At 35.0% G+C, this 71,753-nt stretch overlaps 1 protein-coding gene across 1 annotated transcript; it reads left to right on the top strand.

The window, feature by feature from the left end:
* Positions 1–17,918: 17,918 nt before the first annotated feature.
* Positions 17,919–45,923, top strand: LOC123554101 (zinc finger and BTB domain-containing protein 41-like). Its single transcript, XM_053548480.1, has 6 exons — positions 17,919–19,841; positions 20,989–21,061; positions 28,473–28,679; positions 35,846–36,022; positions 39,150–39,254; positions 44,837–45,923. The coding sequence occupies exons 1-6, from the start codon at positions 17,997–17,999 to the stop codon at positions 45,340–45,342; spliced, it is 2,913 nt and encodes a 970-aa protein (XP_053404455.1). The 5' UTR covers positions 17,919–17,996; the 3' UTR covers positions 45,343–45,923.
* Positions 45,924–71,753: the final 25,830 nt, after the last annotated feature.

Genomic DNA, 71,753 nt, shown 5'->3' with positions numbered 1-71,753 from the left:
ATTACATATTTTATGATACCATCATCATTCTTGACCTAAATCCACTTTCGGTGGAGGAAGGCAGTCCTGTGCACAGCTAAAGTCTGTCAATCAGTTATAACATGTTCAGTTCATCTTTAACTGCACAGCAGAAAAGGGAGAAATTTTGTCACTGAGCAGGTGATAAAGGTTTTCTCATAATCAGCGTAATCAGATTTGAAAATCTAGACACAGATTTTCTGATATTGTGTAACTAGCGCTTTTAACTTTTAGAACATACTGAGAAATTTTCCTCACTTATCAGGGGAAGGAAGTGTGCAAATACTACGATTAAGTCAGTTTCGCTGTTAGCGTTTTCTCCCCTTAGCGCTTTGATAACTCTTATCTCAAACAGTGATCAAGTAACAAGACATCATCTCTTACATGCTTGATTGTCTATATACATTCAATTAATATAAATGAATAGCATTCTTTATTCGGAATGTGAGTGTTGTGACTAATGTTTTATGTTTTTCTTTAAACAAAATATTTTAGCAATTTATTTTCTGTGCTTTGCACGAAACAATGGATACTTTTTCGCACCTAAAAGCAAGTGTTTCATTAGAAATTTATTCGTTTTATAGATTTATAGATTTCTGATCTGAAATTTTAATCCAAGAAAAGTATTTAAACTGTACGAGAGGAAAACATTTCAATACAAGATAGTGATATGTTTTGTGATAGTATTTATTATCAGATCAGAAATCAGATTTTTTTTTTGAATAATTGATGTATTCTTCAGACTGAATGACAAGCGGATAGATCTATCAAGTTTATCAAATCTATTCAATAATTTCATTTCACATCTCTTAATAATATCATGTATTGGTATTCAAACAAATCAAAGTATACATGTGTATGATGTATGGATGAATGGCTATACCCTGTTTTAAATGTACGCATGCAGCTATGATAAAACATAGAGTTCTTATGAAATTTGATAATATTGAATTAGGTACATTATATACAATATCTGCACATCTGTTTATAATATATCATCTCCAACACCATTCCCCTTATTTTCAGAGTCCTTATCTTTGCATCATCTTAACACACACTTATCAATAAGCATCAGTAGCTTTGCGAAGTAACTTTTGTAGTGATTCATAGTGATTTCAGTCTTGTTTTAAGTTCTTCTGTGGTCATTTCACTGGCGGGTTTTTCATTTTCTTTTTCAAATTGCTTTAAAACTTAATTACTGACAAACTTTTTCTTATGGACACACATTAGAATTTGCTGTTTTTAATGCTTTTTACGATGAAATATAAAATATAATTCCTTGTGCTTGTATTTGTATCTATAGTTATATTATTTTATGAATGTTTGCCCGGTCCTGAAGATTTTAAACGACATTTTGTAGAACGGTTTTAAGTACGTAGAAGAATGGTCACCATAGTAGAGTTTCGTTGATAAATCATGATAAGTGTGACACGTTTTCCGTCTTTTACAGAAAAAAAAAATTGTCAGACAGATGACTCGAACACACTACCCTGCGGTTAGTGGCAAAGCGCTTTGTCCGCATGATACATGATGGTATATAATTAGCATTTCAATAGTTATATCGTTGTTTAGGTTCGGACACCGAAAATTTATTTACGAAAACATACGGAATATTCATGAGTGCCAGGTCAATACTTACGGACAATACGTAATTATATTATATAGTTTAATTTGAGAATTATTTTCTTTCCTTGTTACTTATCATTTTTAATAAAGGGTAAAACATGAAAAAACTTCAAAAAAGTAATAAAACCTAAAATATTGGTCCAGATGAACACAGGTGGTAATTATTAGTTGTCGATTCTCCATTCATTATGAAACACATGTGCATCTGTCCACTGTTAATTACATCTAATTAAGAGATAAACATCTTTATGGCGTAAAACGGCACGCACTAGAAAACTGCTATCAATTTTGTAATCTCATATTAATTCTTTGAAAGGCATTTAAGTTTAGTATTACATTGTCAAAAATTATAGCCATTTAGATCTCGAAAAATGTAGGAACATTTCAACTCTTTCTTTGCGAGATTTTTTTACAATTGGTTATTCCATTTAATTATTGGAACATTTTACAAGGTGCGTATAAAAAAATCTACAAATCATAGCCAATATCTTGTCAATTTTCTTTTAATTCTAATTCACTGATACAATCCGCTACTTTGACATAAATCACGCATTTAAATTCAAAGACTTATGTCATACATCGGCACGTGTCACGATATTATACCTTTCAGTCATACATGCCGTGATTCGGATGGCAACATACGTGTCCCTTTAAAATATAATTAACATAATTTAATTTCTGCCTACACTGATTTAAGGCATATGACCATAAAATTTATAATGCTAATATTTTGTCAATACAATATACGCTGTCTCGTGCCACGATGATATACATGTATACAAGAAACAGGATGCTACCTGACCAAAATGACACTTTAAATTTAAATTTAATAAATAAATTAATTAAATAAAATTTAAATAAACTAATTTACTGAAACACCCAGTCATTTTGTCAAAATAAGTCATAATAATATATTGTATTATTATTTTGGTTATTACTGTAATGCAACTACAGAGCTGCTTTTTTTCGAATTTTTAAAAACATATATCAGTATTTTCAAAGGAAAATGCCACGAAAACTTTAAAAAGAAAAAAACTTTTAAAAGAACATTTATCAGACGGAACGTAACTTAAAAATCATGCTAAACTCTGTTAAATAATTATACAATCATGTATTCCTATTCCGATACGGCTCTATCTTATCGTAAAACTTAGCACGTTTTTGTCAATATACAGAAAGCGTTGAAACTCTGTTTTTAAACTAATTTAGAAGCAAGAAAGAAATAACTTATTTTATAATAAAATATATGTCTAGAATGTGCATGGCGGGAACTTTCCAAATATATCAGGGATGGAAATTTAACTTTAATATTTCCATCAAAAATAATCAGTAAAAACAGGGTTATCGTGTAATTCTGCCAAATATATATATGGAGTATATTGAATTTGAGAGACTTTTTTCAAACGAATTTAGAAGCAACCAAATATTGACTTATTTTGAAGAAAAATATACCATCGTAAAGGTATTGAATTGTTTTTTAAGGAAATATCAGGGATGGTATAATAGAATAAATAGAAATGTGTAATTTATGACATTTTCTATGGTAAATGTATCATTTTCCTATATAAATCAATGTAAGTTTAGGAATAGGATTTATCAGTTGCGCTGTCTGGTGGCTTATCAGAATATGTGCCGTAGATGTTCTGATAAGATCGCCAAAGAGGAGAATTGTTCAACATGGGGATCTGAAGTTACTCAGTTTCTGAGAATTTTCCGTTCACAGTTAAGAGTGAAATGTTATATCTTGCACTGTTGTATAGTTGATTTCAAAGTTAGGGTATTTTCATCATTCCCTGACAGGGAATTTGAACCAAGGACCTCTCCCACTTAAGCGAACATTCTACCACGTCTTTATAAAAGCTAGCAGTATAAATGAGCTACCCTATCACATTTGTACAGAAGATTGTTTCTTTGGGCCAAATTATACAGATATAGCCTGTTGTTTGTCCTCTTCATTTCTGTTTATAATGTGAAGTACAGTTAAAGTTCCTCTGAGGCCCATACAAATTTAGGTTTAATGTTTAGCCTTTTGTTTTGAGAAAAAAAAATCAAACAACACCAAGTCATAGAAAGAAAGGACTCTGAACAGCATTCAGAACATGTACAATACTGTATAATACGCTGATACATACATAACCCACCCGCTTAGCTCAGGTGGAGAGCGCCGATCTGCAGGTCGCGGGATCGCGAGTTCCATCCACGGACGGGGCGTATGTTCTTCGTGACGATTTCATACAAGACATTGTGTCTGAAATCATTCGTCCTCCTCCTCTGATTTTTCATATGGAGAAGTTGGCAGTTACTTGCGGAGAATAGGTTTATAATAGTACAGAATCCAAGAACAGGTTAACTGCCCGCCGTTTCATAACTGAAATACTGTTAAAAACGGCGTAAAACCCAAAACAAACTGATTCATACATTGAAATACGGAAAAGGACGCATTCCAGACAGTTCAATGCTTTTAAAAACTCCCCATTTTCGTTTTGATGTTTGATGCAGTGTTGTAATTTGGCATGCCGGCTAGATGGAACATAGTTTTCAGCATTTTCTTATATTTTTATTTCTTTACAAAGGACATTCATTTTAAAGGGGCAACTCTTTCAGAATACCAGGTATTGTAAGTATCCATCAAACAGGACAGTACGACAGAATATGTAATGGTCATGTAGATTTATGGTAAAGATGTTGTTAAAATATTTCTTAGTTTTTAATGATATATCATAAACCTTAATAATAAGCACACGTTGTGTAAGGGTTAATATGGGGCACACATTTAAATATCGCTATGAAATGGGGTCAATAATAAGCACACGTAAATATAGGTTTAATAATAATCTAATAAGCACACATCGGGGAAAGGTCAACAAAAAGCACACCTCGAGATAAGCTTAATAACAAGACCATGAAATTAGGTCATATATAAATATACATAATGTAAAATAGAACTAGAGCAAAACCAAGTTTTCATACAGTTTTCAGAGGAATTTTACGTTTTATTCTAATTACTGCAAACATTTTAAGTGTACGCTTACACATACTATATTTTTTTTTAATTCGCATCTTCTTTAACAAAAATATTATGAATCATTCAATTTATTTTCTTTAATAACAGATGTGTACAGATGTGCTTGTCGTATTCTTTCAATATTTATATACAAATATTCATGTTCGTTCACTTTTAAATAACAAACTTTCTACTTTGGTGAAGGTTATATTGGTATAACTGCTGAATTGACTGGTGTATTTCCACATGTCAAGCAAAAGTGGTCTTTTTGAGAAAGAAATTACCATTCCTCTGAATTTATCAAATGTCGGGTACAATAAATTCATTAGATAGAAATAACAACATTGAGAGACATATGTCTCTTTTAATACTGGTTCGGTTTAAAGAGTCGTTTTGGGTTTTTATGGACAATATCATTCATGGGTACAGATAACCCTGTTTGGTTTTCATCAGTATTTTGTACATTGTATATTAAAATACGGTTGTGACGTACACCTTTGTTAGCATCGTTATTGTACCGATACCTTTCTACACACATGTTTATTTTCGTTTATTTTACTGTTACTTTAAATTATTAACTGTAACTGTCCATTATTAAAATAATGGATAGTTTAAAGCCCTGCTCCCGTCTTACCTTTTAACCTTGAATTGTCACTGAAAAAGCATGAAAACCCTGACTATGAACAGTGATGCCTATTAAAATAGAGTCTGTCATCTGTCACGTAGTGACAGGGTGAGCTTTTGTGATCGCCCTTCGTCCGTCGTCCGTCCGTCCGTCGTCCGACCACAATTTCTTGTCTGCACGATAGTGGTTTCATTTATAATTTTATTTTAACCAAACTTGCACAAAACTTGTATCACCGTAAGATCTTGATTCCTTTCTTGAACTGGCCAGATCCCATTATGGGTTCCAGAGTTATGGCCCCTGAAAGGGCCAAAATTAGCTATTTTGACCTTGTCTGCACAATAGCAGCTTTATTTATGATTTGATTTTTACCAAACTTGCACACGACTTGTATCACTATAAGATCTTGGTTCCTTTCTTGAACTGGCCAGATCCCATAATGGGTTTCAGAGTTATGGCCCCTGAAAGGGCCAAAATTAGCTATTTTGACCTTGTCTGCACAATAGCAGCTTCATTTATGATTTGAATTTAATCACACTTGCACAAAACTTGTATCACTATAAGATCTCGGTTCCTTTTTTTAACCGGCCAGATCCCATAATGGGTTTCAGAGTTATGGCCCCTGAAAGGGCAAAAAATAACTATTTTGACCTTGTCTGCACAATAGCAGCTTCATTTATGATTTGGTTTTAACCAAACGTGCACACAACTTGTATCACCACAGGATCTTGACTCCTTTCCTGAACTGGCCAGATTCCTTTATGGGTTCCAGAGTTATGGCCCCTGATAGGGCCAGAATTAGCTATTTTGACCTTGTCTGCACAATAGCAGTTTCATTTATGATTTGAATGTAATCAAATTTGCACAAAAACCTGTGTCACCATAAGCTCTTGGTTCCTTTCTTGACCTGGCCAGATCCCATTATGGGTTCCAGAGTTATGGCCCCTGAAAGGACCAAAATTAGCTATTTTGACTTTGTCTGCACAATAGCAGCTTCATTTATGATTTGATTTTAACCAAACTTGCACACAACTTGTATCACCATAAGATCTCGATTCCTTTTTATACGCCCTAAGAGACGTATTATGTTATCGCCTCGGTGTCCGTCTGTCTGTCTGTTGGTTAGCAATTTCCTTTCCGCTCTCTAATTCTTGAACCCCTTGAAGGATTTCAAAGAAACCTGACACAAATGTTCACCTCATCGAAACAATGTGCAGAGCGCATGTTTCGGATGGCTCACTTCAGGGTCAATGTTAACTTAGGGATCAAAGGTCATATGACTTTGTTTTGTGTGTATATTGCTCTGCATTTGCGTTGCATTGCAGTGATCTTGTTTTTATTTCGCAGATCCTTCTTTTGTTCACTTACAATAAAAAAATTTTTATTACTTCCCTTTTATGTTATTATAAATAGCTTATTTAGTAACTTTTTTATTATTGGCTGTAGGGAAAACCCGAGACCACTTTCCTGTGGAACAACATGGATGGTACCTCCAATTTATAGGTGTATTTTGACATATCTGTACCTTTAAGAAAATTTCAACTATATTTTCTCATGATTCTTTTGATTGATCTTGATTATGATTTTTTGACCATCTTGTCCTTAAGTGCAATGATGACAGGTGAGCGATATAGGGCCATTATGGCCCTCTTGTTACTAGTACTATCGTCTTACGGGGAAAAACCGTCTGATATTGTTCTTCTGCCACCGTTTGAATCATCTAAGCAGGCAATATGCCAACACTTGCAATTAGTTGTAGTAAAGGATGTTTTTGACCTTATTTTACTATCCTTGTCTGTATATCTAACACTTTTTACTGTTTTCACTTTCTCAGTTTGACATTTCAGTGTCAATATTTTTATCAAAATATTTCTCTTGCACTGAATACGCATCTGTTGATAATATCCGAAATGGGAGTGACACAGTAATCGAAGACAGATAGATAAATTATAGTCAAATATTATAAATTATTAAACGGAATTACATAAATCGAGAAAAAGGACGCTACAGAGTGAAACATATTCAGCAACTGGTGCTAAACCCCATCATTGAGTGACAGATTCTTATGGACAATAAAAAGACCTTACACTACTGATTTTGAACAGTGCGTCTACTATTGCTGCTGTAAATAGACGCACCCCATGCACAGAGCACCGTAGTTCAACTCCAACTTAAGAGTTTAGAGTGCAAAGGCTGTTAAGATTTCCTGTACGAAAAAGGGACCTGTTTTAAAGCTAATGTAAAATATCTGTATTTTGAAATTACAGCTTTGAAATTACAGCTGTAAAAGCCCTGTAAGTGGAAAGTATGACTACAACAACTACAACAATTAGGCCTATTTTACAACAAAGTACCTCTCTGTAGTGTATGAAAACCTCAAACTTGTTCTATTGGGATAATATCTGTCAGAGTGATGCATTTCCAACAAAACAATCTGAAAGAAAGCAATTTAGATATGGTTTTGTCTAGAATACTAATGTAGGTATTAAACTAGTACTTACTTAAAAATATAAATTTCCTACTTTTTAAACCAAAGAAGTATAAAATAAAATACATTTTATTTTTATAGCTCTTTGTTTAAACCAGGTTTTGCACATGAATATATTTTGAATTATAATAATAATAATGATAATAAAAAAATCTTTATTTTATGAAGGTATGCTAACATACAAAGTGTACATGAAAAGTAAACTTTGAATAATTACACACACAGAATAATTATGTTTCACTTTGTTCATTTCGAATAGTACAAATGATATAAAATAGCGTGTTTATTTATATATATAGCTACAAATTCTTTTAATCCTACTGATACAAGACGGCGCAGCATGTCTCTCGCAGATTTATCCGATCCCGCGTCCCTATCCCGGGCTTTAGTGGAACTGTACGGTAGTGATACGGAACTGCCAAGGATCACCTAGATAAGAGTCTGACAGTTACTTCCCTTTGTCATTATACTAACATTTGCAATTTGGAGATGGGGTTACAATATAAGACGATAAACCTACAGATATGCTTTCTTCACATATTTGCCATTGAAACTTCCAATACGTATAGAGAGGTATTGATGCGAGGCACTCGAAGGTAAAAATCTGCTAAGCCTGTTTCACCTAGACAAGCTTACTGTTGCTGAGTGGCTGCTATTTCACCAAGACCATGTTGTGTTGATCTCTTAATGCTTGATCAGGTCGCATTCATGCAGTGTGTCCAGAATAAAACAATATGAATTAAGACACTGCCTAGCATGGGGATTTATCTTTTATATATATCTACTTACGAAGAAATGTTCAACACTCTGTCTAACTCCGGATAATATGTTTATGTCGGATACAAGCTTCAAGCTTATGTTGTAACTTTATATATAACCGACGTTAAATAAATATTATCTTATCTTATCTTATCTAAACACTCAAAAGAAATAAAACATCGCGCTAATCAATTTACATTTAGTGTCATCATACCTCTTATATCGAATATCATACTTTGCAAAATTTACGGAAAGCCGCGACGGTGACGTCATGCACCGCGTTCTGGCACTGGCTTTAGGCTTTTATTGTTTGTTTGCACTCCACGCAGAAACTTGACAGCCTTTACACTTCCTAACTGTTTTAAAAGTGTTTTTCACTTACATGGACAGTTTTCATTACATAAAAGAAGTAAAAAGAATCATGTTGGCGCGGTTTAGGAATTTCTGTGACTGATTCGGGGTGCTCGGATGTTCTTGCAGACTGGTTTCTTGCAGACAACCAGTCTGCGTTTTGTACATAAACCGGAACCGGAAAACATCGAAAAAATTGCCTCAGTATATGCAGACAACAAAAACGAATAACTATATACGGACGTTACCGTCTTGGGGATTTTCATCCCCTTTTAGACTAGAGGCTTATATGATCATTTTAACTTCAACATGCATTATAATATGAAAAAGGCAAAGACTCTGAGCGAGCGTAGCTTAAACGACAAAGAAAATATTCACTGCTTTTTACAATTCCGAGAACCTATTCACAAGTTTGAAAAGAAACAAAAAATGAGTGTCATTATACCTGTAACAGCGAATATCATACGTTGCAAAATTTATGGAAAGCCGGTGTCACGGTGACGTCATTACCTGTTTGCGGCGTTCTTACGGCTTTTGCTTATTTATGACATTTTATCCCATTTTCTGGCCAATGCTTGATCTTTTAAAAGAAAATCGTATTTTTTTCTACCAACTGAAAATCTTTCTTGCATTATTTTTGAGTGATGGATAATATTCAGCAATCAAATGAAGTTCTGTATTCACTGCCAACAAAGCATTTCCTGTGAGCACCTGTCCTCTAGGGTCACCCACTTCGTAAAATAAAAGCAAAATTGAAATTATTTCCATAACATAACTTCTTTAAAAATAAAGACACCTAATGAACATGGAGATTGTAACTCAAATATAAAATTTAAAAAAAACAAAAACAGTTTTCCAGACTTTGACGGAAGTAGAACGAAAGGGCGGTGCCCAGACGAGAGGAAAATTTTTCAGCTATATCACTTTGCCCCATTCGGCACACCTTTGTTATATTCGCCTACACATTGCTGTAAAGCGAGCTACGCGCTCGTAATTGCGCTTTGCGCAATTGCTCGCGAGCTCTGCTCGCTTTTATATCTCTTTTTTTTTAACCGCCTCGCTAGCCTAGTGGTAGGGCGCCCGCTTCAAATGCGGGAGATCATGGGTTTGATCACCGGTAGGGCTGTCATTGATTGGGTCTTAGGTGTATCGACGATACCGATATATCAGAAGACAGATATCGACGATACATCGATATATTGATTATTAAGTTAGATTAACGACCTATTTGTTCATATAATACTATATACCTTCCTGTAAATGCTATTTTTTAAGTTTTATTGCCGACTTTCCATATTTCTGTTTGATTGTGTTGTATTTGTATTTATGAAATAAAAGAAATACATAAAAATTAATAACATCTTTCATTTTTAATTTGCCTTCACTCCTTTTTTGCATTCATCCAAATTTACAACTTTGTGAACTTAAGTTGTTTTTTAGGGTCTGAGTGTTTATTTGGGTAGTTTTTTCTCCCTGTAAAATATCAATTTTTGAAAATGGGAATCGATAATCGATTGACAAAAAAAAATCGTTGATACATCGATATCGTTTCTATCGATGACAGCCCTAATCCCCGGCCATGTCATACCAAAGACAAGAAAAATGGTACCAGTAGCTCCTTAGTCAAAATAATGAGACCTCGGGTAGACCGATTTCACATTTCTGATATTTTATGTTGTCTACCAGTACCTAAAGGAGGGGGATATTGACCAGTCAAAAAATTATAACAATATTCAATTTCAGCGCTTGACAGGGATCGAATTAACTTTTTTTTCCTATAGCAAATTTTTGCTAGTGCCATTTTTTCCGCTAGCAAAATGATGGGTTCCAGTAGCAATTATTTAAAAGCTGTTTACGTGCTAAATGTATTAAGTTGTTTTGTTGTTGTTTGGTTTCATATAAAAGTTCACAGTCCAGACAGGCCGGGAACATTCTGGTTTTGAAAGTACGATACAAACTAAAGTACTCAATGATTCTTTGGACTTTTGGCTGGAAGTTGAAGTTTTAAGTTTTTCTCAGGTCACTGCCCCTAGTGTTGCTTGCATTTCCGGTCTCCGCGGGCCTTTTTGCACCAAGTAATATTTTATTTTCCTCTCAATTTCTGCAGAACTTTGCAAATTTTGATATTTATTACAGACCAAAATGAAAAAAAATATTGCCTCAGGGTTTTTTTTTCGGCCGTTTTTATAGCCATTATTCGGCTATATTCCCAATGCCAAAAAGTATGTATTTTTCCCAAAATGAGTGCAAAAATACCCGATCTACATTTTGAAAAAAATTTCATCAAAATTGCACAACTATTGACCAAATTATGGACAATTTTGTAATGGAAGTATGTTAAAGAGGTTGTACAAAGTGAAAAAAGTGCATGAGGAAGTGCTTAACACATTCTTACTATATCCTGTGGGACTAAACATTTCCCAATTTGGAACATTTACACTTCAAAATTCCCAATTTTTGGGGTATAGGCTATGTTTCCAAATTTGCTAGAAAAAACCCTGTGCCTAGACGCTTACTTTGATATTCGATATTCGATAATTACTTTTGTTTAAAGCAACAAGCGTCTACAAGCAGTCACGTGATTTTCGGTAAATCAACTGCCCCAAAGGTGTTTTTAAAGAGAATAGGACAGTTTGAGCGAATTCCACAATTGTCAAATGTGATCGTGAAAATATTTGAGTGCCATGATTTTCTACTCACATTTTTTTATTCTTACTCAAATTTCGCGAGTTAGTGACTGCTAAATTCAATTTCTGCTTGAGAGCAATAATTTGGACTAGTAGCTCCCTTGTTTGGCGCTCAGCATTTAAAGGGAAACTGGCTTCTCTTCTCTCATACCCTCAAGACGATGGATTCCATCAGGAATTAGGTGTCGAGATAGTCCAACTAATTTGCGGCTATCCTAGGAAATATGGAGATAAATTTTTCATATGGGCAATATCCCCACTTGCGTCAAACACTCGAAAGACCAAAATAGTTGAAGTAATTTCTGATGAAATTTTCATCGGTACCGATGCTTTACATGCTATATTCAATTTCTCATTGATTAATGTAAAAATTATCAAGTAATATCCAAAATTACAAATTTTATGGTGATTTAAACCTATGTGTGTACTGTACACGATATACCATGTCTACACGCCAATATGGGCCAGCGATAAAACCAATAACTTTACATGACTGTGTACTGTGATTTATCTGCCATTATTTTGGTCCTTCAGAGTTTTGATAATTAGATTGCCCGTCACAAATCTGAAACAATCTGAACGTTGAATTATTTTGACTAGGTGTCAAGAGTGATTAAAGAAGCATGCCTCCAGATTTGGCTAAAAAATAATCTTTCTTCCAAATTGAAGTTTGATCATATTATGAACATTAGAATATGAATTTTTGTTTCTAACATATTTTAAGAGTTCCAAATCAAGAAAAAAGATGACTGCTTCGGGATTCGAACCTGGACTGCCGCGGCAATAAAGACATTTTCCCGTTGTTGTAACCAATAGCCCTATCGCTGAAGTAGTGAATAATGACTTCAAAATATAGATATTTATAATCGAGACAGTTTACCTGGAGTAAAAGCGTGATAAATGCTTTTCAATTTTCATCTTAAAAAATAGTAAAGACAGCAAATTCTCAAGTGTTTCCGTAACATAAAGTTTTTCAGTAATTAAGTTTTATAGCATTTTTTTCAAGATATCTAAAAAAATCTAATTTTTGTTGTTGTCGAACAGTCTGTAAGCATAAGTTGTAGAACTTGCTTCATAATCAACCTAAAATGAATTAGTGTAAATAAAACTAAAACTAAATTTGCATTGTAACCGACATGACCAATAGACGCCAAAATGTAAAAAATGTTATGTCAGGTTTTATATGTAGGGCTATCATACAAGTAGGAAAGTGCTGCTAAATCATGAATACTGAGAGCTCCTATTACCTAGTTCTGGCTACCATAACTTAACTCAGAGCTGCTTTAATATTTTGATGGTCACATCCATTAAGTTATGGCATAACCCCATTTGTTTACCTAACTAGGTCGAACTGCAACATTCGCACTTTGACTTGTGAGAAACTGATGACTTCCTGCGAATTTCATATAGCACATGGTTACTTTTTAATATCAGGATCAACATTTTTATGCCCCCATAAGGAATGTTGAGGGGGTGCATAATTATAGATTTCCCCCTGTCACAAAGCTTTACAGGAATGTTGGCCAGCATGTGTAGTTGTGCACCTGGGGTTTCGTGTTCGAATTCATTCAGTCGTGTAGGAGTTATGGCCCCTGACTTTGTAAAAATTGGTCATTTTAGTGGTGTGTCGTGGCCAGCTCCAAAAGTATTTGACGTAGAGTCACAAAACTTTACAGGAATGTTGGTCAGCATGTGTTGTTGTGCACCTGGGGTTTCGCGTCTGGATTCATTCAGTCGTGTAGGAGTTGTGGCCCCTGACTTAGTAAAAAAATTGGTCATTTTAATGTTGTGTCGCACGTAGCTCCAAAAGTATTTGACAAAAATTGGTCAGTTTAATGTTGTGTCGCGCGTAGCTCCAAAAGTATTTGACCTAGAGTCACCAAAGTTTACAGGAATGTTGGTCAGCATGTGCAGTTGTGCACATGGGGTTTCGCATCCGGATTCGTTCAGTTGTGTAGGAGTTATGTGTATGTACGCAATGGTATACCACAGCCAAAAAACTTATGCCCATCTACATACTTCTCAGACCACAGCATAGTCATGGTTGAGTTCAAGCAACATTAAAATGCGGTGATGGACAGGTATATATGGTTATTTTTTTGCATTTTTTTTAAATAGCAACATTGTTTTCCCAAAGTTGATCTGTGTCCTTTATCATGTAGTGGGGGCATCTGTCTCCCAAGGACACATTTTTAGTTTATATTTAATGAATGTAATTGAATTATAGATGTAGGCATTTTTAACAAAGTTCTTAAAACATACCTTCTCAGCAGGCAAAACAGCATTGAAACAACATCAGACTTCTACATTGAAACAACGTTGAAATGTAATTGGATTTGAAAGTTGAAACAACGTCAGGATTTCAACTCCATTGCAACATTGAAATATGGTTGATATATGGTTGAAATCCTGACGTTGTTTTAAATTTGAAAAAATCTTAACATTTCATATTTTATTTACATCTTGCAATATTATACATAATAATGTTTGCAGCTGATATTTTAATTCACATGTATATACATTTTTACATAACTGATTTTAGATAATGCTTTACATTTTTTACATGGATGTTTTTAGATATGTTACATTATTCATAGTGTTCTTTACAATTTACATGGATGCTTTTACGAGGACTGTTAAAAAATAATTTAGACTTCTGCTATCAAATGTTGCTTATTGTGTACCGTAAATAATAATGTGAAATGTGAAATACATATCGTTGTAATTTGAAATCTTTTTTGTTATTTGGTCATATATTTTTTGTAACATTTTTGCTGATAGGTGAAGCGCGTCAAACGTCAAATTTGCAGTGCAGTAATAGAAGAAAGATTGCAAATCATGATGGTATATTTCTTGTTTTGCTTCATTAAAGTATATAAAAGCTAGAGAAAATGTCTACGTTATTTATAAGGAGCCCTTGTATCACCGTAAGATCTTGATTACTTTCTTGAACTGGCCAGATCCCATTATGGGTTCCAGAGTTATGGCCCCTGAAAGGGCCAAAATTAGCTATTTTGACCTTGTCTGCACAATAGCAGCTTTATTTATGATTTTATTTTAACCAAACTTGCACACAACTTGTATCACCATAAGGTCTTGGTTCTTTTCTGGAACTGGCAAGATTCCATTATGGGTTCCAGAGTTATGGCCCCTGAAGGGGTCAAAATTAGCTATTTTGACCTTGTCTGCACAATAGCAGCTTCATTTATGATTTGATTTTAACCAAACTTGCACAAAACTTGTGTCACCAAAAGATCTTGGTTCCTTTCTTGAACTGGCCAGATCCCATAATGGGTTCTAGAGTTATGGCCCCTGACAGGGCCGGAATTAGCTATTTTGACCTTGTCTGCATAATAGCAGCTTCATTTATGATTTGAATTTAATCAAACTTGCACAAAACTTGTGTCTCCATAAGATCTCGGTTCCTTTCTTGAACCGGCCGGATCCCATAATGGGTTCCAGAGTTATGGCCCCTGAAAGGGCCAAAATTGGTTATTTTGACCTTGTCTGCACAATAGCAGCTTCATTTATGATTTGATTTTAACTAAACTTGCAGACAACTTGTATCACCACAACATCTTGGTTCCTTTCTTGAACTGGCCAGATTCCTTCATGGGTTCCAGAGTTATGGCCCCTTAAAGGTCCAAAATTGGCTATTTTGGCTTTTGCAGCCATATAGAGACTTCTTTTATGGTTTTATTTGATACAAACTTCCAAAATATCTTCAACAACAATAAATTTTGGATTCCATGACAAATCAGATCCAATCGTAGGTTCCAGAGTTATTTTATATCTGATTACCTCCCCTGATCGTAATAAATATGGATTTATATCAGTAAATACTTACAGGACTTATTTGAAATTTCATTATTGTAATTAGTTGGACTGAGACAATCAGGGTAGATAACTATGTACTGATTTTATGTCAAATTACCTCCCTTTATTTCAAATTAAAATGGGTATATCTCCATAACTAATGAAGATACTGATCTGAAATTTCATTTATGTCAACAGATTTATTTGGCAGATCCTTTTTTTGTTCACTTATAATTTTTTTTTTTATTACTTCACATTTACGTTACTATAAATAGCTTATTTTTAGTAACTTTTTATTATTGGTCGTAGGGAAAAACCGAGACCACTTTTCTTTGGTACAACATGGATGGTACCTCCAATTTTTAGGTATATTTTGACATATCTATACCTTGTAAGAATTTTTTTTCTTTTTGGTTAAATTTCTTCCCTTTGTTGTTCCTGTCCTTTGGACTTAGATATTTTTTCTGAGGACCTTCTTGTCCTCAAGTGCAATGATAACAGGTGAGTGATATAGGGCCATCATGGCCCTCTTGTTACATCAATGTTTATGCTTTACAGTTGGCGTTTGCAATATGACTTCTTCTCAGCAATATATGACCATTTTGTGTTGATTCTCCGTAAAACCCAACTCACTCACTCACTCTAAATTTGAAATATGGCTCCAATATTTTCCACTCTAACTGTTTTCTTTGTTCCTTCCACTCTTCCTATTTTCTTTTTTCCTTGACGATTCAAATTGGACCTTAAATGGCAGATATGATTTGAGCATACGCAGAAGACCTGAGCATGTGCAAACGTCCTGTACAGCATCAACTGATACAAATTATACATTATTGTAGGGCAAATTGATTTAGATTTCTGACACATATATAGCTTTTTTGTAGATCTATGCCATTTGATTTATGTTTTGTTTCAAAATAAAAAAAAAATCAACCAGACCATAGTTTATATTTCATTGGTCAGATATCAATGATTTTTCAACATTGAATCAACGTCTTGATTTCGACCATATTTCAATGTTGGAAGATCAACCTTATTTCAACATTGAAACAATGTCAGTTTTTAACAACATCTCATCGTTGACTGAATAAGGTTGGATCAATGTTGTTTTATGTCATGACATAAATACAACCATATATTAATATTGAAATGAAGTCATGTGTCTGCTGGGTTAGAAAGTTGTGTTAATTTTACAAAAATTTCCATAATAACAATTCTTTAGTGCTAGATTTGTGTTTCTAAATGAAGAGTACCTCATTCACGAGATAGCTTCAGTGGGGAGCAAAATATTGCAGATCATAGTAATAATAATAGTAACTTTATTTATTTGTTATTATTGTACATGTACCTGTATTTGTATTGTATTGTATTATTGTATAGTGGTACCCATTTGAACTTTTGTGTATAACTCGTTTTCAAATGGTGTTTAGTGGTTAATTTTGTGTCAGATTTAAAGAAAAATGTATTAAAAATATATTAAAGGGAAAGGTGAGTCCTTGGCATCTGCTTGGCATTTGATTTAATGAACTTATAGTGCAGGCTTTCAAGTAGTCCTACTTATTAGGTCTGTTCCTAATTTTTTCTGACTTTTTTTTGTGATGCTTTGCAACCTTTGTTTATAATTACTCTAAGACTTACAAAAGTCATTGATTAGGTGCTCACATTTTCTTCAATGTTACGTAGTTGTTTTTTTTCAAACTGTTATTGAGTTGTTAGGAAATGGTCATTTATCTTACTGTTAACTTGATTTAACTTGATTAAGATCAATCAGTTGCCAAGTATATTGATCAATTATGAGATTTACTGCTTGTTCTTGTTGGTTTAAGACTAGCCGTCTTTGTGGAAGATGAGGTAACTAAGTTATCTTAAAGTTTACAGCGACATGGAATTGTATAAAATAATAGCACTAAATGGAGACTAGACAAAGCAATTTCTGACTGAAATCCTTAGAAGTAACTAACATATTAGAATATTGTGATAAAGAAATAACTAGCGGTATTATTTCTATATTTCAGACATTTTGGAAAGGAAGATAAGAAGACAGTGATACCACAAGACAAAACTGTTGTCTTAGACGTTTGACCATGTTTGCCACACTATATAGTTTGTGTAACTATGAGAGTTGGTAATTTTTAACTTTATGTGCTAATCACCTCAAGAAGATAACAGTTGATACCATATAGATTGACTAACTAAATAATTATGCACTGTCAGAGAAAAACACAGTGTGCTGCGTGCACAACAACATTTTCCTCTCTGTGTGACTTACATTATCATCTCAGCAGAGGTTTTGAACATCTTGGATACATTTATAGTGTACATTTGTTACAAAATGGTCTGTTGCTTGTATATCCAGCAAGAGATGTATGTTTGGATAAAGGTACATGTACAGGTAAATATGAATTATCAAAGCCTACAGAACAACATTTAGGAAATCCGAAGAAAGACGTGGCTCACTCAACAGACAAACATATTGTTAAAGATGAGTCAGCAAAACAACAAGAGGTTAATCCAGCCACTGCAAATTTACAGAATCAAACAAAGCAAAAGAAAGAAAAACATGGTCCTTCAAAGAAACTGGAGCACGTGTTAGCACCGACAAAGAAACTTACAGTTTATGCAATGGATATTGCATCTAAAAATATATGTAAAGAGAAACACTATTCAGCAATACCAACATTGAAGTCTTTGGTACTGCCAAAGAAAGGTCTTGAATACCAGGAAAAGAATGGACATACAGAAGTACAAAAAGGTGAAAACAAGTCCCCAAATAAAACTGTAGAATCACTTAGCAAACCCATTGATACCATTACAAAGCCTACTTCAAGAACATTTGTGCCAAGAGAGGTTGTTGTCTACAGTGCAGGACAAATAAGTAGTTTTGTACATGATTTTGAAATATCGGAAGGTGGTATTTCAGTATTTAGTGCTAAACAAGTAGGGAAAGAAATGTCAAAGAATGTAGACAATTTTGTCAAACAGAAACAGATACATGCTGGTATAGCAAGAAGTGATGATAGCACAGCAAATGGAAAGTTGAATATTGCAGAAAACAAAACTATTGACAGAGTGCTAGACAAAACTACAAAACACAATATAAAACATTTTCTTGTCACAGATAATAATAAACATCACAAGAAAGAGAATAATGCTTTCCATAAAGATTTATGTGTGAACAAGCATGCAGATATTAAACAAGACTGTGCTAACAAAACTGAAGATGTATGTGATCCAGTAGTTAATTTTGGAACTGAAGTTATAAACAGCTATCAGAAAGAAGCCGATCTTACTAGACAGTGCTCATATCACATTCATTGTGACAAAGTCCTCACAGGAGAAAATGAAAACATACTGTCAGATATGTTAGATAGTTCAGAAAAGTTGTCCTTTCTCAATGAGCATAGTTATTCTAAAACATTAAGCACCAATGATTCTCAGTGTGACCAAGAATTTAATGAATGGAAAGTTTTTTATAATGAGAATTATTTTGAAGACAATGACCAATTGCAAATTGATGAAAACACAAGCAAAGGTTTTAAGGAGCTTGAAGTAGAATTTCCTGATAACATAATTGATACTGAAACATATAGCAAAACAGATTCCCTTATTACTGCCAACTTTAATGAACATAATGTGAATGAAAACAGTGTAAGCAATGCTGAAGTACCATTTGTTGGTGGTAATAAAGAGCGTTCCTTGAAAGCATCTTCTAAAGGTCCAGACAGAACAAATGAAGTTGATTTGAAAATACCGAAGATAGGACAGCAATCACTTAGCGTATTTACTAGGTATGGTTTTGAATTGATTCAAAGAGAGAAATTTTACATTCAGTGTAGATTTTGCTCGCAAACATGCAGTGGAAATGAAATAGTGAGACACATAGACATAAATCATGTTGAGCATCCGGAAAACACAAATATCTTCCAGTCTGAATTTATGTTGCTTAAGAGGTTTTTGAGGGACAATTGGAGCCCAGATTCAAAGTTCTTCCAAATGGAATTAACGAGAGGGAAGAGATACAGGTTATACGGTTTTAGCATTAAGCCAGTTCCAGAGCTAAAGTTCATTTGTGCTGCCTGCAAGAAATCTTTTTGTAGAAATGATTTTATCGAACATGTTAGTAAGTGTTACAAAAAATGCTACAAGATGAACACAACAGAGGAGATAAGTCACCAGTTGGAACTGCTAAAGAAGATAAGTCCAGTATTTAAGATTAAAAAAAGGAAAACTAAAGATGCCAAACTTGCAACATTACTTAGCATGAAAGCAAGGACATACCTATCAAAGCGTGATATGTTAGAAGAATTTAAATCTCTCAAACCAGAGCTGTTTAAGATGAACAATTCACAATTCTTGAAAGAGTTCGAAGAATATGTAGAGCAAAAAAAAGAAGAAAATAAGAAAAAACAACAGGAACTCATTAGCTGTACAGTGTGCTCAAAAAAGATCAAAGCTTCGTATATGGCGGTAACGTATATTATGCTCTTTATTAATGCTCTTGTTTGTTGTTCAAGTTTTTACATGGAGGCCTTTACATTAACAAATTTACTATTTTTTCTCATAAAGGTTTGATTTCCAGTGATTCACTCTTCTTTGCAATTTAAAGCAATTTCTGCACATTGCTGTGAAAAAATAAAAACTGTTTATAGAAATGATAGAACAGGACTCTGCACTGTGATCCTTATCATATCAAGGAGCTCTTTAACCGCTTAGCTCAATAGGGAGATTGCAGGTCTACAGATCTCGGGGGACATGAGTTCGAGCCTTGGGCGAGGCATATGTTCTTCGTGACGATTTGATAAAAGACACTGAAATCATTCATCCTCCTCTGATTTATGTTGGGAAGTTGGCAGTTACTTGCGAAGAATAGATTTGTACTGGTACAGAATCCAGGAAGACTGGTTAGGTTAACTGCCCGCCGTCACATAAATGAAATACTGTTGAAAACATTGTTAAACCCAAAACAAAACAAAAAACTTCAACCCTTATCGTGCTGAATTCTATAATGAACTTCAGTCCAGCTCTCAAATTGGACAGTATCATTAACTGTTAAAAGGGGTGCATACCAAAAAGATACTGATCGATTGGTGAACAGTACAGGTCTTGGTCAGACTGCATGGATGTGCTGATCATGATCTGCACTGGTTGCAAAGGTAGAATAAACCAAGTCCAGCATGACAAGGGTTACATGTAATTTCCAGAATGTGACTAAATTTTATTTTCTCTTTCATCTGGACCACAAGCCATCAGTGATACTTTCCTGGCTGCTTTCAGACCTCCTCTACCAGAGAGACAAAAAGTTATTTTCTTATGGCATTGTCCCTTAAACCACATGCAGCAAAGTATTAATTTTTCCTCTTTTCTTTGATTTTTTATTCAAAACACAAAATATTGCATATTTCCACTCAAAATTGGGCCGGATGAAGTGACATGACGTTACATTGGGGACTAGCATTTAATATCTATTTGTCCAAGAAAAAAATATTTTGACATTCCGTTATCTACATTTTCATGGATGTTTGATTATATGTGAAGAAATGGTTGCACCTTTCTAGGTTTTATTTAACACCCCTCATACTTTATTACATTGTTTTTTTCAAAACTTCTATTGCAGTGTCATATGAAATATGCTCACACATCCCAACCATATTTATGTGCAGTTTGTGGAGGAGTTTACTCTTGTGAAAGTAAGTTACTAAGTACAATTCTTTTTTTACTACTTTATGCCTACTAGTCGTTTAATGACACTGACCAGTTCAAGCTGTTCTTTTATTAGGGAAGATTTAGTGACTTTCTACCTAAAGCTTAACCCTTGCTAAATTTCAGTAATGGACTTGTCCATCTTCTGATTTGGACAATACCATTAACTGTTTAAAAGGGGTGCTTACCTAAAAGATTCTGACTGAACAGCGAACAGTGTAGATCATGTTCAGACTGCACGGATGTGAAAAGATATGGCAGCTGGAAATTTAAGAAAATGGCTGATCATGGAGGCAGTCATTTTAGTGTGTTTATGGCATCATTTACACACTGCTGAATTCTTTATTTAGCAAATAACAATAAATAGATTACTTTTCAATATTTCTTAAGTGTAAGATATAGAACATGCTAATTTAATTTCTTTCATTATAGTTGGAAAAGGTAGAGAAATGATTTCACAGAAATAAGTAAATACAGTTGAAATACATATCAACTAATCCCCAATGATAATGTGATTCCAATGCAAATGCAAGGACGTGTTCATTTCATGATAATAGATAAAATAACAATTCATATTGTTTGTGCAGTACTTGAGAAGTAAATTGAGTATTTGTTTTATGTTACCTGTTCCACTAGTATATAGCAAAATAGCTCAGTCTGGTAAAATGCAGTTACCAATAGCTCTTCAACAGCTTGTTATATGCCTGAAGGGACGTATTATGTTATGGTCCCGGTGTCCGTCTGTCCGTCCATCCGTTAGCAATTTCGTGTCCGCTCTGTAACTCTTGAACTCCTTGAAGGATTTCAAAGAAACTTGACACAAATATTTACCACACCGAGACGACGTTTAGAGCGCATGTTTTGGTTGTCTCATTTCAAGGTCAAGGTCACACTTAGGGGTCAAAGGTCATATGAGTGTGTTTCGTGTCCGCTCTGTAACTCCTGAACTGCTTGAAGGATTTCAAAGACAATTGACACAGATGTTCACCACACTGAGACGACATGCAGAGTGCATGTTTTGGATGTCTCGTTTCAAGGTCAAGGTCACACTTAGGGGTCAAAGTTTATATGAGTGTGTTTCATGTCTGCTCTATAACTCTTGAACTGCTTGAAGGATTCCAAAGAAATTTGGCGCAAATGTTCACCACACTGAGATGACATGCAGAGCGGCGCTTGTTTTGGATGACTCGCTTCAAGGTCAAGGTCACACTTAGGGGTCAAATTACAGTGCTCTTGTTTTTATTTGACAGATCCCATTTTGTTATCTTACAATATTTTTTTTTAATTACTTCCCTTTTTAGCTCACCTGTCACAAAGTGACAAGGTGAGCTTTTGTGATCGCGTGGTGTCCGTCGTCCGTCGTCCGTCCGTGCGTGCGTGCGTCCGTCCGTCCGTAAACTTTTGCTTGTGACCACTCTAGAGGTCACATTTTCCATGGGATCTTTATGAAAGTTGGTCAGAATGTTCACCTTGATGATATCTAGGTCAAGTTCGAAACTGGGTCACGTGCCTTCAAAAACTAGGTCAGTAGGTCTAAAAATAGAAAAACCTTGTGACCTCTCTAGAGGCCATATATTTCACAAGATCTTCATGAAAATTGGTCAGAATGTTCATCTTGATGATATCTAGTTCAAGTTCGAAACTGGGTCACGTGCCTTCAAAAACTAGGTCAGTAGGTCTAAAAATAGAAAAACCTTGTGACCTCTCTAGAGGCCATATATTTCATAAGATCTTCATGAAAATTGGTCAGAACGTTCACCTTGATGAAATCTAGGTCAAGTTCGAAACTGGGTCACGTGCCGTCTAAAACTAGGTCAGTAGGTCAAATAATAGAAAAACCTTGTGACCTCTCTAAAGGCCATATTTTTCATGGGATCTGCATGAAAGTTGGTCTGAATGTTCATCTTGATGATATCTAGGTCAAGTTCGAAACTGGGTCACGTGCGTTCAAAAACTAGGTCAGTAGGTCTAAAAATAGAAAAACCTTGTGACCTCTCTAGAGGCCATATATTTCATGAGATCTTCATGAAAATTGGTCAGAATGTTCTTCTTGATGATATCTAGGTCAGGGTCAAAAGTGGGTCACGTGCCATCAAAAACTAGGTCAGTAGGTCAAATAATAGAAAAACCTTGTGACCTCTCTTGAGGCCATATTTTTCATGGGATCTGTATGAAAGTTGGTCTGAATGTTCATCTTGATGTTATCTAGGTCAAGTTTGAAAGTGGGTCACGTGCCTTCAAAAACTAGGTCAGTAGGTCAAATAATAGAAAAACCTTGTGACCTCTCTGAAGGCCATATTTTTCATGGGATCTGTATGAAAATTGGTCTGAATGTTCATCTTGATGATATCTTGGTCAAGTTCGAAACAGGGTCATGTTCGGTCAAAAACTAGGTCAAAAGGTCTAAAAATAGAAAAACCTTGTGACCTCTCTAGAGGCCATACTTGTGAATGGATCTCCATAAAAATTGGTCAGAATGTTCACCTTGATGATATCTAGGTCAAGTTTGAAACTGGGTCACGTGCCTTAAAAAACTAGGTCAGTAGGTCAAATAATAAAAAAAAACTTGTGACCTCTCCAGAGGCCATACTTTTCATGGGATCTGTATGAAAGTTGGTCTGAATGTTCATCTTGATGATATCTAGGTCAAGTTTGAAACTGGGTCAACTGCGGTCAAAAACTAGGTCAGTAGGTCTAAAATTATTAAAATCTTTTGACCTCTCTAGAGGCCATATTTTTCAATGGATCTTCATGAAAATTGATCTGAATTTTCACCTTATGATATCTAGGTAAAGTTCAAAACAGGGTCACGTACCTTCGAAAACTAGGTCAATAAGTCAAATAATAGAAAAACCTTGTGACCTCTCTAGAGACCATATTTTTCAATGGATCTTCATGAAAATTGGTCAGAATTTTTATCTTGATAATATCTAGGTCAGGTTCAAAACTGGGTCACATGAGCTCTAAAACTAGGTCACTATGTCAAATGATAGAAAAAACGACGTCATACTCAATACTGGGTCATGTGGGAAGAGGTGAGCGATTCAGGACCATCATTGTCCTCTTGTTTGTTACTATATATAGCTTATTATTGGCTGTAGGGAAAAACCGATACCACTTTTCTGTGGTACAACATGAAAATGCTACATACATTTCAAGCATAGATCTGTCATATGATTATAGCAAAAAATTGAAAAAGAAAATAAGGAAAATAGCTCTACAGAGCAAAAAAACTGATAACTATTTGTATCCGCCATTATACGATACCATTTTTTTCCGCACCATTTTTATGCCCCCCTTCGAAGAAGGAGGAGTATATTGTTTTGCAGATGTCGGTCAATCAGAATGTTTGTTTGTGTTGGGTTTAACGCCGTTTTTCAACAGTATTTCAGTCAGGTAATGGTGGGCAGTTAACCTAACCAGTGTTCCTGGATTCTGTACCAGTACAAACCTGTTCTCCGTAAGTAACTGCCAACTTCCCCACATGAATTATCAGAGGTGGAGGACTAATGATTGCAGACACAATGTCATTTATCAAATAGTCACGGAGAACATACGGCCCGCCCCAGGATCAAACTCACGACCCGCGATCCGTAGACCGATGCTGTACCTACTGAGCTAAGCGGGCGGGTTCCGGTCAGAATGTAGACCAATCCGTTTCCAGATGATTCGTTTCTGGATGATAACTCAAGAATGCTTGGGCCTAGGATCATGAAAGTTGATATGAAGGTTGGTCATCACCAGCAGATGACCCCTATATTAATTTTGAGGTCAGTATGTCAAAGGTCAAGGTCACAGTGACCCTGAATAGTAAAACGGTTTCCGAATGATAACTCAAGAACACTTGGGCCTAGGATCATGAAAGTTAATAGGGAGGTTGATCATGACCAGCAGATGACCCCTATTGATTTTGAGGTCAGTATGTTAATGGTCAAGGTCACAGTGACCCTGAACAGTTAAACGGTTTCCAGATGATAACTCAAGAATGCTTAGGCCTAGGGTCACTAAAGTTGATAGGGAGGTTGGTCATGACCAGCAGATGACCCCTGTTAATTTTGAGGCCAGTATGTCAAAGGTCAAGGTCACAGTGACCAGAAACAGTAAAATGGTTTCCAGGCAATAACTCAAGAACGCTTTGGCCTAGTGTCAGGAAAATTGATAGTTAGGTTGGCCATGACCAGCAGATGTCCCTTATTTTGAGGTCATTAGGTCAAAGGTCAAGGTCACATTTGCCAGGAACAGTTAAATGGTTTCTAATCTTGTCTAAAACCATAGGGCCAAGGGCTTTGATATTTGGTATGTAGCAAAATCTAGTGGTCCTCTACCAAGATTGTTCAGACTATTTCCCTGGGGTCAAATATGGCCCGACCCTGGGGGTCACATGGTTTATATAGACTTATATAGGAATTTTTTTTGAAAAACCTCTTGTCCAAAACCACAGGGCCTAGGCTTTGATATTTTGTATATGATATCATCTAGTGGTCCTCTACTAAGATTGTTCAAATTATTCCCCTAGGGTCAAATATGGCTCCGCCCTGGGGGTCACATGGTTTACATAGACCTTTACAGGGAAAAACTTTGAAAATCTTCTTGTCCAAACCACAAAGACTATGGCTTTGATATTCTGTAATGTAGCATCATCTAGTGGTTCTCTACAAAGTTTGTTCATATTGTCCCCTAAGGTCAAATATGGCCCAGCCCCAGGGGCCACATGGTTCGTATAGACTTATATAGGGAAAAACGTAGAATCTTCATGGCCATAACTTATATCATTCAAATTTGGACCTGTATAGTTTTGAGTGGCAAGATGAATCTTGACATGAGTTGACCTTGATCTTGACCTAGTGACCTACTTTCACATATCTGTAGCTACAACCTTTAAATTTGGACCACATGCATAGGTTTGTGTACTGAAACAAACTTTGACCTTGTTATTGACCTATTGACCTACTTAAACATTTTTGAAGGTACAGGCTTCAAATTTGGACCACATGCATAGTTTTTTGTTCCAAAATAAAATTTGATCTTGATTTTGACCTTGTGACCTACTTTCACATTTCTCAAGCTACAGCCTTCAAATTTGAACCACAAGTATAGTTTTGTGTACTGACATGAACTTTGATCTGGAGATTGACCTGGTGACCTACTTTCACATTTCTGAAGGTACAGGCTTCAAATTTGGACCACTTGCATAGTTATGTGTTCCAAAATAAAATTTGACCTTGGTTTTGACCTAGTGACCTACTTCTACATTTCTCAAGCTGCAGCCTTCATATTTAAACCACATGCATAGTTTTGTGTACCGAAATGAACTTTGATCTTGAGATTGACCTAGTGACCTACTTTCACATTTCTGAAGCTACAGGCTTCAGATTTGGATCGCATGCATATTGTTTTGTACCAAAATGAAATTTGACCTTGATTTTGACCTTGAGCTAGTCTTGAAATTCGGAACATTCAAAAATGGCTCAGTGGATGGCACCAAGATCACTCTGTAATCTCTTGTTAGGTTAATCGGTTAAAGGTCAAGGTCAGATTAAACCAGAATGGTAGAACTTTTGTTTACAGTGGGCATATAATTTCTGTTTCTTGTGCAGTTATTAAATGCATCAAGGGGGGGCATTTCGTGTTCGACGAGCTCTTGTTCTATTTGGTGTCTGTAAGCCTATAAACTTTTTTCTCTGACCGTCTGTGCCAGTTTCATTTGAAATGTACAAGAAACCTAAATGCATGGAAAAATACAAGGTTTTAGCTTTTTTGTACCATTTATATCCAGTGTCTGTATGCCTTAACATTGTCAAGGTCATAGCTGATATATAAGATAAAATATAAAATGTTGAATCGCTTATAAGAAAAATGCTGAACAATCAGAATGTACTTTACATCCTTCATAGTTAAATGCATTCTGTAAGAGTTTACCTCAGTAGAAATTCAGAGCCATTTCTGCATTCTTTAAGGAATTTTTGGACTGACAACATCTAAAAAACTCTCTTAGGGTTTAGTAATTAATAATTAATTAATTTTGTATTTATTTTTGGCTATTTATTTAACCTGTTAGTAAGAGTTTTACTAAATTCATAGTAACTTTTCTCTAAATTAGTCAGTAATTTTCTTTAAATAAGAAATTTGTTAAAAAATAAATTCTGTTGTTTTAACAGCAATTATTTCAGATTTTCATCTTAAATACTTAAGTAATTATTAGAAATGAATTTACAGTGCTGTTAATTTTAGGCACAGAGTCATATAAGTACAGAGTCACAAAATACATTTAGATATTTTGATAATAACATTTATTGCAATTATTATTTACTTTTCTGCAGAACTTGAAACTTAATTTTTTTGTTCATTAAGCTGATTAGAAATGTCATCTTTATCAGTTTTTTTTTTGGTTTTTTTTGGCATTTTTTTAACTTGAATATATAGATCACTTTGTAAAATATTAATTTAGAGAGATAAGTAAAAATTTGGTTGGTTTTCAAATTTATTCAGCATTTGTGTTTTTATTTTCCCTTTCAAAGTAAAGGATGGTGTCATCCTGACGTGTCAGTAATTCTGACATTATAATTTACTACTAGTAAACAACAAGTATAGACCATTGCTTCCAAACAAACTATTAAATGAACAGAACATATAGACTTTAAACAAGACAGTGTTTGAATTAATTTTTATTCCCCCACATCATTTGGAAGGATTTCCAACAAACCTAACAAGAGTGATAAATGCCAAGTCTTTGTATGTATAATAATATTAGTATGTTCTGCTTCAGTGATTTTTAGGGGAGTTATGGCCCTTTATTTGTCAAATTGTTTGATATTTTGGCTACTCCTCTTACACAATTGGGCAGATTTCTGCCAAACCTTACAGTAGCCATCAGTGCCAAGTATAGTAATACATAACATGGGCCTGCCCTGGTTCAGTAATTTTCAGAAGAGTTACAGCTGTTGATTTGTTATATTTTACAGTACTTGCTGCATACAATTTGGTGGAATTTCTCCAAACCTCACCAGTGATTGGTATGAAACATTGGTGTGCTTAATTTATTATCATCATTATAGTTCTAATTAAATGATTTTCAGCGGAGTCATGACCCTTGTCAAATTCTCTGCTTTATGCTTCCCGTATAACACTGGTTTGAATTCCACCAAATTTCACAGGTCAGTTACCACTGCCAAGCACTGCCAGACCTAATTGTGTACATCATTGGAGTGTTATGGTTTAGTGATTTTCCATGGAGTAATGATCCGTATTTTATGGCATTTTTCAATTTCTTCATGGTAAGAAGTTGGAGACACGTTTTCTTGAAAAAAAATCTCAAGTTTAGCATATTGCACGGTTGATATTACCTTTTAAAGATAAAGCTATCTTATCTTAAACAGCACTTTCGTTATTGCATTACAGGGGCTTTGAATAGTCATCTGCATTATGTTCATGGGGAAAAAGGACATTTCCCTTGTTCTGTATGTGGGAAGGAGTTTACAAAGGAAAATGCATTGCGTCAACATTCTTACTACGTTCATCAGTTGCAGAGACAATTTCAGTGTTATGTGTGTGGAAAGAGTTTTAAGACACGTAACTGTTTGAACAATCATGAGCTTATTCACAGAGGTTTGTTCCAGTTAAGTTTCATAACAAGTCTTCAGTAGTCCCAGAACACCATTTCAGCTCGACTACATGAAGTATATAGAAAGCTATCCTACTTGACTAATACGCCCACGTTCAGATTCCTAGTTAAAGGTTTGATGCGCTTCAGCTTTATCTCTGTAGTTACTGAAAGGTGTTTGCTTTAAAATACAATAATTACCTGCTTCTCATCATCTTCCACATCATCTGACACAAGGTCCATAACTCTGACATCAATATTTCATGAAACTGTATTTATTTATGTACATTTTCTGATACAGCAGATACAAAGTCATTCATTATGCAAGTATTTGAAAATCAGTGCTCAGACCACTGTTACAGTAATGAAGACTCTTCCTTTTCCTATCAAGTTGAATGGCCTAATTTTAGAAGAATAATAGGAAATTCAACCAAAAAGCTAAAAATATAATAAAGAAAATCTTAAAACAACATTGCCAAACCTTCAAATTAACATATATGTATCGAGCTATTCTTTTTAGTGGTTAAAAACTGTTGGTTTTATACATTCATTATCACACATAGAACAATGTTTATATTTTTAGCTCGACTATTCGAAGAACAAGTAGAGCTATCCAACTCACCACGGCGTCGGAGTCACACCTTGGTTAAGTTTTTCGTTTTTGAGATAAAGCTTTGAAACTTTCAACACTTGTTTACCATCACCATGACCAGTTATAGGCAAGAGCACATAACTCCATCAAGGATTTTGGCTGAATTATGGCCCCTTTTGACTTAGAAATCATGGTTAAGTTTTTCGTACCAGATCATATTTTGACAAAGTCTTTTGAGATAAAGCTTTGAAACTTTCAACACTTGTTTACCATCACCATGCCCAGGTATAGGCAAGAGAACATAGCTCCACCAAGGGTTTTGGCTGAATTATGGCGCTTTTTGACTTAGAAATCTTGGTTAAGTTTTTCGTACCAGTTCATATTTTGACAAAGTCTTTTGAGATAAAACTTTGAAACTTTCAACACCTGTTTACCATCACCATGTCCAGTTATAGGCAAGAGTTCATAACTCCATCAAGGATTTTGGCTGAATTATGGCCCCTTTTGACTTAGAAATCTGGGTTAAGTTTTTCGTACCAGTTAATATTTTGTGTAAAGTGTTAGACATATGGCTTTGAAACTTTTATCACTTGTTCAGTATAATAGTCTCTATCTGTAGGAAAGAGTACATAACTATGTCATCTATTTTGGCTGAATTATGGCCCTTTTTGGACTTCGAAATTTGTTCTGGTTTAATACAAGTCCACGTTTTGTCAAAACTATTTGACATATTGCTTTAAAACTTTGAACGCTTGTTTATCATCATGATTTCAGTCTGTAGACAAGAGTACATAACTCTGACAACTATTTTGGTTGAATTATGGCCCTTTTTGGACTTTGAAATTTGTTCTGTTTTAATACAAGTCCACGTTTTGTTCTGTTTTAATACAAGTCCACGTTTTGTCAAAACTATTTGACATATTGCTTTTAAACTTTGAACGCTTGTTTATCATCATGATTTCAATCTGTAGGCAAGAGTACATAACTCTGACAACTATTTTGGTTGAATTATGGCTTTTTGGACTTTGAAATTGGTTCACACATTGCCATTTAGTGCAAGACTTATCGAAATCCACAAATATAGGAACATTGTTCGTCTAATCTTGTTTTTTCTTTTGTCTGAATATCTGTGGTAATACTTTAACCCCATTCTTCAATCAGTTCTTCGAATAGTCGAGCGCGCTGTCATCCAACAGCTCTTGTTTTACTTTTTAGCTCATCTGTCACATAGTGACAGGGTGAGCTTCTCTGATCGCCCTCCGTCCATCATTCGTCCGTCCACATTTTTTTTTGAACACGATAGAAGCCACATTTTGCAGTCAATTTTAATCAAACTTGCACACAACTTGTATAGGCATAATATCTCAGTACCTTTCGAAAAATGGCCAGATCCCATCATGGGTTCAGAGTTATGGTCCCTGAACTCCCGTTAAAGGGCCAAAATTTGCTATTTTTAGATTTTGAACATGATAAAGACCAACTTTAATCAAACTTGCACACAACTTATATTGGCATAATTTCTCGGTTCGTTTCGAAAACAAGCCAGATTCCCTCATAGGTTCTAGAGTTATGGCCCCTTAAAGGGCCAGAATTTGCTATTTATGGCTTGTTAACACTATAGAGACCACATTTTGCAATTAACTTTATTCAAACGTGCACACAACTTGTATTGTCATAATATCTCTGTTCCTTTTGAAAACTGGCCAGATCCCGTCATGGGTTCTAGAGTTATGACCCCTTAATGCTATTTTTGCTTGCGAATACGATAGAGACCACATTTTGCAGTCAACTTTAATCAAACTTGCACGCAATTTGTATTGGCATAATATCTTGGTTCCTTTCGAAAACTAGCCAGGTCTCATTATCATTTCCAGAGTTATGGCCCCTTAAAGGGCCAGAATTTGCAATTTTGACTTTTGCAGCCATATAGAGACTTCCTTCATGGTTTGATTTGATACAAACTTGCAAAATATCTTCAACAACAAATATTGGATTCCATGATGTATCTGTCAGATCAAGTTGTAGGTTCTGGAGTTATGGCCCCTGATTGGCCCCTGAAAGAGGCAAAATTTGTTAATTTTTACCTTGTGAATACAATAGAAGTGACATTTCATAATCACACTTATAGAGTTATTGCCCCTGAAATAGGCAAAATTTTCTATCTTCTAGAGGTTTCATTTATGCTTTGATTTGATACAAACTTGCACAGAATGATTAGCTTGATGATCTCTAGGCCTGGACTGAAGCTAGGTTGTGTTGGGTCAAAAACTAGGTCATCAGATCAAATCAAAGGAAAAGCTTGAAGCTAGAGGCCACATTTATAAACCTGTCTTCGTGAAACTTGGTCAGAATGTTTATCTTGATGATTTCTAGACCAAGTTTGAAACAGGGTGATATGGGGTCAAAAACTAGGTCACCTGATCAAATCAAAGGAAAAGCTTATTAACACTCTTGAGGCCACATTTATGTAGGGTATCCTGTCCTCATGAAACTTGGTCAGAATGTTTATCTTGATGATTACTAGGCCTAGTTTGAAACTGGGTCATATGGGGTCAAAACTAGGTCACCTGGTCAAACCAAAGGAAAAGCTCATTTATATTCTTGTTCATTTGATGTGCACGAAACTTGGTCAAAAAGTTATTCTGCATGAAATATCACATGAATTTTATCTGGGTCATGTGGGGTCAGAAACTAGGACACCAGGTCAAAATCAAAGAACAAGCTTGTTTACACCCTATATGGCATGGTGTTGATTCTATCTTCATAAAACTTGGTCAAAGCGTTTGTTATCATGAATTATTGGATTTTGGGTCAATGGGATCAAAAACTAGGACACCAGGTCAAATTAAATGAAAAGCTTGTATACACTCTAGAGGCCACTTTTTGCTCCAGTCTTCCCAAAACATTGTCAGAATGTTTGTTTTCATGAAGTTTTGGACAAGTTTGAATCTGGGTCATGTGGGGTAAAAAAACTATGTCACTAGGTCAAATCAAAGAAAATGCTTGTTTACACTCAAGAGGCCACATTTTTTGCTCCAGTCTTAATGAAAATTGGTCAGAATATTTGTTTCCATGAAATCACTAGGTAAAGCATGTTTATACTGTTGTCCTGTGTTACTCATGTGAGTGACCTAGGGTCATCTTGGCCCTCTTGTTTACACTGTCTAGCATCTTTAAAGTATGAAACTCCTACAGTTTCCATTCAGTTGTAATGAGACTTTGTATACACCATTCACATGAAGACATGACTGTGCATATTGTCATCAATTTCATGGGTGATATTTTTTTGGGATTATTGCCCTTTTTTAAACTAGATAATATTACAACTACAATGTAACAGTATTTAAGAGCATTTTGTACTGAAATCCTGCATATTTCATAGAAAACAAACAAGTGTCTCTAAAATGCAGAAGTGACAACAAACACTAGGTACCATGATGTTTTTATGTCCATTCACTAAATGTTATAACATGAAGACAACATCTGGTTGCTTCCTGTGATAAAGTATGTTAAGGTTAGGTTGGATTTTCCCCTGCTTTCCTTGAAGATAATCAGTCATCTCAGGACAGGCCGCAGGAATACACTCTTAAGGATCAGTTTTACAATTGAAATGTATCAAAAGGTACAAAATTATCAAAGAAAGTCATGTTTCACAATCATTATGTCTCCCCCAGGAGACATATTGTTTTTGCCCTGTCCGTCCGTCCGTCCGTCCTTCCGTCCGTCTGTACGTCACACTTCATTTCCGAGCAATAACTGGAGAACCATTTGACCTAGAACCTTCAAGCTTCATAGGTTTGTAGGGCTGCTAGAGTAGACGGCCCCTATTGTTTTTGGGGTCGCTCCGTCAAAGGTCAAGGTCACAGGGGCCTGAACATTGAAAACCATTTCCGATCAATAACTAGAGAACCACTTGACCCAGAATGTTGAAACTTCATAGGATGATTGGCCATGAAGAGTAGATGACCCCTATTGATTTTGGGGTCACTCTGTGAAAGGTCAAGGTCACAGGGGCCTGAACATTGAAAACCATTTCCGATCAATAACTAGAGAACCACTTGACCCAGAACGTTGAAACTTCATAGGATGATTGGTCATGAAGAGTAGATGACCCCTATTGATTTTGGGTTCACTCCGTCAAAGGTCAAGGTCACAGGGGCCTGAACATTGAAAACCATTTCCGATCAATAACTAGAGAACCACTTGACTTAGAATGTTGAAACTTCATAGGATGATTGCTCATGAAGAGTAGATGACCCCTATTGATTTTGGGGTCACTCCATCAAAGGTCAAGGTCACAGAGGCCTGAACATGGAAAACCATTTCCGATCAATAACTAGAGAACCACTTGACCCAGAATGTTGAAACTTCATAGGATGATTGTACATGCAAAGTAGATGACCCCTATCGATTTTGGGGTCACTCCATTAAAGATCAAGGTCACAGGGGCCTGAACATTGAAAACCATTTCCAGTCAGTAACTTGAGAACCACTTGATCCAGAATGTTGAAACTTAATAGGATGATTGGTCATGCAGAGTAGATGACCCCTAACGATTTTAGGGTCACTCTGTGAAAGGTCAAGGTCACAGGGGCCTGAACATTGAAAACCATTTCCGGTCAGTAACTTGAGAACCACTTGACCCAGAATGATGAAACTTCATAGGATGATTGGTCATGCAGAGTAGATGACCCCTAACGATTTTAGGGTCACTCTGTTAAAGGTCAAGGCCACAGGGGCCTGAACATGGAAAACCATTTCCAATCAATAACTTGATAACCTCTCAACCCAAAATGTTGAAACTTCATAGGATGATTGTTCATGCAGAGTAAATGACCCCTATTGTTTTTGGGGTCATTCCGTTAAAGGTCAAGGTCACAGAGGCCTGAACATTGATAACCATTTCCGATCAATAACTTGAGAACCACTTGACCCAGAATGTTGAAACTTCATAGGATGATTGAACATGCAGAGTAAATGACCCCTATTGATTTTGGGGTCAGTCTATTAAAGGTAAAGGTCACAGTGGCCTGTTCATGTAAAATCATTTTTTGGAAATAACTTGAGAACCACTTGACCTACAATGTTGAAACTTAATAGGATGATTGGACATGCAGAGTAGATGACCCCTATTTATTTTGAGGTCACTTGATCAAAGGTCAAGGTCACAGGAGCCTGAACAGTGACTTGAGAACCACTAGGCCAAGAGTGTTGAAATTTAGTGGGATGACTGGACATGCCAAGTAGATGATCCCTATTGCAGCCAACCATCAGTGTCTCTTTGACTTTCACTCCTGACCCCTATTGACTACTTGCCTATAGGACTTTGCATTCGGGGAGACATGCGCTTTTTTACAAAAGCATTTTCTAGTTTTCATTGCTGTACAGCAAACAATATGTCCAGTTCTGTTTGGGGTTTTCCTTTGTTCTGTTTTTGGGTGGCAGGCATTTAAAAACAATAAGGTCACTGTAAAGTGTCTGTTTGGTTGGCAGTTCTCTGTATACATAATCATGTTCAAAAATATTCACCAAGTAGACCAGTGTGAAAACGATCAAAGGGAAATTCGCACACAGTCACTTGATAGGTATATTTGGTGCAGAAAATTGTACCTGCTAGGGTCGTTTTATGTGGCGGCTAATTGAGTAGAGGAAAAAATTATTTGATAGAATGCATTTACATGGTAAAAACGTTTACTAGTATGCGGGATATGAAGCGCATGTCCAGTGTCAACTGTAATACATGTATAGATACACACAGTAGCTAAACACATTGTATGTGTGCAATGTACAACTAAAAACTGTCACCATGGTCACTGCATGGTTTATAAGTATGAATGTAGCTGTACATACACCATCAGTTTACATATTTAGTAAAGTTAGATACATTTAGTGAGGCCATTCCAGATTGATAAAGTATTTCCATGAAACATGAGCATTGGAGTAAAGTTAGATACATTTAGTGAGGACATTCCAGATTGATAAAGTATTTCCATGAAACATGAGCATTGGAGTAAAGTTAGATACATTTAGTGAGGACATTCCAGATTGATAAAATATTTCCATGAAACATGAGCATTGGAGTAAAGTTAGATACATTTAGTGAGGACATTCCAGATTGATAAAATATTTCCATGAAACATGAGCATTGGAGTAAAGTTAGATACATTTAGTGAGGACATTCCAGATTGATAAAATATTTCCATGAAACATGAGCATTGGAGTAAAGTTAGATACATATAGTGAGGACATTCCAGATTGATAAAATATTTCCATGACACATGAGCATTGGAGTAAAGTTAGATACATTTAGTGAGGACATTCCAGATTGATAAAATATTTCCATGACACATGAGCATTGGATACCATTCATATATTAAATATTTTTTTAATAATTTAGGACTTTCAAACTTTCAGTCAGTCAGTTTCAAGGTGTATATTTAATGTTTTAATTGCAAATAGTTATTAAATTAAAAACATGGGGGGGAAAAGTGTTGTTGAACATCTAAAACAGATTATATACTGCATCCAGAATATCTTAAATATGTATTGTTACAGTATAACATTGTTCTATGATTTCAGAGACAAGACCTTTCAGTTGCATAGTTTGCAAAGCTACCTTCAAGCGGGCAGATCACCTCAGAGTTCATATAGATAAAATCCATGATCTGAAGGTGATATGGGTTTGTTCCTTTCCTGGATGTGAATCAAAATATAAATGTAAAGCCCAGTTGGTGGCCCATGTACAAAGACATAAAGGTACTTATGTAACTTTTTTCAAACCTGCTTTCTTTTATGTAACATTGTAATTGTGTATTATGATAACTATCATATAGAGATGGTACCTACCCAAATAAATCAAAGGGGGACAACTCTGAATTGATCAATAAACTGAAGCCAACATTAAATATTGATCAAAAGTGAAAGAAAAATCAGATAGGTCCTTTTACAAACAACTTAACAGGCAGACAAAATATGACCTACATTTGTTTAAATCCCTTTGTATTCAATATACAGTATGCACGCTTTTCTCATGACTTACACTGACAGTTATTTTGTAAGTTGTAGTGAGGCCCTGATCAAAATATAGTAATGCATGAAGTATATATAGAATAATGCAAACATTCCTTTGAAGAAAATTAACGACATTAAGAAACATTATTAACTTTTGATCTTTTCGCCAAAGTTATTTATTTATTGTTCTCAATGTTGATACATTGGTTTACACAACATTTATATATCAGAATGAGAAATAACAAAAAAGTTAAATTGGTAACACAAAAATTCATTGTCGTCAAATATAATTACATGTTTTAAGGTAGTGGTTGTAATTACTACATGTTAAGGTAGCTGATAGGTAATGACTCTATGTAATGTATTTTAAGCAATTCTCATTTTAAACACTAGCACGACCATTTGCTTTCCTTGAAAAACGAATAAATGCTGAAGAAGCATATGGAGATTACTCTATTTGATGATTTTCGTTACAGGTCAACTACCCTAAACAAACTACAAGGTGTTTTATTTATTGTTGAAAACAAAGTAATCAGATAATTTCAGATACCAACATTAATTTGAAACTGATACTGTTTACACAACTTGAAAAAAAGGTTTTTGTTGGTGCCTCTCATTTACAAATACATCAACAATTATCACCTGACTTGAGTGCATTCATGAGAGGAAAATATTGATGGTAAAATGGTGTAGGGGTTTGTTTACAATATAAAATCTTTAATAACTTCTTTAAGGTACATTTTTGGTATGGTTTTGGTAAGCTTATAATTAAGAGCATGTCATTCTCTTTCACTCAGAACTTTTTCAAGCGTTTTAGACTCTTGGCTAGTCTTGGAATTTGACTTTATTAAATGACAAAAGGAAGTTCAGTATAGGCTCTTTCAAAATGTTTAAAGTAGAGTAAACTTACTTTATACTCTATTGAATTTATTTAGCTATGGGAGCTTTTGATATAGACTATAATTGGGGAAGTCCTAAAATCTTTGTAAAACGGTCAATACAAGAGTTGTCCATTTTGCTTCAGATATTTTGAGAAAGTCATTTTTTACATATCAAATATTTCTATTTCTGACATGGAGAAGAGGAAAACCATAAATATATCTAGAAAATTGGTGCACTTAGCTGTCATTTCACTCTGAAAAAAAAAAACTGTTAAGATGAATTTGAATTTTTTATGTACCATCCCTATATCATAATGTTTTCTCCCAGTGTTTGTGAAACATTGTGTCTAATACATATATGTCTGTTGGTTAATGTTTTTGATAAGGTCAAATATCTCTTTACTTTCAAAGCTTTTGACTTGAAACTTAAAACAGTTATTTGCTATCAAAGTCTACACCAGGGGAAATAATCCACATAACTGATTTGAGTTTTGACAGAGTTATGCCTCTTTTTAACTTAGAGTTTTATAAAGTATTTACTGGCAAAGCACTAATTCAGAGTCAAGCACTGAGAAATGCTGAGCATGCTGTCATCAGACATCTCTTGTGATATTATTTGTCATAAAGAGACAATATACATGCATCAGCTGTCAGGAATGTGGATTCAGGATCAATGTCATACTTATAAGCCACAGATCAGGTTGACAAAATATTTTTCTGGATGTTCAGTAAAGGGACATTAACACTTGGGTCTTCAGCACACATTTTAGGGGATAGGAGAGGATATATAGTTCTCCTATTATGCTTTATTGTTTCAAGAGGTTTATATAATTTTGCATTGGCTGTATAATTATTAGCTCGACCGTACGAAGTATATTGAGAGCTATCCTACTCAACACGGCATTGGTGTCTGCGTCTTTTCGCGTCCCCACCTTGGTTAAAGTTTTTTTTACACTTTCTCTTTTTTTCTCCTTATCTGTGTAACTACTTGATAGAGTTGCTTTAAGTTTAAAATAGTTATTCCTCATCCTCATCCACATCATATGACACAAGGGCTATAACTCTCACACCAATATTTTATGAATTATCCCCCTTTTTACTTAGAATTTCAGGTTAAAGTTTTGATGCACTTTCACTATATCTCAGTTTTTACTAAATGGATTTGATTCAAACTTAAAAATAGTTGTTCAACATCATCACTGACATCATTTGACACAATGGCCATAACTCTTGCACCAATATTTCATGAATTATTCCCCCTTTTTACTTAGAATTCCTGGTTAAAGTTTTGACACATTTTCACTAAATCTCAGTTATTGCTAAAGGGATTTGATTCAGACTTAAAATATTTGTTCCACCTTATCACCCACATCATATCACACAAGGTGCATAATTCTGGCACCACGTTTTCATGAATTATACCCCCTTTTACTTAGAATTTAAGGTTAATTTTGATGCATTTTCACTATTATCTCAATTATTATGAAACGCATGTAATTCAAACTTGAAGTAGTTGTTCCATATCATCACTCACATCATATAACATATGATGTAAACTCTTGCACCAATATTATATGAATTATGCACCCGTTTTCCTTAGATTTATTATTATATAGTGTTTTGATACACTTTATCTTTACCTCTCTTATTACTTAATATTTGTGACATAGACTCAAATGTGCAATATCTTCTTCATCCACCATTGGAGCCATTAAACACTCCAGTGACAGCTCCAGTTTCCTCAGATGTGCCCAGTTTCACTATTTAGCATCAAAATAGTCGAGCGTGCTGTTCGGTGTATGTAATTCAAAGACTTTAATGGCGCCATTTTGTTTTTGTTTTTGGCAGACAAGATTGGATAGCATGTGCACTTACGAGGATATGGTCTCCTTGATATTATTATACTAATCATGCTTGATAATACATATTTATGAAAATAATATATTCTTTCTGTACAAAATACTTCGTGAATGTAAATATTGATATTACAGGGAAAAGGTTACATTGTTCATACTGTCCACAGCAATACACCATACTGAGGAAGCTAAACAGGCATATGGAAGAATGTCACTCTATTAAGGAGAAGTTGAAGATTGGTAAGGCTATATTGATTAGGATTTTGGATAAATACAGGCATTTTGTTCAAACTAATTTGAGCTACCATTTAAACTCCACTGTAAGCTACAAATTGCTAGTCAAAAGGTTTCATGATTAAAGTGGCATTATGCGCATCTAATACTGCACATAGTGTGTTTTGGGTGAGTGTTCTATAAAAGAAATTTTCGGTTGCTGTGCAATTAGATGTGTTAAATTAACGATAATGCCGCATTAGTATTTGAAGTTGAAGCTTTAAAAATAAAGAAATCGGATGGATAAAATAATAGATATTTTTTCAATCTTCTACGCAATGATCTCCCTTACCTGAAAATAGAAATTTCTGAAGTAGAAGGGAAGCAACTCCTGCTTGCAGTTTGACGTTTTTTTAAAAAGACTGCCCCAGTCAAAATAAGAAAAGACATATTTGGAAACCTATTATATCGTACTGGTAACAGGAAGAGTTTGGTATCTTGGGTTAAAAGCCTTAATTTCCTACACCCTTTTTACATACACATCTATTTAAGCTTGATTTTTACTTGAAAAATGCATATAATTCCACTTTAAATCAAGGATATCAAATGACTCAATTTTAAATTAGCGAATAAATTAAATGAAATGGTATGATTTGAGCCACATGCAAGACTTGCATTGTTTTATTCAAGGAGTTCAATAATATCATGCGAATACTGAAGTATAAACGCAAGGTCTTGTCACAGATACTAGAAACAAGAATGACACAGTAGTCATTTTGCAGTCATTTCATTAAATGTCATGGTCGCAGTGACCTCGAGCTGAAAATTGGTTTCCGATTGATAATTGAAGAATGCCTTCGTTTACAATCATCAGACTTTACTGGAAAACTGTATGTTGTCATAAGATGACCCCTTCTGTTTTTTTAGGCCAAAGGTTAAGATCACTGTGACCATGAAATGGAAACAGTTTCCATTTAAGGAGGTAGGTTACCTTAATATTTGTAATTGCGCATGTCCAACCGGAAGCTAACGTGACGATTTACGACGACGTTTACGACAAAACTAAATGTGTTTGTATATCCATTTTACTGAAAACAATTCATGACCCTGTTTTCGATCTGATGCTTTATGGTTTAATAATGCAGAAATAATGAATCAATTGCCGCAGAAACGCTTCAAAACAATATTGCCTTAAAATGTCGTCATTGACGTCATGACGTTACGTGTCAGTTACCGCGCAAAATCAATAGCTTTTATTTTGAAAGTACATAATTCTGTGCATTTTCTTGATTTGAACTATTTACAAACAGCCATTATTTGCTGAAATATTTTTATGTGTCTTTTGCTCTAAATTATAATAAATATTTTGCTTTTATGTAGTTATATTGAAATGTTATGCGGAATGTAAGAAAATGGATGATGGTAACCAATGTAATTTGGAATTTAGCTGGGTGAAAGGGTAACTTGTTACGGCCATTTTCAAATAAAAAACTTTCAGTTTGATTTGAAATACCTGTTTATCAGTTTCCTTGATAGTTTGTTACATATATACTAAAACTAAGCACTAAAATTGTTCAAATTTCAGTAGAAAAGTGTGGTTTGTTGAATTGAATTGATGTTATCATGGAAACGAAGCCCATGACCTATATATCTAAATGTAAAATTCAAAAGCGTTGACACTGGTCTATTTAAGGAACACAGCTTCGGCTTTTTATTTTCATTTCAACAATATCTATGAGAATGATAGCAGCATGCTGAACGATTTTTCCATGAAAAATGCCAGACGAAGGGTACTGCTGTTAGTATTTTAAGATGTGAAAATTGTTTTAGTAAATGCAAATAACACGAAAATATAACTTACGTTAGAAATAATATGGTTTAAAGCTGCATTAACAAGAAAAATGATTTTATTCAATATTTTTTTATAAGGAATTACGACAAAGAGCAAGATAAAAGCAATTTTAAACATCTCTGTTGCCATGGTTACTTTAAACTTTAAGAAAAATAGGGTACCATGTAAAGTGCTTGGTATTTTGCTAATAATATTACCCAAATATTCCATGTTGGTCATTAACAGAATCGCACTGAAGTCGTCGAAAACCCCGTTTTTAGCTCACCTGTCATATAGTGACAAGGTGAGCTTTTGTGATCACCCTTTGTCCGTCATCTGTGCGTGCGTGCATCTGTCAACAATTTCTTGTCTGCACGATAGTGGTTTCATTTATGATTTTATTTTAGCCAAACTTGCACACAACTTGTATCACCATAAGATCTCGGTTCCTTTCTTGAACTGGCCAGATCTAATTATGGGTTCCAGAGTTATGGCCCCTGAAAGGGCCAAAATTAGCTATTTTGACCTTGTCTGCACAATAGCAGCTTTATTTATGATTTGATTTTTACCAAACTTGCACACAACTTGTATCACTGTAAGATCTTGGTTCCTTTCTTGAACTGGCCAGATCCCTTTATGGGTTTCAGAGTTATGGCCCTTTCAGGCTATTTTGACCTTGTCTGCATAATAGCAGCTTTATTTATGATTTGATTTTAACCAAACTTGCACACAACTTGTATCACCAGAACATCTTGGTTCATTTCTTGAACTGGCCAGATTCCATCATGGGTTTCAGAGTTATAGCCCCTTAAATGTCCAAAATTGGCTATTTTGGCTTTTGCAGCCATATAGAGACTTCATTTATGGTTTGATTTGATACAAACGTCCAGAATATTTTCAACAACAATAAATCTTGGATTCCATTACGAACCTGTCAGATCCAATCGTAGGTACAGAGTTATTTTATATCTTATTACCTCCCCTGATTGTAATCAGAATGGATTTATATCAGTAAGTACTTATAGGACTTATTTGAAATTTCATTATTATCATTAGTTGGACTGAGACAATCAGGGTAGATAACTATGGACTGATTTTATGTCAAATTTACTCCCTTTATTTCAAATTAAAATTGGTATATCTCCATAACTAATGAAGATACTGATCTGAAATTTCATTTATGTCAACAGATGAACTTGGACAATCAGTGAAAATACATATTGACTGAATTTATGACAGATTACCTCCTTTATTATTTATCTAAATGAATACTGTAGGCGTACATTTATTAGCGCGGCAAAAATTTAGCGCAAACACAATTTTGGGTGAAATATCTAATTAATGCGTGGATGTGAATTAGCGCTCTCGCGAGACCGCTAATTTCTAATTATAGTGCTGTCCGAGATGAGGCTCTCGGAGATTTACGGAGATTCACGAAGATTTTCGGAAACTTAACCGTCGGCAATTTTTATGTTATGTGTTTCTGCTGTAATTATACGTCATACTGACTATGAAATCAACGTTTTTCACTGTTAGCGGACTAAAGAAAGTACGATTTATTTGAAATTATTTATTCAAGCGAAATATCAAACAGTTTCCAGCGCCGGTACAGTGATGAAATTGAACATGCCCTCACAAAAGGAACCGAGATTGAAAATATTGACGTAAACTTCAAATTGAGTTGACTAAAACCTATCCATGCTGCCTGGCTGGTCGATGCACACAGAAATGTGAAAAAAGAATCAGTCATGACAGGGTGGCGCCTTACAGGTCTAACGGATGCAATCGAAAAAATCCGTTAGCAAAAAACTTTAAAACATGTAGCAAGTATGGCTTTAAGATAGTGTGCCGTGATGATACTTGTATTTTTTCAATGATGCTTTCAACTGTGATGTAGCTTTTTTTTTACTTTTTTTACGTACAGTGTATAAAATAAAGTATAATATTGCCTACGTAACTGTATTTTCTTCTTGTATTTAATTATAATAATCTGCGTGTTTTATATTCTGTATACTAGTTATATTTGCTGAAATAAAACGAGATTGTCACACATTTTAATCATTGAATCCCCTTTGTCCTACATGCATTGTGTCTTAGTACAAACGTTCACACCTTTCCGTAAACGAGCGACTGCAACAACGGACATGCCCGAAGGTAATACGGAAATCGATAGTAACTTGATCAGATGAGAGAAAAAAACACAAACTACAAGCTTAAATATTTTATTTTGCATGATCATATATCTAAAATAATAATATGAACAATAAAAGGAATATCATACAAACCTTAAAATATTGGCAAGCAGTGTAACTAGTGCAAACTCTCAAGAGTATTTATTTGCAAAAGTTCGAAGAAAACATCATATAATGAAAGTGTACATGAAAATGCTTGGACAAATTAATGCGCGGACATGAATTAGCGCACGTGCGATAGCGCTAAAAGCGCTGTTATTAGTACACCGCTAAAATAAGTAAGCCTACAGTACACCTTAGCAGCTTCTAATGAGATTGGTTTAAAACGATCATATCATTTTGAGCAATAGTACTCAGGTGAGCGACACAGGGCCATCATGGCCCTCTTGTTTATACATAGTTGATTAAAAATGAGAGAAAATGCGTTACCATGGAAACACGAGCCCCGCGACATATACATTTTAAGCTTATAATAGAAAGCTAATACGCATACAAGTAAAATTATTAATTATGCAGACTTCTACGGATATCAGTGAAACTAAAATACTCTGAAAAGTGTTAAATATCCGTATTTTCCTTCTTCTTTCAATATAAAATACCTTTGGAGGGTCATGTTCTTCAAACCTGGATAAAAACTGAACTTGAAGGGACAGAGATAAACTAAACTGAGATTGTAGCAGTTAAAACATCATATTACACGGAATACAAAAAATTGCTGTGGTTCAACTAATTTGAATTTACCCTGGTAATAAGGTAATCTACCTCCTTAATATATATATAGAACACATTTGGACACAGTTGTCAAATAGCATGGGTTGCTAGCCCCTGTGCATTAGATGACCCCTATTTTAAGGAGATTAGTAGATCGAAGGTCACAATGACACTGCGACTGAAAACAGTTTCTTCTCAATAATTAAAGGTGTTACCCACAGTTGTTACTTTTCATAGTATTATTCCCTTTCAGCTTTTGATAATCCTATCATTTAGGAAGTCAGTAGGTCAAAGGTCAAGGTCACAGTGATATTGAGACTAAATGGGTTTTGCTTAATACCTAAAGAACGATTTGACCTGCTGTCTTCAAACCTCATAGGATGATTGCCTGAGGTCAGTAGAAGCCCCAGTTGTTTTGCAGAACAGTAGACCAAAACTAAAGGTAACAGTGGCCAAGGACCTTGACACTGAAAACAGTTTCAGCTCAATAACTGAAGAACGCTTTGGCATACAGTCTACAAACTTCATAGGATGATTGCCTGTGGTCAGTAGATAACCCTTATTGTGTTAAGATCAGTAGGTCAAAAGAAAAGGTATAATAGTGATCTTGGACTGAAAAAAAAACAGGGCTTCATGGGGAACATTAAATTTTGTGTTTTTCAGACACTTCCTTACCTTAAAATGTCTGTGTAGGTGCATTTGTTTTAAACTTTGCAAATATACATGTCTTATTAACCCCATATAACATTACGTGGATGTCATTTACTCACATTTCCCCCTTGTAACCATAAATTTGTCTTTATATCTATGTTAATATATGAGTCATCAGAAATAATACATAGACTAAATATGCATTTTGATTTAAATTGCTACAGGTCGAGCTGATATAAAAGAAATGGAGTATGGTTTTGATGGTATCACAAGGTTGAAAACGCTTTTAATTCATGAAGACGAGTTGCAACCAGAACAAAAAGAACATTTCAAATGGACTGATAAAGAAAATAGCATATTTATGGATGTTATGGATAAATACATTGAAACTAAAGGTACTGCGCCTAAATCTGCATTAAATAAAGTTAAGAAAAGACTAAAAGGTACAAAGACATTGAAACAAATAAAAGTAAAGTTAGAAACAGCCAGATGTATGTCAAGGCAAAGATGTAGACATGTAAGCCTTAGCAGCAAAAAAGAAGTTAAAAAACAATTGCAAACCCAAGCACCACTCGATGGACTTCTTAAAGTAGGGAATGGCATTGACTTTCAATTAAGTGAGGATGTAGGACTTGAAAGTGGGAATAGCTACTCCATTGCAGTAGAACAAAAGGATGCCACCGAACATACAGTTAGTAAGAATGGGACATTTGATGGAGAAACCAAGTAAAAATGAACTCCTAATCAAATATAAATTGTAAAAATCTTGGTTCAGGTGCTTCTAAAAGGTGATTCAGAAAGACAGATGGAGAAAACACTGAAAACATCTAAATCAGAAGCAAGTTATCAAGTTGATGAAAAAGTGAGTCTTAATGTCTTGAGGATAATAAAGCACAAAGTATTAATCCAAATGCATGTCACAATTGCTACTGCAGTATCAAGTTCAGAAGATGTTGAGACACCAATTCGTGTATCAAAATTTGAACACTTTCTAAACAATGCAACAATTGGAAATGACGAAATTGATAACATTCATCCGAAACTGCCGAGAGTGAATTGTTAAAGTTCTGAATGTACAAATGAAAATGATATAATTCCGCATGACATAGCGATAGGTGAAACGTTTTGACAGAATAAAACAAAAACAGTCGGGCTGGGAGTTAAGATAAAGGTAATTGCTTGTTACATGTTATTATGGTAATTGCTTGTTACATGTTATTATGTGTCAGAAGTTATAACTGTAAATAAGAATTTTCCCGAATGTTTGGTTTATTCAGACAGGGGTCTGCAAGCCTGATAGCACGGAATCACTAATTTTTATTTTGAACGCTTCTTGGGTCGTCTGGAATCCTGCATCAGATGTTTTTTTGCTTTAAAAAATCTCTGAAACATCTGATCAAAATTGCACCAAACTTAACATTTACATTGTTCTGTTCAAACCCTTGAACTATCTGCTAGAGCTAAAAATAGGAAATTATTCCAACAACTATTTCCCGAAACACTTGATGTATTTTCACCAAACTTGGTCTGTAGAATCCTTGTATAGACATCTCACATGTCAGGTCAAATTGTTTGGCCTAGTCCATTTAAGAAGCTGCCAAAGTTTTAAATAGTAGAAAAAAAAACATTTAACAACTTCTTATGAAGTGTTTGATGGATCTTCACAGCATCCTTGAATGGACCTTTCTTAGTTTTGTTCACCGTGTTACTCTTAGTTATCCCTTTACCCACCAGCCATTATTACACCCTCTTTCAGATTGTGCTTTTATTCAATTCTTCTGATCTGGCAACTCGTGTTATTGTTTTAGAACCTGAGGCAGATGGTGTTTCACAGACAAATATAGCAGCATGGATGATGGATTCTAGTTTTACAGATTTTATTATTTATGAAACTGAAGGCAGAATTTAACAATTTATTGTATGTGCGATAAGGAATTTCCAGCAAATAACACACTGAAGTGTCACATTTTGATTCATGGAAGATGTATTAACGATGTCTTGTTAGTACCATATAACCACTGGTGGCTGACGATGTCAAACCGCGAGCCGTTTCGTTACGAAGACAGGTAATGGTTTCGTTGTGAGTATTTGTTTACATACACGCCTCACACACCCCTGTGTTACTGGAATTCATAACTGTGCATATAAAGGTAAGAGTATTTGTGTGAAACGTAAGCTGTAAATCTTTACCAATTGTTAGCAAAGCAAACATATGACTAATTTGCAGCTGTTTGATCGTGTGTTGAATAAAATCAGACAGTTTCTTTTTGAATGTGTGGTTTTATACAGCAAATTCATGATAAACACAAGCATCCGTTATTAAATGTAATTATTGTGCTTAAACTTTCAGCTTTTGAAAACGAGTTCAACATATTTTTCGACTGTACATGTTTTTCATTTGATTTTATGCCTCTATTCCTACAAAAATTGCATTTAATACTCGGTCGTGTTTATAAGAAATGAGTATGGGTTTTCTCTCGAAGTCACTGCATTAGGTATGGGTTTTCAACTGAAGGTGTATGTGTTTTCTATTGAAGACATCCACAGAATATGTCTAGGTTTTCTTCTGAAGCCATTAGATAATTATACATGTGTGCTGACCTTTAATATAATTTGTTTAATTTGTTGTGTTTAACATTAGGGAAAGATGATTCATTCTCCTCTGTTTAAGTTTCACTTAAAAGCATTCGTCTTGGTAACTTTTTGCATTGATTTAAATACAAATATGTAGTTACTTCATCCATTTCATGTATTTAAATCTTGTTGATATGCCACTCTATTTTTTATCCGAACTCATGTTTGTCCAAATCGTTCTATTTTGCTAATTCATGATCTTATACAGGTCTTTGTGTGTAATAAGCGATACTTGTGTGCATGTAAATGTAAATGAGCGGTAACAGACGGCAATAACGTTTTAAGTTGCTGAACTACCATTTGTACAGTTTGTGTGTCCGCCATTACGTCATCAGGGATGTCATTTGCATTTTCCATTAGTTCATACTCCTCAATGCCGGGCTCTGAATCCGAATATAACACTGTGGTGTCCAACAGTTCCGATAAATCAGCAACTGAATCGGTTGCCTCAGTTGAAGATAAGTTTTCGACATGTTCTTGGTCGACTTCTAATTGTGAATATAATTGACGATGAACTGATTTCGATGGTGTGTTGATTTTGTGTAGTTTTCGAACTGGGCTGTCGCTGACTGAAGATTTGGTAGGTACTATCATTTTCCCAGATTGGGGATCAAAACTGATTTCTTTGCCGGTAACATTAGACCCCAATACATTGTATGTCCTTTGGCGATTACTCCTCCCGTCAATCGACTTCCACAATCATGTAGGACACCTTTTCTGCCGGGTGATCCTCAACACAGTGACACACTGTGTCTTTTATGTTCTCAAATGTAGAGTCACAATAGCTGCACATAAGATTCTGAAAAAAAAGAAAATCGACTTTGTAACGAAACACATACTATTTTGTTGTACTTCGTATGAAAACCTAGACACACTGTAAGAAACACAGACACAAAAATGATGTATATTGCCGATTTTAATAATGTTTTCGTAATAACAGAGACATCTTATTGTAGCAGGAACAAATATTCACTGATATCTCGACAAGTGACTCTTTCTTTGATTATTTTATCTTACTTTTATACCGTTTTGCAAATAAACAAGGATTTTTATGTAACACATAGTAATTGAACACTAATAAACGCAAAAATATTTAAGAAAAAACAAAATGTCGCATATACGCATACACAAACATAACATACACATTAACTCACCATTTCTCTGTAACTATCCAAAGGTCCACACCGAAAAAAAAGCAAAATATATTAAGATTTGTAAACCGCATATGCATGCCACGCTAGATGTAAACAAATACTCACAACGAAACCATTACCTGTCTTCGTAACGAAACGGCTCGCGGTTTGACATCGTCAGCCCCCAGTGATAACACAACTGTGACTTGAGCAATAAAGAATGTACAACAGGACAAGTTGGAAGAACACATAAACTTGTATCATTTAAGATTGTTGCCTCAAACGTACAATTCTTGTGAAACTGATTATGGATTACAATACTGCCTCGCTGATAATGTTACAATAAGGCATACTGGTTAAATAAAATAAAAAACATGGATGTATGGATGATTAACCCCTACGTGTTTTCTAGACTCCTTAGTTTTGTTTTTATTGGATTTTAAGTTTAAAGTTTTGTCATGGAAGCATTATTCAAATTCAAGTTTTTGTATGTCTCAGACAGTACAGCACAAACCATGCTAAAATAGTAACAAGAATCAACAGTGTATGTCAGTCTTCCAAATGTTGCATGAAATGCAACAGTTATTCCATAGAGATAATATTCAGTCAATATAACTTATGTTCTCAGCTTTGAGAATCTTTCTTTTAGACAACCAAATAACGGTTAACACATGACTGTAACGCTTGAATACGTTATCTTAAATACTGAATAATTGTTATAATACATGATTTGATTATCTTTAAGTTTTGTTGATTTATTTGTTACTTGGAAAATATCTCTTTTTGAATTTTTAAGCCCCCGAAGGGAGGCATATTAGTTTTAAACTGTCCGTCTGTTCGTTCGTTCGTCACAACGTTAACATTTCGCATGAAAGCACTACTCGGCAACCACTGTACCGAGGACCTTCAAACTTCACATGCTGATAGTACTTATTGAGTACACGACCCCTACTGACTTTGGGGTCACCAGATCAAAGGTCAAGGCGCTGCGGGGGCATTTGTCACAATTAGCGACAGCTCTTGTTAGATCTGAGTAACATAGCTGAAAGGCTTGAAATTTAAACAAATCTGATTGATTAATTTACTTCATTGTTCAGTTAGGGCCGTCAGTGTCTGCTCAGTTTGGCCAGTGGATCGGTAAGATAGAATTTAAAAACGTACTTGATGTGAACATATGAAAACACGATGCGAAAATGCGAAATGACACTGCATTGGCGACAGTAACTGGCATTTGTGTAGGAGTGTCCTCAAAGTTACGACAGGAAAGGTAAGTGAGTGGCAAACTGCAGCCCTATCTTCTTTATTTAGCATGACTCATCTATACGAAGTATATGGAGAGCTATCCTATTCACCCCGTCGTTGGCCTCCTTCCTTTGTTATTACTGAATGAATTTGATTCAAACTAAAAATAGTTCTTCCACATCATTGTCCGCATCATATGCCATAATGTTCATACTTCTGGCGCTAATATTTAGTGACTTATGTTTCCTTTCACTTTTGCTTTCAAATCGAATAACGTAGTAATCTATAGGCCGGAAGAATAACATGGCGATCATGACCGAACTGCACACCGGAAATATTCTCAAAATAATAGCCAGTTTGACATTGGAGTTTCTCAATGCCCGCTGTCGTGCCACCTCGACATTCGAAATGCCGGATACCTTGCCAGCTGGATTTTTGATTTGATATTGCAAGCTTGTCAGTGGCGGATGTCTTTCCGGGTTGACGTTCGGCTTTGTCAAATATTGTATCGGGTCAACATAGGATCTTGACGAATGTCAGCTCGACCTTAGAGTTTTGTGCATGTTCAACGTCAGTTGTGGAACCAGTTCAACACAGGAACTTTTAAAACTCGAGCTAATCCGACCTGTCCAAGATGAAAACTGACCTGCAGTTTCTTAGCATACACGATTTACCGGTATGTGATTATTATTCAAGTAAAGAATTAAGACAGACCAACGGAAGCAAGTAAACATGTAAATGACTTAAAAATATATAGTCTAAGTTATCTAGTCATCTTTAAAGTTATTCATTGAATACAAACTTGAGTGTCATTCCATGTTCATAGACAAATCGTATGTGATGTTCAAAAATGCCGCTTTGTGGTGTAACAACTTCATACATATTTTGGTTATCTTGTAAGTATCGAACCTATCATGTATATATTGTAGACTGATACCAAACCTATGATGGAAAACACTGCTAAAACCTAAAACTAAAATTTTATGGCATTGAATATTTCTGCAGTTTTAACCCAATACAAATGATACGTGGTGTACCAGTTCAACACAGGAACTCGATGTACATCATCGATATGAAGCATATTACCAACTTTGAAGACTGATGTCCGATTATTTTTAGCTCACCTGTCACAAAGTGACAAGTTGAGCTTTTGTGATCGCGCAGCGTCCGTCGCCCGTCCGTGCGTCCGTCCGTCCATGCGTAAACTTCTGCTTGTGACCACTCTAGAGGTCACATTTTTCATGGGGCCTTTATGAAAATTGGTCAGAATGTTCACCTTGATGATATCTAGGTCAGGTTCGAAACAGGGTCGTGTGCGGTCAAAAACTAGGTCAGTAGGTATAAAAATAGAAAAACCTTGTGACCTCTCTAGAGGCCATATTTTTCGTAAGATCTTCATGAAAATTGGTCAGAATGTTCACCTTGATGATATCTAGGTCAAGTTTGAAACTGGGTCACGTGCCTTCAAAAACTAGGTCAGTAGGTCAAAAAATAAAAAAAAACTTGTGACCTCTCTAGAGGCCATATTTTTCATGGGATCTGTATGAAAATTGGTGTGAATGTTCATCTTGATGATATCTAGGTCAAGTTCGAAACTGCGTCAACTGTGATCAAAAACTAGGTCAGTAGGTCTAAAAATAGAAAAACCTTGTGACCATACTAGAGGCCATACTTTCGAATGGATCTTCATGAAAACTGGTCAGAATGTTCATCTTGATGATATCTAGGTCAAGTTTGAAACTGGGTCACGTGCCTTCAATAACTACGTCAGTAGGTCAAATAATAAAAATATCTTGTGACCTCTCTAGAGGCCATATTTTTCATGGGATCTGTATGACAGTTGGTCTGAATGTTCATCTTGATGATATCTAGGTTAAGTTCGAAACTGGGTCAACTGCGATCAAAAACTAGGTCAGTAGGTCTAAAAATAGAAAAACCTTGTGACCTCTCTAGAGGCCATACTTCTGAATGGATCTCGATGAAAATTGGTCAGAATGTTCACCTTGATGTTATCTAGATCAAGTTCGAAACTGGGTCACGTGCTGTCAATAACTAGGTCAGTAGGTCAAATAATAAAAAACCTTGTGACCTCTCTAGAGGCCATATTTTTCAATGGAACTTCATGAAAATTGGTCAGAATTTTATCTTGGTGATATCTAGGTCAAGTTCAAAACTGGGTCACATGAGCTCAAAAACTAGGTCACTATGTCAAATAATAGAAAAAAACGACGTCATACTCAGTTCAAAACTGGGTCATGTGGAGACAGGTGAGCGGTTCAAGACCATCATGGTCCTCTTGTTTGAAAAGTAATGGCACTTTTTGGAGTTGGCCATATTACAACTACATCTGTGCCTTGTGTACTCAACACCTCGCAGTTTCCATCCAATTCAAATGAAACTTAGTATACATCATCAGCTAGATTTGGACATGCACTAGTTACAATTTGTGTACCATGTTCGTCACTTTGTAGTCATCTTGATTGGAATTTCTGTCATTAAGAAATAAGTGACATGGTTCAATATCTGTATAAGCGAAAGAGTGGTGTCGTAATTTTCACGAGCATGATCATCAGTGTTTGTCTTTTGTGCCAAACCGAATATTGATACTGATAAAGATTTGTTATAAATAGCAAAATTGTTGATTGTATTGGTTGGAAGCATTAACGTTGTTAAGGAGGAACCACACTATAACTTTTTTCAGAGCCCACGTTATTAACTGGTACCAACAAAAACTGGAAAATATTTCTGGTTTAGATCTATGTATATGTTTACGTTTAATGCATCAGTGACGTTTCCATGATGTCGCAAACATGACCACTTCGCGCACTTTTGACGTCAGATATACGGGGACAAAATCTGCCTTGAAATTATTGTACCGGCAATATTTTTTAACGTAAAAACATAAATTATACATGAAACGAAAGCTGACATGAAACTCCAGACGATGATGTAATCGGAATTGCGCTACGTTTTCGCTTAATAAAATGAGAGCCAAAAAACGAGTTTTCATTTTACTTAAATTTTTAACAAAAAAAAGCTTCGCTCAGCATTAAAAAAAAATCCATCCGTAATTTTTTTACCAAAATTGAACATGTTTTAGACTAAAACTGTGGGGCCCAGGTGACCATGGTTGATGGACACAAGAATAGTAATATGATACTCTGTTATGGTTCGAATCCGGTCTTAAGGCTTATCCGAAAATGTGCAACTTGAGATGTTATTATCTTCTTATTTTCTGCTAACGGTGTTAACACGCTGTTTCTGCATAGTTTACCTGATGAACAACGTACAGACAGATGAACAGATTGTCATTTTTAACGCTAGGTGTCCCTGTTAGGCCATTTGATAAATATTCATAACTTCTGTATATTTTGAGGGTACAGTGGCTGGAAATGTTGGAGTTTACGACATTCCATCTTTGAGTAACCCCTTCCGGTAGTCGGTAAAACTCATATATCAGGCCAGAAATTAGGAATTTTATCACAAATAATTATTTTTGTCTTGCATGTGTTTAAAAGATTTATTTTAGGTACAGCACAAGTTATTTGGAGGTAGAATCGATCCCGAAAGACTTGTGGAGCAAGTGCGTTGACGATTTGACGATAGTAATGGCGGAAGAGCCGAGACCTTGAGTTCCAGCAATTCTGACCGACTTTCCAGCAAATCCAGCATCGCATGGTATATAACGAAAAGCGCGCATTGGATCTACCTCTTCCACGCTTTGGAAACATTCAAACAAGTCAATTCATTAGATTTTGTGATTTTTTTTTAAAGTTATTTACACTAGTACTCGGAACAGGAACATTTCGAAAGTGAAAGTAAGGATGGCGTTCGATGTTTGGATTCGAGCTGGAGTTTCTGGAGTTCAGTTAAGTTATTTCTTGTTTTGAATTTCTATTTTCTATTTTTTTTTAACATCGTGTACAAGAACATGGCGGACGATGATTATTTATCCTGAAGATTGATGACAGTTCTTGGACTATTTTGTTTATACAACGGTGTGTGATGCGGTCAGCCAACCAGAATGCTCAGCGCCGATGACGTTTGTTTTGTTTATGTTTTGCACATGTTCTTCTTTCGTTTTGACGGATAGACAGAAAGAAATGCTGTGATGATCCCGGGAGTACTGTCAGCTGCCGATCGTTATTCAAACTTGTTACTTCAATGGTTTTTACAGTTCTGTTTATATTCTGAGTTGCTGATGTTGACTGATTCATGAATTAACTTGATGTACAGAAATGATTATCTAACTATGCATAAAAGATGAATGTTTAGCCTAACTTATGTTTTTATCTTTGTGAATTGGGCGATATGCGGGTTATGCTCGTGTCCAACCATTTTCATTTTCTTCGAGTGCTGCATTATATTTGAGGAACTTCGATTCATTTAGAAGATGCTGAATTTCAAGATACAGATTTAATACTTTTTCGCATGAAACTTTGCATGTATTTATTTACATGGGCAGTGGTATATGAGTGTCTCACTCATCTCACTCTCATATTTGCTGTTTGCACAGCTTATATGAGTAATGCTCATCTTTGTGCCTCCTTATGTCCATGTTTGAAGACCTAGATCCTGACCAGTCATTTAAAAGTTCTGGTAGAACAAGGGGTACAGAACAGAACAGAACAGAACAGAACAGAACAGATAAATACGATTTATGAATTTAACATGTACACATTTTTTTTTTTTTGAGAATATTTTTCAATCATATTGTTGAAACTTATCAGATATGGCTTGTACTTCATCCCTCATGTCTCTCATTCTTTAGGTGGTATATTATAGGTATATCGGGGATTTAGCTATTATATACCTATAAAGCACCGCAGAACTTTCTAAAATTTGACTGTTATTTAGAAAACATACTAATGTAAAACATATTCAGTTTTAATAAAAAAAAAATTACGAATGGATATTATTTTGATGATGAGCGAAGCTATTTTGTGTCGAAATTTTAAGTAAAAGAAAACTCGTTTTTTGGCTCTCATTTTATTAAGCGAAAGCGTAGAGCAATTCCAATTAAATCATCATTACATAAAAAATCTATTATAGTTAATTGTAAATGTGTAAATAAAAACTGGCGGCACCTTAGCTACCTACCCTATTTGTTTAGCATGTTACCAGAAACAAACTTTTTTTGTATAACCTTAAGGGCCATATCTTCACATTCACGTCATTTTTTTTTTTTTTCAGCGTCGAAAAATGTTACTGTAGTGATGCTTAAAAAGTTCTTATAGCCTCAAAACGGCACGGTAAAACTTTCTGTTTTTTACTACATCTTTACAGGACGTATTACTGTAAAACATATTCAATTTTGGTAAAAAAAAATTACGGATGGATTTTTTTTAATGCTAAGCGAAGCTATTTTTTGTGGAAAATTTAAGTAAAAAGAAAACTCGTTTTTTTGGCTCTCATTTTATTAAGCGAAAACGTAGAGCAATTCCGATTAAATCATCGTCTGGAGTTTCATGTCAGCTTTCGTTTCATATATAATTTATGGTTTTACGTTAAATAATATTGCCGGTACAATAATTTCAAGGCAGATTTTGTCCCCGTATATCTGACGTCAAAAGTGCGCGAAATGGTCATGTTTGCGACGTCATGGAACGTCACTGATGCATTAAACGTAAAAATATACACAGATCTAAATCAGAAATATCTTCCAGTTTTTGTTGGTACCAGTCAATAACGTGGGCTCTGAAAAAAAGTTATAGTGTGGTTCCTCCTTAAGTATATTTTATAGTCCATGCATCCCAAACAAAAAAGGCCCAATAAACACTGTCAATAAACACCACTAAAACCATGATTCGCAAGCCAGTTGTTAATCCAATAAACACCATCAAAACCGTGTTCCAATTTCACATGCAATTGAGCTAATGGATCGCTAATTAACGTAAATGTGTCATTTAACAACACGCTAATGGAGCGCAGTAGATCGCTCAATGGAACGCATAATAGATCGTATAGTGGATCGCTTAATGGATCGCATAATGAATCGCTTAATGGAACGCATATATAATAGATCACTCAGTGGAATGCGTTTCATCAGACTGATACATTCCTAACTACAGGCTGTATTTAATTGAAACCTGATGCATTCAGTTTTGGCAAATCGTTTAAGCGATTGGGTATAGCATGGATTTGCAGAGATATGCAGTAACTGTTGAATAGGTCTTTCTGTTAAAATTATTCAAATATTATTTGTTAAATAATATATATTATATATGATACAAATTTAGCAATCATTCAACATTTTCATGATCATTTGGATACAGTTTTATACAAATCGTTTGATAAATGATGCAGCTAACAGAAAATCCATCTTAAATTTTATGAAATATAGATAGATGAAGAGAAACATATTTATTAACTAGTTTCAATATAAGAAATTAACATACAGGTCATTTGAATCAGCATTTCAAAAACTATTGTATTATGCATTTGATAAATCTTTGAATTCTAAAATACAATGAAATCTATTAGAATCACAATGTAAACATGCATTTATTTATACTGAATTGTAGGGGGCGTCCGGGTAAATTCGGACGATTTTTAACAGTTCGAGTTTGATAGGTTGGTGTGAAGTTAATTTTGATTCGCTGCTTAACAAACCCAAGCGGTAAGGAGAAAGAATATCTACAGAAGCGATATCCAGTCATATTTAGGTTTGTAATCTGAAAATGTTGTCACACAATCGATTTCATTGGCCCTGCCCTCAGTCGGCATAACTCGGACGAGGTAGGAAAATTCGGACACATTGTAGGATTAATTCGGACATAATAAAGTGCGTAGGAATAATTCGGACACTAAAATTGTTTTTAAAAAGTAAAATTCAAACATCTGAAAAATATAGATATTAATCATTATTCCTATGCAGCCAAACCTGTCTATAAAGACCATCCTCGGAAGAGTCTTTATTAGGAGGTGGCCAATATTCACGGGTTAAAATACACTGAAAATGTTAAAATGGGAAACAAAATATGCGGTCTTTGGAGCCAGGTGGTCTCTGTTCAGAGGTGGTCTTTTACACAGGTTTGACTGTTACTGTTATGGTCAAAATCAAAAACAACATAGTACAGGGAGTATGCACTGTTCCTTAAACTGTATGTTCGATTTGTTCCTACTATAAGAAAACAGGTGTTTTAACTCGGACACTTACATTTTTGCCTTATTTTAGACAATCCTTTGAGTTTTGGGTAAACCAACAGATATTATTGAGTTTTTAACATATTTATCTTCCATTTTGAATATAAAGTTAAAAGCAATACTATGATATTATGCCAGATACATGAATTGAATCCTCTTCGAAAAATTCCCGCCTTCAAAGATATCTTTGTTGTTGGCAGAAAGAATGAGTACTACCTCATTACTTCAGTTGCTACGTTATGTCCGATATACAGATGTTTGGTGACTTGTTTGTATTTTTACAGAGACACATCAATTTCACAAAAGAGACAGACATTAGCCTTATTGTATGTGAGAACATATAATTATAGATTTGACTTTAAAACTGTACGAATTATGCCGATGTCCGAATTTACCCGGACGCCCCCTAAGTACATAATATTAAGAAAATGCCTTTAGTTGTAAATCATAGAAATTAAATGAAATAACAGCCACCATTTTCTCTTCAGTAAATCCATATCATGTCCAACCTCTACACTTATAACCTACAAAATGCACTAATTTCTGTCCCTCTATATTATACCTTAGATGAGATTACATAACATAACCGTAGCAACTAGAGGATCTGCTGTTACGGTGCATTTGATGGCTTAAAACCATATGTTTCATGATAAAAGAGGAGAAAGCCTTCTGAATGGCTCTGTAAAGTTAATAACTCCCTTCAAAATCGCGATCCATTTAATGGAACACGTTCCGTTAGCGATCCATTGCAACCATTTCTTGATTGTTTCAATAGATCACTAACGGAACGCACTATCAAACACCAAAAAAGCGGTTTTGATAGTGTTTATAAGGTGTTTTTATAGTGTTTATTAGAAAAAAATTTGTTTGGGACTGCTGAATTGACTGGTGTATTTCTACAGGTCAAGCAAAAGTGGTCTTTTTGAGAAAGAAATTACCATCCCTCTGAATTTATCAAATGCCGGGCACAATAAATTCATTAGATAGAAACAACAACATTATTAAACTAATGGATAGTTTAACAATGGACAGTCAGCAGGTAATGAACATGTATAGTAGCAACCTTGTGCGCTGAGAGGTGTGAATACGTTAACCTATGAAATCCAAAGAAGTTTCGAAATAAAAACTGAAGACAAGACATTCTTGCCTACCTAGCAGGGAAAGTATACATTTGTCCAAGCACGTGCCGGGGATAGATATTCCTGTCTTTCCCTAGGGAAAAACCTTGTCTAAAATAGCGTGCACTAAGGTGACATCACATAGTACTGGCACTATTGTGACGTCATAAACATTATAAATAATGTCAGGAAATACCCAGAGCTATATGTCTCCACGATCTATTTTGAACGTGATAGGCAAGAAAAATGATTTAACATGTCTGCCTGTGTAAGACAGCTGTTTTCCAAACCCTCGGTGCAGCATGGATAAAAAACCTCGCTAACGCTCGGATTTCCAATCCACCGTGACTGTCCCTCGGGTAGGGAAAACCCCGTCTTACACAGGCAGGCATGTAAGATCCTTATAGTGTTAATAAAACAATTCCCTGATGAGAAAGGCTCTAACGGTTGGGGAAAAATACCAGATTATATAAAGTATAGTATCGATATATAAATTTTGCTGGTTCTGACGACATCAAACCAATTGTCCTAAAAGATACAAGATAGATACAAGATACAAGATACAAATTTTATTTAAAGTCGGTATTAATATACAGACAACATTAGCTATGTATAGCTATTGACCGACATAAATAACAATAGTATATTTAATAACATAATAAAAATGTACCTATTAAAAGAATTACAACATTAGCAAATCGAGTTTATAAATAGTACATGAGTTATACATACAAATTGGTTAAACCTGAAATACATCTGTTAATCTTGGCCTAGGCCTAAAAACTAGTTAAAAGCAAAAGATGGTAAAACACTGAACTGAAAAAGAACACTAATGCGTTTTTAGAAAATGGTTTAAGACATCTACCACATCAAATCAGATTTGTTATGGACTGATTAACAGCTGTATTTCAGAAGTCAAAAAAGAAACTTTAGAACTACTTAAGAGCAGACAAACATGCTACAGACTAAAAAATAAAGCAAAACACTGAGCAATTAAAACGTGCAAAATTAAATACAAGCAATCAGCACATGAATAATACTGAGTAAACACAACATGTTTGACAGAGGGCGGAAAAAGCAATAGTGAAAATAATAGAAATTATATGAGAGCAACAAGAACTATATCTATCTATAAATACTGCATGACACCCTTGCAAGTATTTTATGCAGGTGCATAAGCAAACAGCACATGCATAATACTAAGCACACTAGAAAAAAACAAAAACAGAACCATATTGGCTGACAGAGGGCGGGAAAAGCAAGAACTGAAAAATAACAAAAATAATTTAATTAGAGCAACAAGAGCTTCTACAATTCTGCCCGTCCCACGAGCTAATCAGAGCTTCGATGTCAAATTGCACCAAACTATCAAATTCAAATCCAAAACTATATATCGAGTCTGGTAATCTGCCATCAGATTGGACATTTGAAAAGCTGTAAAAATAAATATTTTATACTTCTTTGGATTGAACAAAAGATATCATTGCCCCTCTGTACAAGAACGGTCCCCAAAGTGATCAGTCCAACTATGGTTCTATTATATTCACCTGCATTCTTCGTAAACAGACAGACCATATTAATCATTAAATATTTCCTCTCATTTTCATGTGATCCGATCCCGCGTCCCTATATCGGACTTTAGTGGTACTGTACGGTAGTAATACGGAACTATCCCGGATCACCTAGATAAAAGTCTCACAGTTACTTCCCTTTGTCATAATAATCTAATTTGCAATTTGGAGATGGAGTTACAATGTGAGACGATAAACCTATCAGATATGGTTTCTCCACATATATTTGCAATTGAAACTACCAATTCGTGTAGAGAGGTATTGATGCGAGGAACTCGAACTTTCGAAGGTAATGGTAGACCAAGTCAAACCTGATATTACATGCATCTGTCTCACTGAACCTGACGTCAGTTCTGAAATTTTTCCAGATACCTTAAACTATTGATCAGGTCGGATATCCGGGCACTTCAGCGTATCGCGTTGCGTAGCAACAAGCGGAGGTGACAGCAAACGCTAAATTGTAATTGAAAAGCGTTTCATGTTTCACTAGTGCTGGTTGTTTTTCTTTGCTTAAAGTAAAATTTTGGGCAATATTAATAAGTCAGTGAATTTATAATGTAGCATGATGTTCCAGAAATCACTCCCGAGAAAGAAACCTTTCTTTTTTAGGTTTCAGACGTGATATTCATCATTGATCCGTGTAAGTTGCAAGGTCTCATATTTGTGACGGACTGGATGAAAATTATAATTTAAAAAATCGGAGGTCTTTTTAAAGTAAATAAAACAGAAAATCTATTTCATCTAATTAGGTTTCTCCATTCGTTTCACTTTTCTCGTTCTATTTAGTAGCCTGTCATTAAAATACTGTGGTGTCAAAAGTGATTCAGTCACTCCAAATTTAATCAAATCAACACCTCTTACCTAAATTCTCATTCGTATGAAATTTAATGAGAGGTGTCATAATTTAAAGCTTAATAGCACATTATGCGTAAATACTGGAGAAGGGATTTTTTTTCTCCCTCGAAGGGTATCAGGATCACAATAGCATTTATAACACAAAGCGGTTTTTTATATGTTACAATTGTTTTAAATGTAATATGACATCTAGAGCTACTGTGTTACACGCGGAGATAAAATGATATATATAATAACTGCATGCTAGTTTCTTTTTTACGAAAAGCCAAGACGTATCAATAAATTGATGACTTCCAATTACGAAAATACTAAAAAAAAATACTGATCTCTGTTTTGTCAATTATTTAAAACTGAGAACGATAATTTGCACGCTTTGTCTAGAATAATGTTAGTCATATCTTGTAGTTTTCAATATCCATTTTTTTTTTGTTAATTGTTAGACTGTCACAATTGACTGCTTCCAGATACCACAAAATTAAAGCATTCATTCCAGTCATAAATCACTATGGAAACCAATCAGTATGTGGTATATTGATGAAAATCAGTTTTGACCAGTTCCTAATGACTATCGCTTATTAATAGATTGATTTCCTGTTTGTTTTATCCCTCTGATGTACCCCTTCGGGGCCTTATGGTAATTTCCTGTCTTATCCGTTTGATGTATGCCTTCAGGGTCTTATGATATTTGGAAGATGCACATTATTGTTATTTGCGTGTCAATTGACAAAGGGATTAATAGAGCTACTACATAAAAAAACTTTAACCAATACACATGCCCGAACATTAAGTTCATTTGAAACTTTAAAATTAATTCACCAAACTATTTTTTGGCTGGAAGGACATTTCTTCAAAAAAAAAATGTCTGCAATAAGATTACATATAGAATAAAGTATAAGTTTTCAACTTTATTTAAATGACTTTCATACTTAATGTACTTCGACATTATAGCATTTTACATTAACTAAATAAAATATATCGCACAAAGTACATTTCAGAAAATGGCAACAATATAATTATTTCAGAGCATTAAAACATTTAGAAAATCAGACATAAAAATATCAGAAAATTAATTTACTATTTGTTTGATCTGTTCTTTCTTAAAAAGAAAAAAAAAATTTCAAGACACTTGAAAGAGATGAAAGAAACAACTGCTACGATTTCAAGCAAAGAAGTTGAATAAAAAAATGTTTTGTTCTCAGATATTTAGTTTAGATTAATATATATATAGCAAACTGAGAAAATGTTGAATAAGCTTGGGAACTTGTTTTAATTATATCTGATCCGTAGCGCCGAAGAGCAGACAACACATAATCTGTCACGTTTACCAGACCGTTTTAAAATGCCACAAAATCAATTATCACAAAAACCCTACTTTTTTTGAAAAATATATAGATTGTACCATAGCTAAGGACTGCAGATGATAAAAAAGATGACTCTTGATTTGTTTTATTTGAGAATTAAAACATCACAACCCACACCGCTAGTTAATTCGCTACGAATTGCGAGGTCCTGCTTTCACCTCCAAGGTAATTTGCATAATCGATTGCTCCGGATGTGACGTCACGCCGACCTGATCAATAGTGTCTGTAGGGATGATAGATATGATAGACAAGGCACAGGGGTTCGGCTCATGCTAGGTCCAGGCCCTACCCTATAAATAGAAATCATGCATGGGAAATTATTAACATGGGTTACTATACTTATAAATTCTTCCAAGTTGGAACACACATATATATCCATTTTCGTCTGTGACTTATATACTGGTACTGATGATAAACCCGAACAGAAAATTAGGTTTTTTACCTGTACCTTTTTTATTTCTGCAAATTGAAATCAATGGTGGGTATCAAAATAAAGCTTAACCTTTGCTGAAAACTTTACATAATTCAAATTTATATTTAGTAAGCAAACTACACGAAGTGAGGGCCTGAAAGGGGTATATAAAAAGGGGACTTCATGAACGTTGACTGATGATAAATTCGAACCCTTTGTCATTTACAATATTTTCTTGGTATTATTATATTGAAACTTTCCCCAAAAAGCTGCAACAGTCATTCCTGATCAAGTAATGAAAAGTTAACAAATGTCAGGCCTTCATGTTTCTACAGTGAGCATGCGCAAAAAACACCCTCTTCCCCAGTAATTTTGGATAAATTTTTTTTATACAAATCTATGTAAGTCATTTATTTATACAAAATATTTACCAGTTTTGTTTTTGTTTACCAGTTGGTGTTGTAAGTGGAAACTATTAGATGGTGTGTTCAATTTTATAAATAACTGATTGCAATCAAATATTTCCAAGGTGTTTGACTTTATCATCTGTCCGGGTTTATCATCAGTACCAGTATCCAAATAGAATAATAATTTCACTTCGAAAAAATTGCCAATTTTACACACTTATTGCATTCAATAGATATTTGAACATTTCCGATTTTATTGCTTTTTTCACATGTAAACACATTAAATTCCAATAAATATTTCAATGTTGAAACAATGTCAATTTTAAATAACTTCTCATAGTTGACTGAAGAAGGTTGGATCAATGTTGTTTTATGTCATGACTTAAATACAACCATATATCAATATTGAAATGAAGTTGTGTGCCTGCTGGGTTAGAAAGTTGTGTTAATCATGTTAATTTTACAAAAAAAAATCCAGAAATAACAATTCTTTAGTGCTAGATTTGTGTTTCCAAATGAAGAGTACCTTGATCACGAGACAGCTGCAGTGAAGAGCAAAATATTGCAGTCAGTGGTACCCGTTTGAAACTTATATGTATAACTCATTTTCCAATGGTGTTGTGTGTTTAATTTTATGTCAGATTTGAAGAAAAATGTATTAGAAATATATTAAAGGAAAAGGTGAGTATTTGGCATTTGATTTGATGAAATTATAGTTCAAGTAGTTCTACTTATAATGTCTGTTCCTAATTTTTTCCTACTTTTTTTGCGATGGTTTGCAACTCTAGTTTATAATTAGTCTTATAAAAGTCATTGATTACTATCATTAGGTGCTCACATATACTTCTAGATACATGTATGTTACATAGTTTTTTTTGAAACTGTTAATTAAGTTAATTAAGTTTTAGGCAATGGTCATTGAACTTGCTGTTAACTTGAATTAAACTTGATTTAGATCAAGAGCCTTCTCTGTGGAAGATGAATTAACTAATTTATCTTAAAGTTTACAGTGACATGGAATTGTATAAAATAAAAGCAAACGTTGAACAACAGTTAATCATTATGAATTGGTGACCAGACATAACAATTTCTGACTGTAATTCTTAGAAGAAACTAACCTATTAGAATAGTTTGATAAAGAATTACTAGCAGTATTATTTCTATATTTCAGAGGTTTTGGAAAGGAAGACCCTTCTGGATTAACATTAGATTAGAATACCATTATGCCATAAGACAAAACTGTTGTCTTAGACATTTGCCGTACTATATAGTGTGTAATTATGACAGTTGATAAACTCAATATACTAATCACATCAGGCTGATAACAATTAATACCATATAGATTGACTACACTAAATATAATTATGCACTGTCAAAGAAAAATCCAGTGTGTTGCATGCACAACAACATTTTCCTCTCTGTGTGACTTGCATTTTCATCTCAGCAGAGGTTTCAAACATTTTGGATACATTTACAGTGTACATTTGTTACAAAATGGTCTGTTGCGTGTATATCCAGCAAGAGATGTATGTTTGGATAAAGGCGCAGGTAAAAATGAATTATCAAAGCGTACAGAAAGACATACAGGAAAACTGAAGAAAGCTGTGGCAAACTCAATAGACAAACATATTGTTAAAGATGACTTGACCAAACAACAAGAGCTTAATCCAGATACAGCAAATTTACTGAATCAGACACGTACAGAGAAAAATAAAGAAAGACATGGTCCTTCAAAGGAACTGGAGAACATTTTAGCACTGACAATGAAACATACAGTTTATGCAACGGATATTTCATCTAAAAATATATATAAAGAGAAACACTCTTCAGCAATACCGCCATTGAAGTTGGCACTGCCAAAGAAAGGTGTTGAATACCAGGAGAAAAATGGATGTACAGAAGTACATAAAGGTGAAAACAAGACTGCAAATGTAGAATCTCTTAGCAAACCCATTAATACCATTGCAAAGCCTATTTCAAGAACATTTGTGCCACAAGAGGTTGTTGTCTACAATGCAGGACAAATGAATAGTTTTGTACACAATTTAGAAATATCAGAAGGTGGTATTTCAACATTTAGTGCTAGACATGTAGGGAAAGAAATGCCAAAGAATGTAGACAATTCTGTCAAACAGAAACAGATACATGCTGGTGTAGCAAGAAGTGATGATAGCACAGAAAATGGAAAGCTGAATATTGCAGAAAACAAAACTATTGACAGAGTGCTAGACAAAACTACAAAACACAATATAAAACATTTTCCTCTCACAGATGATAATAAACATCACAAGAAAGAGAATAATGCTTTCCATAAAGATTTATATGTGAGCAAGCATGCAGATATTAAACAAGACTGTGCAAACAAAACTGAAGATGTATGTGATACGATAGTTAATTTTGGAACTGAAGTTATAAACAGCTATCAGAAAGAAGCCGATCTTAGTAGACAGTGTTCTTATCACATTCATTGTGACAAAGTCCTCACAGGAGAAGATGAAGACATACTGTCAGATATGTTAGATAGTTCAGAAAAGTTGTCCTTTCTCAATGAGCATAGTTATTCTAAAACATTAAACACCAATGATTCTCGTTGTGACCAAGAATTTAATGAACAGCAAGTTTTTTTTTATGAGAATTATTTTAAAGACAAGGAGTTATTGCAAGTTTATGAAAACACAAGTAGAGGTATTCAGGAGCTTGAAGTAGAATTACCTGATAATATTATTGATTCTGAAACATATAGCAAAACAGATCCCCTTATTACTGCCAACTTAAATGAGCATAATGTGGGCAAAAAGAATGTGAACAAGGCTGAAGTACTGTGTGTTGGTGGTAAGAAAGATCGTTCATTGAAAGCATCTTCTAAAGGTCCAGTCAGAACATTTTATGATGTTGATTTGCAAATACCGCAGATTGCACAACAATCATTTAGTGTATTTACAAGGTATGGTTTTGAATTGATTCAAAGAGAGAAATTTTACATTCAATGTAGATTTTGCTCGCAAACATGTAGTGGAAATGAAATAGTGAGACACATAGACATAGATCATCTTGAGCATCCGGAAAAAACAAACATCTTCCAGTGTGAATTTATGTTTCTGAAGAGGTTTTTGAGGGACAATTGGAGCCCAGATTCAAAGTTCTTCCAAATTGAATTAAAAAGACGGAGGTGGTACAGGTTATACGGTTTTAGCATTAAGCCAGTTCCAGAACTAAAGTTCATTTGTGATGCCTGCAAGAAATTCTTTTGTAGAAATGATTTTATCGAACATGTTAGTGAGTGTTACGAAAAGTGCTCTGAGATGAACACAACAGAAGAGTTAAATAACCAGTTGGAACTGCTGAAGAAGATAAGTCCAGTATTTAAGATTGAAGAAAAGAATACTAATGATGTCAAACTTGCAACATTACCTAGCATGGAAGCAGGGACATACCTATCAAAGCGTGCTATGTTAGAAGAAGAATTTAGATCTCTCAAACCAGAGCTCTTTAAGATGAACAATTCACAATTCTTGAAAGAGTTTGAAGAATATGTAGAGCAAAAAAAAGAAGAAAATAGACGAAAACGACAGGAACTCATTAGCTGTTCAATGTGTTCAAAAAAGATCAAAGCTTGGTATATGGAGGTAACGTGTATAAATATTAGGGATGGGAACGATTACCGATTTCACTATTCGATTAATCGTTAATTTTTTCGAACGATTAATTGATTAATCATATCAAGAACGGGCACTTGTTCCGTATCACTCACTAAACGTTACAGAAATAAAGGGAGGTAATTCAGTCATAAAAAGTTTACGATTCCGGGCGGCATAACGTGCATTGTATTGTTGTATATATTTATTTTTCGTGCTTGTATAATATTCTTTCAAACTTTGGTTTTAGAAAGAGAAATTTTAAGAAATAAAAACAAGTCCGTTATGAAATTTTATTTATATATGTATAATATACGCGACCTTAACTATGCAGGTTAATCTAGTACTTTTGTGTGTGGAAACAATTTAAATAAATATTAATCTGTTTTGTTTGATTGGTGGGGATATTTAATGGATGATTGCAAACCGCTAATTCGTCCAAAAGAGATTCTCGTTAGAGGTGCCGATCTGCAGGTGTGGGAAACATTTAAAATTTAATATGATTCTCCCAGATATAAGTGGCACAATTACAGTCTGGAACAATGCGAATTTGCAAACTCGTGTCATCAGTCAGGGACACTTCATTGTACAAATTTGCGGAAAACAAAACAAGTTTTCGCACCTCCGTGTCGGTGTTTTGATAATCCTGTCTGTATTGAATGCAGCAACGTCTGGGTTAATTTTGAAATTAAGGGAAAACGATTTTTTATATTTTTTTTCGATTAATTGACTACCAAATTTGTGATCGATTAATTGGCTAAACGAATGATTAATCGAATAATCGTTCCCATCCCTAATAAATATGCTATAAATTAAAGGCACTGCCCTTGACATTTGGCTAAAGAGAACCTGTTTTCAAATTTACAGTAGTTTGTCCATATTTTAAACATTGTAAAATGAGTTTGCACTTGTAAAGTATTATAAAAATTCTAAATCAAGAAAAAAGAAAGGTGTCAAACCCCTGAACACAATGGTAGTTAAGACAGTTATAGCTCACCTTAGCCAATTTAGGCTCATGGTGAGCTTTTGTGACTGCTCAGTGTCCGTCGTGCATCGTGTCTGTCAACAATTCCTAAAAAAATCGTCTTCTTGAAAACCACTGGGCAGAATTACACCAAACTTTACAGGAATGATTCTAGGGTGGTCCCCTTTCAAAATTATTCAAAGAATTGAATTCCAAGCAGAACTCTGGTTGCCATGGCAACGAAAAGGAAAAACTTAAAAAATCTTTTTGTCCTAGGGTCAAATATGGCCCTGTCCCGGGGGCACATGTTTTATATTGACTTATATAGGAAAAAAAATAAAAATCTCCTTGTCTTTGGTATTTATTATTGCATAGTGATCCTCTGTCGAGATTATTTAAAATCATACTCCTGAGGCGAAAAAAGGCCTCACCCAGGGGGGTCCCAAGTTTTACATAAACTTATACATGTATATAGGAAAAAAACTTTGAAACTGCAAGGTCAGGGCTTTTGATATTTGGTGTGTTGCATTGTCTTGTGGTCCTCGACCATAACTCACTAAACTGTACAAATTATGCTTCTTTGTTAGAAAAGAGGCCTTGCCCTGGGGGTGCCAAGTTTTACATAGATTATTTCGTGTTTTTTTTTTTAATCTTTTTGTCTGAAAATTTAAGGCTTGATATTTGCTATATAGCAATGCTTAGTGGTTCTCTAACAAGATTGTCCAAGTTATGCTCCTAGTGTGAAAAGAGGCCCCGCCCCGGGGGTCACTTGTATATGAGTTATATAGGAAAATATACTTAAAAAATTATCTGGTCATATTTCCTAGACTGTTGAATTATAATTGCCTGATGAACCCAAATAACTAGGGGTCACTTGGCCATGACCTTGACCTAATGACCTATGTTTTTGGTTTTTAAGATACAGCCTTGAAATTTGGAAGACATAATTATACAGTTTTGCACACCGATTTTAACAGCATAGAAATTGAACCACGTAAATAACTTGCGATAAAGATTTCAACACTCATCTTTATATTGTTTTTATTGTGACCTACTGACCTACTTTCTTGTTTTTGGAGCTACAATTAAATGGTTTGGACCACATGTATAATGTTTGATACAGATTTAAATTCTCTTATTGAATAGTCTTTATCCTGACCTACTTTCTTGTTTTTGAAGATGCAGCATGAAAATTTGGACCACATGTAGAACTTCTGATACAGATTTCAATAATCATCTTAAATATTATTAACCCTGATCTACTGATCTACTTCCTTGCTTTTTTTAGCCCGCTCGCTTAGCTCAGTAGGTAAGAGCGTTGGTCTACAGATCGCTGGGTCGTGAGTTCGATCCTCAGGTGGGGCGTATGTTCTCCGTGACTATTTGATAAATGACATTGTGTCTGAAATCATTAGTCCTCCACCTCTGATCATTCATGTGGGAAAGTTGGCAGTTACTGGCAGAGAACAGGTTTGTACTGGTACAGAATCCAGGAAAACTGGTTAGGTTAACTGCCCGTCATTACATGACTGTTGAAAAACGGCGTTAAACCCAAAACAAACGAACAAAACTTTCTTGTTTTTGAAGCTACAGCAGAGAGATTTGGAACACCTGTAAAAATATTAACAGATTTCATTACTTATATTGAAGAATCTTTACCATGACCTTCTCAGCTATTTTAGCCCACCATCATTATATGGTGGGCTATTCAAATCACTCTGCATCCGTGGTCCGTTCGTCCGTCCGTCATTCCGTCTGTCCCTCCGTTAACAATTTCTCGTTATCGCATCTCCTCAGAAACTACTGGGGTGATTTTGACCAAACTTTGTCAGAATGATGAATCGATACCCTAGTTGTGTCCCTCTGAAAATCAGACAGATTAAACTATTTATGAGTGAGTTATGGCCCTTTGTTTATTTCTATAATTTACATAGATTTATATAGGGAAAAACTTTGAAAACCTTCTTGTCCAAAACCACAGAGCCTTGGGCTTTGATATTTGGTATGAAGCATCATCTAGTGGTCCTCTACCAAGATGATTCAAATAATTTCCCTGGGGTCAAATATGGCCCCGCCCCGGGGGTCACATGGTTTATAAAGACTTATATAGGAAAAAACCTCTTATCCAAAACAACAGGACCTAGGGCTTTGATATTGTGACATCATAGACTTATATAGGAAAAAAATTTGAAAAACCTCTTGTCCAAAACCACAGAGCCAAGGGTTTTGATATTTTGTATGTGACATCATCTAGTGGTCTTCAACTAAGATTGTTCAAATTATCCCCCTAGGGTCAAATATGGCCCCGCCCTGGGGGTCATATAGTTTACATAGACTTATATAGGGATCTTTAAATTTGGACCACATGTATATTTTTGGGTGGCAAGATGAACCTTGACATGAGTTTACCTTGATTTTGACCTAGTGACCTACTTCCACATTTCTCAAGCTACAGCCTTCAAATTTGGACCACATGCATAGTTTTGTGCACCAGAAAAACTTTGACCTTGAGTTTGACCTAGTGACCTACTTTCACATTTTTAGCTCACCTGTCACATAGTGAAAAGGTGGGCTTTTGTGATCGCGCAGCGTACGTCGTCCGTGTGTCCATCCGTCCATGTGTAAACTTTCGCTTGTGACCGCTCTAGAGGTCACATTTTTCATGGGATCTCTATGAAAGTTGGTCAGAATGTTCACCTTGATGATATGTAGGTCAAGTTCGAAACTTGGTCACATGCGGTCAAAAACTAAGTCAGTAGGTCTAAAAATAGAAAAACCTTGTGTGACCTCACTAGAGGCCACATTTTTCAATGGATCTTCATGAAAATGGGTGAGAATGTTCACCTTGATAATATCTAGGTCAAGTTCGAAACTGGGTCAACTGCAGTCAAAAACTAGGTCAGTAGGGCAAATAATAGAAAATCCTTGTGACCTCTCTAGAGCTCATATTATTCATGGGATCTGCATGAAAATTGGTCAGAATGTTAATCTTGATGATATCTAGGTCAGGTTTGAAACTAGGTCACGTCTAATCCAAAACTAGGTCAGTAGGTCAAATAATAGAAAAATCTAGTGAGCTCTCTAGAGGTCATATTTATCATGGGATCTGCATGAAAATTGGTCAGAAGGTTCATCTTGAAAATATCTAGGTCAAGTTTGAAATTGGGCCACATGCGGTCAAAAACTAGGTCAGTAGGTCAAATAATAGAAAAACATTTTGACCACTCTAGAGGCCATATTTTTCATGGGATCTGTATGAAAGTTGGTCTGAATGTTCATCTTGATGATATCAGATATTCTAGGTCAAGTTTGAAAGCGGGTCAACTGCGGTCAAAAACTAGGTCACTAGGTCTAAACATAGAAAAACCTTGTGACCTCTGTAGAGGCCGTAGTTTTCATGGGATCTGCATGAAAATTGATCAGAATGTTCATCTTGATGATATCTAGGTCAGGTTTGAAACTGGGTCAACTGCGGTCAAAAACTAGGTCAGTAGGTCAAATAATAGAAAATCCTTGTGACCTCTCTAGAGGCCATATTTTTCATGGGATCTGCATGAAAATTGGTCAGAATGTTTATCTTGATATCTAGATCAAGTTCGAAACTGGGTCACGTCTGTTCCAGAACTAAGTCAGTAGGTCAAATAATAGAAAAACCTTGTGAGCTCTCCAGAGGTCATATTTTTCATGGGATCTGCATGAAAATAGGTCAGAAGGTTTATCTTGATAATATCTAGATCATGTTTTAAACTGGGTCACATGCGTTCAAAAACTAGGTCAGTAGGTCAAATAATAGAAAAACCTTTTGACCACTCTAGAGGCCTTATTTTCATGGGATCTCTATGAAAGTTGGTGAGAATGTTCACCTTGATGATATCTAGGTCAAGTTCGATACTGGGTTACATGCGGTCAAAAACTAGGTCAGTACGTCAAATAATAGAAAAACTTTTTGACCACTCTAGAGGCCATATTTTTCATGGGATCTGTATGAAAGTTGGTCTGAATGTTCATCTTGATGATATCTAGGTCAAGTTTGAAACCGGGTCAACTGTGGTCAAAAACTAGGTCACTAGGTCTAAACATAGTAAAACCTTTTGACCTCTCTAGAGGCCATATTTTTCAATGGATCTTCATGAAAATTGGTGAGAATTTTCACCTTGATGATATCTAGGTCAAGTTTGAAACTGGGTCACGTGCGGTCAAAAACTGTCAGTAGGTCTAACAATAGAAAAACCTTGTGACCTCTCTAAAGGACACATTTTTCATGAGATCTTCATGAAAATTGGTGAGAATGTTCACCTTGATGATATCTAGGTCAAGTACAAAACTGGATCACATGCCTTTGAAAACTAGGTCATTATGTAAAATAATAGCAAAACCTTGTGACCTCTCTAGAGGCCATATTTTTCAATGGATCTTCATAAAAATTGGTCAGAATTTTTAGCTTGATGATATTTAGGTCAAGTTCAGAACTAGGTCACATGAGCTCAAAAACTAGGTCACTATGTCAAATAATAGAAAAAACGAAGTCATATTCAGTTCATGTGGGGACAGGTGAGCGATTCAGGACCATCATGGTCCTCTTGTTGAAGGTACAGGCTTCAAATTTGGACCAAATGCATAGATTTTTAGTGTGGTCAGTAAGTACCATTAACTGTTAAAAGGG

Source organism: Mercenaria mercenaria, chromosome 7, assembly GCF_021730395.1.
Source record: "Mercenaria mercenaria strain notata chromosome 7, MADL_Memer_1, whole genome shotgun sequence".
Taxonomy (NCBI): Eukaryota; Metazoa; Mollusca; class Bivalvia; order Venerida; family Veneridae; genus Mercenaria; species Mercenaria mercenaria.
This window is presented reverse-complemented; position numbering and strand designations above follow the sequence as displayed.

Coding starts and splice junctions, on each gene's coding strand:
- LOC123554101 (XM_053548480.1), top strand. CDS start 17,997: ATGGATATTGCATCTAAAAATATATGTAAAGAGAAACACTATTCAGCA. Junction 28,680..35,845: donor TCATGAGCTTATTCACAGAG/GTTTGTTCCAGT, acceptor CTATGATTTCAG/AGACAAGACCTTTCAGTTGC. Junction 39,255..44,836: donor TAAGGAGAAGTTGAAGATTG/GTAAGGCTATAT, acceptor AAATTGCTACAG/GTCGAGCTGATATAAAAGAA.